The 68,683-nt window shown below is 38.2% G+C and overlaps 3 protein-coding genes and 3 long non-coding RNA genes across 7 annotated transcripts; 4 read left to right on the top strand and 2 right to left on the bottom strand.

Annotated features, from left to right (window-relative positions):
* Window positions 1–4,294: 4,294 nt before the first annotated feature.
* On the top strand, window positions 4,295–6,549 carry LOC144648460 (uncharacterized). Its single transcript, XR_013569699.1, has 3 exons — window positions 4,295–4,493; window positions 4,966–5,122; window positions 6,288–6,549. It is a non-coding gene; the product is annotated as an uncharacterized LOC144648460 (long non-coding RNA).
* A 1,586-nt stretch (window positions 6,550–8,135) lies between these two features.
* Window positions 8,136–12,283, bottom strand: LOC144656664 (uncharacterized). Of its 2 annotated transcripts, XR_013571353.1 has the most exons (4): window positions 11,804–11,818; window positions 11,509–11,695; window positions 9,932–10,305; window positions 8,136–8,767 (listed from the first exon to the last, which is right to left on the bottom strand). It is a non-coding gene; the product is annotated as an uncharacterized LOC144656664 (long non-coding RNA). The 2 variants fall into 2 exon arrangements; XR_013571352.1 differs by having other exon boundaries at window positions 11,509–12,283.
* Window positions 12,284–21,398: 9,115 nt separating this feature from the next.
* Window positions 21,399–24,515, top strand: LOC144655537 (uncharacterized). Its single transcript, XR_013571139.1, has 2 exons — window positions 21,399–21,646; window positions 23,538–24,515. It is a non-coding gene; the product is annotated as an uncharacterized LOC144655537 (long non-coding RNA).
* Window positions 24,516–28,902: 4,387 nt separating this feature from the next.
* LOC144655542 (NADH dehydrogenase [ubiquinone] iron-sulfur protein 4, mitochondrial-like) lies at window positions 28,903–32,944 on the top strand. The gene is made up of 4 exons (XM_078515793.1): window positions 28,903–29,065; window positions 29,145–29,320; window positions 30,311–30,384; window positions 32,691–32,944. The coding sequence occupies exons 1-4, from the start codon at window positions 28,910–28,912 to the stop codon at window positions 32,792–32,794; spliced, it is 510 nt and encodes a 169-aa protein (XP_078371919.1). The 5' UTR covers window positions 28,903–28,909; the 3' UTR covers window positions 32,795–32,944.
* Window positions 32,945–36,237: 3,293 nt separating this feature from the next.
* On the bottom strand, window positions 36,238–50,216 carry LOC144656334 (endophilin-A2-like). The gene is made up of 10 exons (XM_078516568.1): window positions 50,047–50,216; window positions 49,892–49,960; window positions 45,948–46,020; window positions 44,627–44,770; window positions 43,998–44,131; window positions 42,987–43,053; window positions 42,617–42,711; window positions 41,933–42,036; window positions 41,262–41,464; window positions 36,238–36,960 (listed from the first exon to the last, which is right to left on the bottom strand). Exons 1-10 carry the CDS (start codon window positions 50,089–50,091, stop codon window positions 36,827–36,829), a joined length of 1,068 nt encoding a protein of 355 aa, XP_078372694.1. The 5' UTR covers window positions 50,092–50,216; the 3' UTR covers window positions 36,238–36,826.
* An 89-nt stretch (window positions 50,217–50,305) lies between these two features.
* LOC144656523 (ADP-ribosylation factor-like protein 15) lies at window positions 50,306–58,637 on the top strand. Its single transcript, XM_078516750.1, has 6 exons — window positions 50,306–50,479; window positions 53,312–53,456; window positions 55,096–55,155; window positions 55,836–55,891; window positions 56,643–56,795; window positions 58,059–58,637. Exons 1-6 carry the CDS (start codon window positions 50,417–50,419, stop codon window positions 58,218–58,220), a joined length of 639 nt encoding a protein of 212 aa, XP_078372876.1. The 5' UTR covers window positions 50,306–50,416; the 3' UTR covers window positions 58,221–58,637.
* Window positions 58,638–68,683: the final 10,046 nt, after the last annotated feature.

A 68,683-nucleotide genomic window follows, 5' to 3' on the forward strand; every position in this document is an offset into this window, starting at 1 on the left:
AGAAATGCCAACCGCGAGATCCAAAAAGCGCTCTTAACGATTTTATTGCTGGCAGTAAGGGATAGAAAGGCATTATCCTTCGAAGCCGTTAGTCAAGTGTTAATCAGGGTACTGCCTCCTAAAACTTACAAATTCAGTAGTTGGCCCTCCACAGTTTGGTGGAGTTAACAGTTGACTGGTCATAGTAATCAAAGACGAGAGAAGAAAGGGCGATCCCACCCAGTGCCCATTTTAAAATTAACACTTGGTATAACCTTCCATCAAACCATATTTTCAAAGAGGTAACCTTTTTGGAGAGTGAGTTTATTTACAACTAAAAGTAATTCGTCTCATAATCATGGACTTTGCGTGGAACAAAACGAGCACTAATGGAGTACTTGAAATACCGTGATGATTTCTCAGAGATTAAAATCTTACATCGATTTAACTTTGCCAGAGGCAAATTTTCATTCAGAACAAATGGTGCTTCGCAGTTTTATTTTAAAACATTTTGTGTCGCTAGACACCTTCCAATCAAAAGCCAGGTAAAACCGCAAGAATAAACCACAAACCGCAAGAGTAATTTGTCTTAGTCACAACACTTTGAATGACAGATGTCAGTTGATAAGTGTGCCTGTTAACAAATGCACTGTCATAAAGTATGTCACCTACTTGACTTCGCTCTGAAGGTCTTCAGGTGTTACGAGAGTCAGTGATCAAGTCCAAGGCTTTCAAGTTAAGGTAGGTATCAACATCGTTCAAACACAGAGAAATATCATTCAATCCAGTACACTTGCTTTCGAAAAGAAACGGAACAACAATATTTTTTTTCAAAACCTTGTTGCATAATCGGTCTCATTCTCGATCAGTTATAATCTGTCAAAAGCATAGTTCTGTGCATAATATTGGTATTTAAAGCACATTCCCGTTTACAGTAAAATTAAGTCGTTATTCTTCCCCATTCAAATACTGAAGAATACTTATTTCGATTTATTTAATTTCGAAACAACTCGTCACCCGTTTCTAATAAACAACGTTTTCTACTGAAGAACAATAAATAACGCACGCACTTGATTAGTTATAAAAATAAATATAAGCAAACTTTTTAACAACGAATTTAAGTATATCCCCAAAGAACGTCCTTGCAATTGGTCACGAAGTACCTTTTTATCCACGACTTTTTCTCTTTGCGGACGTGTTTCCCAAGAATATTTTTCCGTCTTAAGCATCAGAGTAATTACGTAACTTCATGATCAGCAGCTTCAGGGCTGTGTCGACAAGCTGGCCTGATTTGTCAGAGATTTAAATCTCAACGAAAACTCCTTCACCCGAAACGAAATTCAGAACAAAAGACATTTCTTAGCCATACTGCCACAGGTTATTTCATACAAGCATCTGAAGAATTGATATTTTTTCTTTCCATATGGGCTTAAATTACGAAACTTTTTTCAACAGCAACAAGTTAACTACTCAGAATACTTGTGATGAAAAACAAAATCTGGACGAATTAAAATTTCTAAATTTAATACGCCTAGGGCACAATTTTTAGTCGAAACTATTAAAATTTCACCGTGCATAAAAGAATGTTATCATGTTTAGAAGCAAGAGACAGCAAAAGTAATTAATCTCAGTCGCGACATGCTGATTGACAGATGTCACTTAATAACCGCTCCCATTTTAAGATCAGCTTCAATTTATTTCGCCTAGTCGTCTTCAGCCTTCAGTCACAAGGGTTTCAATAACGAAGACCTAAGCTTCTAAGTAAGGTGGGTTGATAAGCAGTTGTACTTGACCAATTTAAAGAACTTTTGCAAGTGATGCACAGCATAATCTTTGTCGTAAAGTAAATTGCTATTACTTTAGACCTCTTTTACAAATACGCCACACGTTTTCGAGCTCAAAGGCACGTTATTGATGAGTTAAAAATGGGTTTATTTTTAGTGGGAAATTAAAGAACTTAAATAAATTTCTAAGTTTGTGCAAAGTTATAAACACAAGCTAGCGCAAATAAGTTGTAATCTGCCAAAAAGTTCAACGAAAAGCCATTTGTACTAAAAGTATATTACCGCTATTAATACACAATTATGGTGACAAGCACGCGTTCCAAGTTCAAAACGAACGAGTATTCTTAATACACTAACTAATGTATTTTTTCGTGAAAGATAAATTATTTCGAACTATACCAGTCATATTTTCACACTTTATTTAACCTCATTTCTAGTGGTAACTACTAGCCAAATAAAACGCGCGGGAAGGTCTTAATGTATGCGGGGTACCTTATCATAAACGATATTACTGCATAGGTAGGCGCGTGCGTTTACTAAACAATTAATGATCGTCACAGTGTTCAAGCAATATGTCTGTCTACTTACGGTGTTATTAATCGGGCGGGGCCTGGGCCCGATTCATAATCTGTGTCAGATTTTGTCGTTTTTTTTTTTGTCGGTAAATCGTTCCAGAACCTCGCGGCCCAGCCGATCCCTTGGTCACGGTCACGCAAGTTTTCATTACTTGCGAAATATTACGTTCAAATCGTACAAGTTTTAATGTTCACTCCCTGGAAGCTGTGTTACAAAATCATTCCCGTCTAATTTTACGAGTACTCTATGCTCTGTTAAACGCGAAATATATATATATTTTTGTGTCCGGCATTTAAGTCTTGACTTGGAGCGAGTACTGGAGATTCGCATTGCAAAATCTTGCTTTCTTTGCCATGTCCAAACTATTTTAATATTGTGAACGCAATACCAATTAATAAATTCCACGGCTCAGACACGCACAATTTTTACGGCTTCAAAACTTTCGAAATTCAAATACTTTTCGAAACATTTCTTGGTCTTATCTTGAAAAAAAAAAATCAATCTGAAACATCTTTTTGGAGATTCTTACGTTTGTCTCAGAGCGAGTACTAAATATTCAAATTGTGAAAGCTATTTTCGTAGTAAACACTACGTCATTCACGCAATTTTGTCTTCGCCGGAAACTGCAAGCGTCACTGCAGTGCACTTTTTTCAGCCAGACTCCACTTTAAAGAAATTTTATGAGGAAGAACTGTTTTATTGAAGCGTTTGACTCAGAGTGAAAACAAAACGCCGTATTACGTACCCGGACTGTACTGAATACTGCAAAACAACGCAGTTTGACATGTACAAGTGGTGCAAGCTAAATAAAGAACCATTAGGTCATGACAGATTTCAAAACCGTAGCGATCAGCCGATCACTCGCGTTTAACATGAACACTCTGCTCTCTGAAATGTATAATTTTGTTTCATTCCATATTTTACAAGAAGAGAGGGCTGAATATAATCACATAGAGAAAACAAAGACCGTTTGGACATGTCCAAGCTATTTAAAACTACCACTACGTCAGACCCATGTCACGCGATCTCTCGCTTGTAGCTATAAATAATCATTCACCTATTTTCTGTTTGAATACTCTGCGCTCTGTTTGTGTGAAATACTTATTGTTGTGTTACTCAAGCGTTTGGCTCGGAGCGAGTATAAGTCGTACAATTTAGCCAGAACGTGTTAAATATTGCAAAACAACGACTTATTTTCTGGATATCCCAATTTTTGTTTTGAGTTTACGGTATTTTGAGAATCGAAACGTTATCGAAATGTAAGTTGCAAGCTCAGCAAGAATGTGTCAAGGCACGGGATACACCTCATCCGCTAAACAGAGAAATACAATGGGATGGCCTTAGTCTACTCTTTATTTTGGCGTGATTTGGCTTTCTTTTAAATGAACTGGTTTGGGTTATTTTATTGAACATTCGGAACAAAATAAATATTTGCATGCGTAAGCAGGCATTTTTCCGGCTAGGCATGTGGTTTTTTTTTATGTGTACTGTACTGTACTGTACTGAAAGAGGTCAGGAGGTCAAGCATTACCCACACGATTATAAACTGCTTGCAGTTCTTGTCTTAAATATGGTCAAGTGGGAAAGTTTAGTCTCCCTTCAAACCATTGGCGGGATAACACTTGACTGATAACACGAAACTGAAAGAAAACAAGTAGTAAATACATGTCCTAATACAGAGGCCAAAAACATCCTAATAAAACCACATCTCAAGAGATCATGATCAGATGCTCGCTTCCAATTCCAGCCAAAAATTGTAAGCGATGTAATGGAACACATGGAACACATGGAACCGAAAGAAAACAAGTAACACACGTCCTAATACAGAAGCCAACAACATCCTAATAAGCCACATCTCAAATACTCGGTTACGCGACTTGTAAATGAACAGTTTCTCCAGGCTGGCGTAAGCGGAGGAAATGGCCACCCTTCATACACATATTTTAAACTTGAAAAGTAAATAAAGAATTGAGTTGTTTATTATTTTGGCTTGTCTTTTTTTAGATCAGTTGTTCTACTACGCTTTGTTCTCTGCTGTCATTTATCTGAAGACTGTTTGCGTTGTTCTGCTTGCTCTGTTGATCGTCGCGGTGTCGTCCAAAGACCTTCGTGACCGGGGGCAACGGATGAGAGGAAAACTGGGAATGTTGGAAAGTAAGTTTATGAAACGTAGCCCTTAAAGTCGAAATATCAGCGTTGAAAAATCGCTCACAGATCAATCATTTATAAGTATTAAATTAGTAACCACCGATTGTACTTGACAACCAACAAATCACGCTTACAACAAAGGCACCTAACGGATCATTTCGAAGGCCTTTTATTCCCCTTAGATTTTCTTTAGTGAAATGTCACCTCAAACGTTCGTGATATGACAAAAATATAATGAGTTTTGTTTTCGGAAAGGTGGAGATGTTTTTTTGAGTACAGGAAAATGCTAGCTACGATTTTTGAAAAAGTAACTACTGCTCGCAAATTAGAGAAATGGACAAAAAACCCTAATATTTTCAAGATGACTTAAGTTCCCCTAGAATAACCAAAAGGATGAAGCTGATTGTAAGCCTCATATTTTATAACGAAACTTACAAATTGAACAAAAGATGTAAAATGATTTTTTTTTACACAAAAGGGCGTCAGCCATTTATGGTAGATGACCAAGGAGTGCCAGACGAGAAATTCCGCAGGATAAATTGTGATTCGTATTGCCTTCAAGCGTGCCGCAAAACACCATGTTACGAATGCTGCAATTAGTTCGTCGCTGATTGCACGACCAAAATGACATCCAGGTATGGTTTCACTGCCTTTGTTACTGTGGAGGTTGCAGGTTTTACTCTTTGTACTCTCTCTCCAACCTTTTTATGTTTGTAATTTTTAATAAGTAGTTTATTTGTAATTTGTAGGTAACTCTTTAGGTTGCCATAATTAGAAGGGAGGGGGGGGGGGGGGGGCAAGTCTTTTTTTCCTTCAGCTATGTATTTAATTTAAGCCGAGCTCCATGACTAGAAGACCACATATTAAACTTAAATTTTCATTAGCGAAAATGGAAAATCTATTTTACGCCCACGTCAATGAAAAACGTCACTTTGACTGCTGACTTTACTGCAAATCTTGTTTCTGAAAGACCTGAAAATTCTGGGGGGGAGCTGGTACTTCTGGAAATTTAATCAAATGATGTAATGTATATGAATGATTCATATATGAACTGCAGATGTATATGAAAGTGATAAATGATCATCGCAGTGAAATTCCAATTGAAGCAATTGGAATAAAGAAGCCTGAAACAAATTCAGGGCTTCAGCAGGATCCCGTTGAAGCCCTGGAAATTCACTGCGATGATCATTTATCGCTTTCAAATTTAGTCAAGGTGTGTGTGTTGAGGTTTAATTTAACCTTTAGTACAATCTGGTATTTCCCTTTGTTTTATATTCATTATCGTATATTACCATACACCAGAACAAAGGAAAATACCAAATTGTACAAAGGGTAAAATTGAACCATAAGAGGTGCCCTTAAGGTTCTCAAACCCTGACCCTATTTAAAGATAGAAGAACGAAAATTGAGATACCCTTTCAGTGCCCAAACCCAAGGAATGACACCCTATTCAAGGGTTAAACGATAAGTAAGGATTTTGTGAGCAGGACGTTTTTAGTTTTTTTTTTTCTGTAGCAAGGAGAGTTTAGCTGGTAGTTTAGTTTATCGGAACATATATTTTTTCGGACGTTTACGCGGTGCAATTCTATCCAACCAATTAAAAAAAAAACTATCTAAGGATCACACCGTGAACACAATGCCAAAGAAACAAAAATATGTTTTCCCTAGGTTTTAACTTTAATTCCCCCTCCCCCACCCCAGTAGGCCATCGTTCTTGTCAAAAAGTTACCCCCCCCCCTCCTAAACAGCAATAAAAACATGAAATGAATATTCAAAATGACCGTTATTTTTCTTTTGTAGGTTACTGATGTTACATGTGGCGTGTTCTCAAGACTCAAGATTGAGTGATATTTCATATACCAAACACTCACTTTGATTATTTTTACATTTATCTTTTTGTACACCAAATTCTTACTTAGTTGGTGATTTTTTATATTTACCCTTTTGTATTCAGCTTTGAATAAAAAAAAATGAGCGCTCATTTCCAAGTTTAGTTTGTACTCTTTTTCAAAGGAACAACACTTGAACCTTAATGGCATGAATGGATGTGATGGAACTTGATATTTATTTATTTTTTATTTTTTCTGTATGCTATTTCTGATTTTCTACTGTTGTTTGTTTTCGTTCGCCGGTCTTTTTCCCCATTTCCCCTTGCTTTTCGCATCCTTGATCAGCAATTAGAATTGAAACAAATCAAGCTTTCCCCCCGAAAGTTCAAAAACAACATAGGAATATTTCCTTTTGGACTATGGGAATGCCCTTACTAATGTCGATAAAACGTCTTGCAAGGACGATTCAGGTCAGTAGCTGAAAACCTGGTGCATATTCTGAGATTTCCGACGGGGTCGTAAGTTTTCAAAATGATCCTGTAACCAGGTGGTTGATCATGATTGAAAATAAAAACGTTACTCTTGTTTAAAAATTTTCGTAAAATTTTCCAAAAAAAACCCTACGTTTCGGCTAAACCTTCAGCCTTCATCAGGCGAAAGTGACAGGGAATTTGTAAGAATCTACGAAAGTATCTCCGTAAGTTTCCCGGCGTCCTTCACGACATCGAGACTTTCCACGTTTAGTCTAGCCGAAAGCACAGGCCAGGTACAGTGGAACCCCGATATAACGATATGCCAAGGGAGCAGTAAAATTATATCGTTATATCGAGGAATCGTTATATCGAATCTCCCGATATAACGATATGGCCGTAAAATAACCGAAAATATCGTTATATCGGGGTAAATCTAGCATATACTTTTTTACTGGATAAAGAGGCTTAGAACACAGTATCATTTTCGTATATCATCATACAAAGCTGTTGTCAGAAACGTTACTGATTACTTGATTACTGTAATGTTGTTGTATTAAATTCAATGTTTTGCTTAAATTGTGACTGTGTTCTGATAATATCGTTATATCGGGGTACATTTTACGTTCAGTCCGCTAAATTTTGATCGTTATATCGAGAATATCGTTATATCGAAGATCGTTATATCGGGGTTCTGTCCTATACATTTTACTGTAACTTTTGCCGGGACATAGAATATTCATCGTTATATCGGGAATATCGTTATATCGAGGATCGTTATATCGGGGTTCCACTGTACCAGAGAAAGAACTTAATGCAAACGTTCAGGAATTTGCCAAGCAGCAAATGAAAATCCAAGAACAAAGAAGAAAACTGACTTTAACAATAGCACCATCAGAACTGGGAAACTTTCTATGCCAAATTTTCTTTTTACTCTCCGAAAAGCAGTCGATGGAATATCTCACGGACACAGCAAAGTTAAAAAGCTTTACAAATTTACACAGCATAATCAGTCGTGACCGTACATTGCCCAGATTGTTTGCTACATTGGTCGGGGAGAGAGCTATCACCACTGCTATCACCACTGGGGTTTGCCTTCTGACCAGTTGGTGAAGCCCCATGCAAGGTTCGCACTGGGTGATTGTCGGCCCTAGATCAGTACAGGAAGGCCTGAAGGCCGATATTATCCCATTACCGCCCCGACCAAGCTTGGTCAATAAGATATTTTTTCACGACTTCGTGAATGAAAACTGCAGAAACTTTAGCAAGTCCAACACTCAGAAACTGTTGGACCACCAATAAAACATACTGGTTTTCATCATTGGTTAAAAACATGAAGAGAACAAACGTAATTACAACAACCTGATTCTATTTTCGTTATATGATTTGTTTCCTTTTTACAAACAACTTCAACAGAAGAGAATTCCTATTTTTGTACTTATCTTAGCGGATCACGTAATAAAACTTCGTGTGCACTTCTACTATAGCTCAGCCTTGTAGGAATCGAAGGCTATATGATATTTATACAGTATATGTACATAAACGTCCTTCTGTACCAGTGTATTGACAAGGACTGGCGAGAGGAGTGCATTCGCCTCAAGAATTGACACTCAGGCGTAAACGAACTGCAAAAGCTGTTCTTGTTCCAGTGTTGTCCTTGGCAACAAGGATATTGATATATTAAAAAAATAGTTTTTTGGCAAGATTCCTTTTCAATCCTGTTGAATAGGACTGAGATCACCGAGAAGTCGATTTGTAATTGACAGCTTTCGAGATAATTTGCGTTTCGTTGAAACTTGCTCTATGATCCTTGCTTTTCTTGTCGTGTTTGTCGATAAATAATTTAATTTTAGGATATCAGAAAGCACGTACATCCTGAAATAAATTGCAAATCACCAACGCATGTATTCTGCAAACGTTCCAAAAATGTTACTGTAGAAAAGGCTTTCAGTATCCTCAAGCTTGCTCCCCTACCGGTGACCTGCAAAGGAAAGAGAAATATGACTTTACAATGCTGCATTGAAATAGAACGTTCAGTATTACAAGGGGCAATGACCTTTGTTGAGCCTGTTCATCAAGTATTCTTCCTCTCTAGAGCTCTCTTCAATAAAATTCGTACCGCTGACCAAATGAAACAAACGTACAGTCCAAGTACGAAAAATGTTTTCCCGTCCGTTCGGTCACACAAGTACTACTGTAGTTTTTTAATCAAAGACTGTGTGCAAGACCAGCCAAAAGCCAAGTTTAATTTGCAGTTGGTCTTGTGAACGCTTCAACGTGCTTTGTAAAAAAAGTGTTTAATACCAGCTGTGGCAACTAAGGGGAATGAGAACAACCTTGCTCCACACAAAGACGCCCTTAGTCCATGAACTTGCAGCTATAAGATACAGAACTCTAAAAATAATAATGTACCCGGCTCTACTTAAAGCTGGTAAAATTATTATATTACCCTCACCGTTGTTTGACGGTAAATAGGCTTTGATAGCGGAATTCAAAATTATTTAAGCCTAATTAATTGCAGTATCAAGGGAAAATTCCATAGAGCTACCGTTTATCGGCGAATATTACCTTTTTAGACGATTATTAACTAAAACGAATGTATACTGCATTTCTTTTACTTCTTGATTTTTTTCTCCTTGCAATAGCGATACAGTTTCAAGCCGACAGGTGACGAACATATATCGTATTTTAAAAATCATAAACTCAAGAGTAAATTGTGTTAATTTTGGTTTAAAATCAAAATAAAGTCAAATTGATACTTTCTGGCTTCGACTAAAGCTCGACTAAGCTAAACAGTGCTGAATAACATTTATGAGGTACTATCATTTTTTTCGTTTAAGTCTGAAAAGCCATTTTGTGTACCTGCTACGCATTTTTGACGCAGCTTTCAAAAGCCATTGATCTCATTTGTGGACAAATTAAATTTTCTTACTCGTCCATTTTATGACTATGTTACCCTTAAAAGCGATTTTTTTGGTACCAAACGAGAATGTCATAAGGCAATCTCGCCGTCTCGCTTAATCGAGCAAAACTAAGATATTTCGAGGGCAGAAAAGGCGATGGATTTTCTTACTCAGTGAATGCGATTACGCACCAGTAACTCAGTTGCGAAAGCAATATCAAATATATCAAGAGGATAACTCACTTCACTTTACTTCTGCACAATATTGCTGGACTTGATAACACCATTTGCGATGCTTAAATCCCTTATTTGAATGACTTGCACGGGCTGGCTGTCTTCGGAAATAGTGTCGCCCATGTTATACGCCGGTACAGCCGGGACGGCTGGAGCGAAGGGTACATATTGTTTTTTGTCCTTTTGTTTCTCCTTGTTCTGACTATCGTCGGCTTTTTGATGTTCCTCTGTTTTATTTTCCGTTTGGTCGTCGCTCTTTTTCTCGCTCACATCCCGTCGATTCCTACAAGGTCTTGGAGCCGCATTAACATGGTGTAAAATGAGAAGAAGGCATACGATCGCAACGTATGCTCTCATTATTGTGACTCCAAGAAAATGTCCAACTGTCGACGGAAGAAAATACGTCAATAACTCTACGTTCTAACGGCTCTTACACAGTCGCTCGTTTGCAATTTTGGGCGAAAATATCGTGTTCTTCACATACTATTCCTCTTAGATTAAGTAAGAGGAGAAAACACAACTGAAATACATGGTCTTAAAAGAGTAAATAATTCATAACGCTTGAACACGTATTTTATTGATAAGTCCTAGCGATGAAGTCCAACAGAGATATTTTCATACTTGCACGGAAATTTAGTGGTAGCCAGAAGACAATCTTCAATGGTAAACAGTCAAAATAAAGAGTTAACTATATTAGATTTGTCTTGTAAACGGATGATAAGTTAGTTTAGTGTCCGCCTGACTACCCCTGAAAAAAAAAAGCGGTTGGTTTCTATAGTTTAGTAGGTTATTTTAGGTGGGTAACGGGTACCAAACGATAAGAAAAGAATAAGGCGGGGTTGTATTCAGGCTAACAAAATAACAAAACAAAAAACAGCGTTGAGACTTGTAGCGAATCAATCGATGCACATATCAAAATGTAGTTTTTGGATATGCAGACATTAAACTTAATGCACTAGATCTAAAATTCTCGACAACTTAACGCCTAATCATTAGCTCCGATTAACGATCAATTGTCTAGAAGGCAAACGCTTTGTTAACTAGGACGTGTGTTTATGATTTTATCTCGCGGTTCAACGAACCGAGAGAGAACATGAAACGCCAACATAATGAACTCCAGAATGTCGTGACCATTTTAATTGGCTGGTAATCAAAATGAAATCAACGTCTGTGAATAGGTTTCTCGTAAACATGTCCCGGACTGGTGATTCGCGTTCTGTAGTCTTGTACGAGACAAGCTTACTCGCTCCGCGACGCTACAAAACTATCATCACAGAAAAAATTCCAAAACAGCACAAATTCAAATTCAAATAGCATTACCTTATATATAAAAAGGAAACGCTTGCCTATTGAGCTACGTGGATTAAGCTCACCGAAGAGTTTTAATTGTTTGTTTAGCTTGTAGTCATCGCTATAGAAATAGAAGAAAAACTCGAGCAAACAAATGAAAGGTTACGGAACTAGATTTCCTTTAGACACCTAAAGCAAAAACTGCAGTGATTTTATAACTTTACAATCAATTCGAGTACCGTGCATTTTCGATTCATTAGGCGGAGATTAAAGATCAAACATGGCGACAGACTTACCTGTGAACCGGACTCGCTCAGATACCTTAGTGAATATGATACCACGGGTTATGCCGTTCAGTGAAGCCTCTGATTGGTGCAAATCACTGGCGCGTAATTGGCTGTTACGCTATGGTTCGTTAAGTTTGAAGAATGACCTCAATAGCCATTTGTTCGCGCACAATCTGACACCCGCGAGAACACCTTGCTGAAAAGAAAAACAACAAGAAGATTTTTGTTGTTAAGATCACAATAATCACACTTACTTGTATATACAAAACCTATGGAAATTTTTAGAGGAGGTACTTTTTGTTACCTTAGGAGATTTTATTTTTAGCGTCATCCTCCATTGCTCAGTAGTTTTAGAAGCAGGTAGTAAATAGTATAGGTCGCAGGTCATTGGTGATGTCTGTTCATTTAACTAGATTCTGATACTGGAGACCGCGACATGTTCACTTGCATTGCTCAACTTGATATTTATACAATTCTTTCAAGGACAGTTACACACTACAAAGATTTAGACTTGATTTAATTTGCAGGCTTGAGTGCTCATAACACCTTGAAGTCACTCAGTCATGTAATCTGACAATCTGTCAAAAGGTGACTATTGCAATGGTCTAATACCCGTTATAGGGCTTCACAAGTGTCAAAAACAAATTAGACAAGTCTAAAGGAAAAGAGTTAACGTCTTCGCCGTGTGAGTTTTTTGATGATCAAACTTCACATGGTTGTTTTTACCTGCTAATCTTGACTTTCTCATGGTTGCTAAAGCTCTGAGTTTCAAATGATAACCCGGGCTGTATGAACTGCATGGAGTTTGATAATGTGGACGGCAGGAAGTGAGCACAGGTGCTTTTCAGTTATGGACGGTAACTAATTAGAAGTCGAATGTTCTCTTCTTGGGCGTTTAAAATCGACCGTTTTCGCCAAAAACGTTACGCCGTGAATGTTAAAACGAGAGCTTTCAAATTAACTGGTAGAAGTGAAAACCTACCAAGGAGAAGAACATCAACTTCAGGTTTACCGCTTTTTTCGAAAAAAAAAACCTGCCCAAAAAACTCCATTGTGAACAGTACGACTCGAGGCGACAAGAATCTAATCCCAAAGCACTGAAGGTCTTTGCAGTTTTAATATCTATTAAGCCGATTTGAAATTGATCAGAATCGAATTTCCCTTAACAAATTCTCTTTTTCAGTTGAGCAAACTGGTGATGAGAAATAGAAAGCCATCAACAAAGCGATGTTGTCCTGGCAGATAAACTCCTTTAATATTTCTTTTTACTTTTTTATTCTTTTTTATCAATCTGTAGCTTCTTCGAACAACTAACTAACAGAGGCTAAAAATTCCGAGCAATGCCTGAGAATCACTTACTTTCAGTAGGGAAGAAAAAATTGGACAACCAAATTTGAGAAGACACAACTTGTGTTCACTGTCTGAAGAAACTCGTGAGTTTTCGTAAAAAGTTCTTTTCTAGAGTGGCTGAGAGAGACACTATCGACGTAGAAATTTAATTTTATAGTCTTATTATTAGGAACAGCCTTCTATTGCAGGTGTAGGTATTTTTTCTCCGATACTCAGTTAAATCAGTATACCAAAACTACAGCACGGCAGGTTTGTCTTAGAGGCAGACTCTCTTTGTTTTGTTGTTGTTGTGGTTTTGTTGTTGTACAGTTCTATGCTGCGATTATCTCCTCTGCTCGGGGACTGTCACTATATTTGTTATTTTGTTTTTGCTTGGGTTAGAGTGAGTGATTATATTTGACAATTATAGTCGACGAAGGAAAGCGATTTGTTCCTAAAGCATTTTTGATTAAAAGAACAACGTAACTGACATTCATTTACATATTAATTTTATGTCAACTCTTTATTGAAAATTAACGTTATTCTAGCTGACTTTCGCTGACGAGTCTGAGCTTGAACAAATTTCAGTCTGCTTAAGTCCAAACATTGCGATCAACTAATCTGTCTCGAATCTGTCAAAAAAAGGTGTCTGTTTTGGTCGCCTAACACCTGTAATAGGGTTTGACAAGTGACAAGTAGAAATTAAATAAGCAAGTTAATGTCATTTCAGACATCGTGTCGTCCCGTTTTCACACTAAGACAACTTGTTCGCCGTCCCAGACGATTTTTCCGTCTTTAGTGTGAAATCGGCCAATATCAACATTATGTTGCTTCTTCTTTGAAAGATAGAGGCGTATACCGACATGTATTCACATTTGAAATATGTTTAGAAGTATATATGATATGAATCCGAGTTTAATTTTTATGTGACAAATAAATTTGATCATGTAATTTTTTGTCAACTGTTCAAATGTTAGTGGGCCAGTAATAACTTTGGACAGCAGAGATACGCACAGTGCCCAGTGAGAGATTTGGAGACTAGGGACCACTAATGCTGTAGCAATTCTCTATTTTCCAATTGCCCATAATACACTTTGTTTGCCCCCCAAATTTTGCAGAAACTATTGCTTTCAAATTTTCTTGGGAGGACTACATATTTCCAAACAATAGTATATACAAAATTTGGGGGCAAACAAAGTGCATTATGGGCAATTGGAAAATAGAGAATAATTGCCACATTTTATGCGACGAGTCGTCTACACGTACGAGCAATTTTTTTCGTATGTGACAACATTTATCTGTCACAAAAAAGCTAATACGCCAGCTTCTCAGCAAATATATTTGTCACATAAAAATTGCTCGTGCATACTAGCCTTTAAAAAGGATTGTGAATCCAGTCCGTATTATCATAATTCATTGCTTGGGGTTTACACATTTTGCTACAAAAATTGAGTATTTTGCCCCTTGGCGACACCCGGCCCTCAAGAATGCTGCACATTATGCTCAACAGTAGGTATTTAGCGTCGTCTACACAAGCATTTTTCATATGACAAATTTTTGTATGTACGTACGAGGGATGTAAAGAGTGTGAATTCTGGGATAAAATATCCAATGTTGGATTCTCCCCAAAAACGAACCTTTAATCTTGTTTAAGATTTAGTGTAAGCATGATATCAGACCAAGTTGTGCTGCTTTCGTTATTTCTTTCCATTGTTGGTTGAAGAAACCTTCACCAAAATGCATGCGGCGATGACAGGTTTTGTTTACAAATTACTTGAAGAACTTTAATTGACACAAGGTTTGCGAGGTAAGATTTTGCCTTGACGACAAGACGACAAAAAAAGTTTTTCTTTACGATTTTAGTTATGTTCTGTTGGAGTTTCGTTTTTTCAGTCCTTACCTTATTTACGCTCAATAGGCCTGACCTATTTTGGAGATCGTGCGCTGGTAAGGGGAAAGGGGGGGGAGGGGGGAGGGGGGAGGGGGACTGATAGAGAAAACTAAGGAGATAGCGTTGTTATCTCATTATGTTATAAACTGGTAGATATTGGAAACACTTGTCAAAATATTCTGCAATATAATTAAAGCTAATTAAACAGGAAATAAACCAGCGGCTTTGATTTCCAAGGAAGACAACAACAACAAAAACAACAACACACTCTTTATTTATTCAATATTTTATACCTTTTAATATATACTGTTGCAATTCGGTTACTTAGCAAGGTTATACCAAATAAGGGGAAAGGCTATTTGCGGCACATTAAAGATTGCGGGGGTCACAAAATTCTACCTCGCTTTAATGCTTCTAGAAAGCCCATATCCTCTCTTTTCGAATATATATTTTCAGCAACCGCGGCATAACAAAATCACTTTTAGCGAACCTCGAGATGTAACAATTATGCAGTCTATGCAACACTCTTGCAATCACATTTTACTGTTAACGACATCCACTGAGCTTTTCAAGGTATTTACCGAAAGTTTTGAAACCGACCGCGATCATTTAGCAGGGTTCAGGTACACTCTACCATATTCCAGCCATATCCCGCTATATCCCCCTTACTGCAGGGGAGGATCCAGGGGGATTGGATTGGGTGGCTTGCCAACCCGCCAGAATTGTGTGGAATATCGTCCGATTTTAGCCAACTCGGCTACCGCCACAGTCTGGGTATAGTGTAGGGCGATGTTTTGCGCGATTTCTCAAGGGAATTGGAAGATAGCAGATACACTAACAAAGCTTAATTCTGGGGGTACATTTGTCATTCTATAGTCTCAGATGTATTGAGTTTGTTAATAGCGACCTTCAGATTGGACTACGAGTACGAGATTGAGTACGAGTACGAGTTTTCAAACTTAATTCGTGTGCCTCCTATAATCACTTATCACACCAATCTTATCCTTAACGTTTATTTATGTGTTAGTCAGCAAAAAGGGAGAGTTATAGCTTGGGGGATATGATTGTGTTGAAATTCCAAAGTCGTACTCGTACTCGATCTCGTACTCGTAGTAGTCAAATCTGAAGGTCGCTAATGGATCATGAATTCTTTTGCAGCACTGCTAAGTTATTGCATGGATTTGCCAACGACTGCAATACGCCGTTTAACTGAGGTAGAGCATGGTTTAATGGGGCTGATGATGGGGAATTTCTGATTCTATGATACGATTATGTTCCTCAACATAAACGACAAGCAGTATATCTTCCTTGTATACGCTCTGCAAGATACCACAATGATATACAACCTAGTTCCCAGGCAGAGGGCCGGAAAAGGGGAGAGGGCCCGGGAACAAGGTTGAATGACGGGACCAGCTAATCTGCACTCAGTTAATGTAATGAGAAAATAGCGAGACACTTCATGGCATATCTATACCACGTAACACTCAGTTCATGTAATGAATACTAAACAGCACTGCGGTTAGCTTAACTAGCGCTCCAGGTAGCCTGGATAATACTCCGGTAAGCCTAAATAGCATTCGGTTACCGTATTTACTCGAACAAGCGCCGTCCCCGAATAAGCGCCGCGCTCGAATAAGCGCCGCATTTGTGACAAAAAAGTTAATATGCGCCGCCCCGAATTAGCGCCGCTGTCCCGATGCGGCGCTTATTCGAGGAATTCCGTATATCTGAAAAAAGCAGTACAAAGCAACTCTGAAACAGCCTTAGAAAATTCCATTTTATCAAAAGCGATGTTTCACAGTTCAAAGTTATTTTGTTTTATTGCTCTTCCATTATTTTTTTCTATTTTTTATTTTATTTATTTCATTTTTTTTTTCTATCCAAAATGCTTGCAATATGTAGTTTTGTTAACGTTGTGAAGGCCGTGAACTTTGTCGGGACAGCAAGCGCAACTACTCTCTTCCGTAAGATACGGATACTTACAATCAAAATACCCTTCTTCTAGTTACTGTAGAAGTTTCGTCTAGATAAGATTGTTTGTGGCGGCAATTTTTAAATAAGCGCCGCCCTCAAATAAGCGCCGCACTTGAGGCACAAAAAAATAAAATAAGCGCCGCGGCGCTTATTCGAGTAAATATGGTAGCCTAACTAGCACTCCGGTTAGCCAAAATAGAATTCCGGTTAGTCTAAATAGCGTTCGGTTAGCCTAACTAGCACTCCAGTTAGCCTGAATAGCACTGGCTAGCCATGAATGTCCAGAGACTAAGACTGGTAATGATATGACGTCAAGTTCCATCACCTTCCCGGCATCCCTTCCTAGCGTTAATAAATAATGCTAGCAAGGGATACCGCGAAGGTAACAGAAAATGTTATCCCATCGTATGTGTCGCAAAATGATATTAATCTAGAAATAATTGTGCTTTTTCAGTTGAGAAACGGCATAACGGCAAAGCAGCACGTCTTTAGCAAAGGCAGTGCCTCAGCTTTTCAAAATATAGCCATCATAATCACAATTTTATTGGCGCCGATGTTTCTCAATTTGTTTTCTACTAGTAGTCAAATACACAGTTATGATACAAGAATAGCCAAGTGTTATCGACCACATCACCGTCGTACAAATCTAAAGCAGTTTACAAAACTTTTCCAGTGTTCTAAAATTTGGAATTCTCTACCAGAATCGATCACTGGTTCGAGTAGCTTCTCTTCTTTTAAGAAAAAAATGATCAAATTTCTAATAAAATGATTCTGAAATTGGCTTAGCTGCACATTCACAGCGAAATTCCTTATTGCTAACCCGAGGTGGCCTCCCCCATAAGCCTTGTGGTTTCTTGGAGGTCTCCTCACCCTGTCTTTTTAAGTTATTTTAATTTGTATGTTTAATTCTGAAGTGGCAAATAAATGATGATGATGAATTGCAGCAAGTAAAGTTAAAACCTTATGTTATGCAGTCTTTCTATTCGTCCACCCAGTGCTGATGGATGGCTTCTGTACTTAACACCATATCAGTTCACTTCAAACTATTGTTAAATAGCGTTTGCTTAAATTTACTTTTCGTTAAAGTCGACAGAAATAGTCAGTTTATCATCATCATCATCATTATCATCATCATATATCATCATCATCATCATCATCATCATCGTCATTATTATTTGATAATTACTTTTATTTAGGTCTTTCAATTGGAAACAGCCCTGGCTAACCTGTAAAACCCGGTACATCACAGGTTAGTCCTGTCTAATCTCGAAACAACGAAAGTTAATATGAAAATTCTAATGTTGTCCGCCTGGCTACAGGTTTTTACTGTCGCTCTATAGTTTGCCCACCAACTCTGGTATCCTCGTCAACTCGCATTCACTACCAGCTAAAATGAACTTTCTCGAATTTTCTTGAGAGTCAACAAAAGTTTTCTCTCGCTCATTATGTACATGATTTGCCAACTTTCTTTACACTCTGCTTTTTGTTCGGCCGCGCTAGACAGACTTTCTGTAAGATTCGATAAGCGTTCATAGAAGGGGTAATAGATTTAAGAACGGGGTACTCCCAAGGTACCTTTCCAAAGAAAGATGTCTGTAGACGTACACCGTTGCGCGAGGATTAAACTTACTCATTTCAACAACATTCGAAAGAAATGGCTTTGTAGAGTAAAGCATCTCTGTTTAATTTTGTCACAGGATAATAACGCGCTGCGGTTCTTGACGGAGTACAAAAATTTTATTGCATTAATTGCGTTCTGTGTACCGTCATATATCGATGTACTCGCAATGCGAATTCAAAAGAAATTACGCAATTGATTAAAAAATAAACAACTTTCGGTCGTCACTTTTTGTAAGTTTCAGTTCTGGTTTGCTCCCAGGAAACTGGTGCCGACTCGACACACTGTTCTTTTTGTGGTTCTCCGCTGCCGCAGTTGTATAAGTGGCAAAGGCGTTCGCGAATAAATTGCTGGCTTGCAACCACGTGACAAAGCGGCCATATTGGGGGTCAAAACAAAAAAAATTCGCAAAACTTCCATGATAGTTTGATTTGTTCTTGTCCACCAGCATGGCCGCCGTGACGTAAGTTGCAAGCCAGCAATTCTTGGTTTTTACGTGACGTCATCAAAATTCTAAATCCAGAATCGCGAGCCCCCTGACTTTTTATCCTTCACTAGCTATTAGACGTCCTTAATATATATCTTATTGAAGGTTTTAAGCTCGATAGCATCCACCGTCTTTGAGAAATAACATTTTGAATTTCGAAGTTTTGCGCCACACGACACTAGGGCTTTCCACAAGTTGCTCGGCAACTTTTTAGCAACTTTTTAGGATTCGAGCAACTTTTTCCCCTTCGAGCATTTTTTTTCCTCTCGAGCAACTTGTTGCATTTTGGGCAATTTCCAGACCGAAGATCTCCGAAGGTTATCCGAGTGTTGTTCAAAGGCAATACGAACGTTTCCGAAGATTTACGAAGTTTGCCGAAGACTTCCGAGGAACATCTGAAGACGTTTTAACTTTCTGCTCTATCTGGTTTAAACCATTACAAAACTCGTCAGCAAACATGACGTCATCGATATCTTCACGATTTTTCTCAGTTAAAGAAATCCTTGTTATTTAACAAATTTTCCCCTTAATATGTTATTAAGATACTTTTTTTGCTGTAAAATTGCATAAAACTGCTAAGAAATATTACCCTCAAAGGGAAATTAGCATATATTTAGAGAATTTATCTTGATTAGAAGCAGCGCTTTGGATTTTTTGGAGCAACTTTCGAGCAACTTTTATTGTCAGAAGCAACTTTTTTGATTTTTGGAGCAACTTTTGAGCAACTTTTTGAGAAATTACGGGCAACTTTTTGGGAAATCTCGAGCAACTTGTGGAAAGCCCTACACATCAGAATGGCCGCCTGAAGGCTGTCACGTATGCTTAAAAAGAATGCCTCATCCTGTTATTTTTAATGATCTGAACAGTTGAGGCTTTACAAGAAGTGTTTATATGAATGTTTACGTGTTCACGAAGGTGAACTGACCGCGCTTTATAGCAGAAGTGAATGCCAGATGTTTTCATTGATTTCCGGCGGCCATCTTGGTACCCCTCCACATGGGATCCAAGATGGCGTTCCATACTGTGCTCTGTAAATTTGTGTTAAACATTATGACGGATAACTCGAGTACGGAATACCGTACAGACCTGAGACTTGGATACGTAGACTATCTTGTTATTTTCTACAACCTGTAAAATTCTTGATTTGTTTAACTCAATAGCTTTGGATTTATTTTTTGCAGCGCGTGACAGTATCGTTATTTGCGTGACAGTGAAAACCAGCAATAGGATGATCCGTAAGCACATGTGGATTTTGTTCAAATCAGCGCTTCACTGATCCACATTCTAGAAAGCACGAAGCATTGCATTAACTGAGCGGCGACACCCCGTTCGCCAACAGGTACCTTTTTTCGGCGTGAAGTACATAACTTGTTTGGATATTGTTTACATAAGAAATTAGTAACCTGAAGTTTGAATACGCTATAGCTATAGGCACTAAGGCTTGGAAGCCAACGGACTAAAATTACCTTTTTAAACATTAAGCGGTTTTAGGGTAAAGGAAAAATATAAACCAAGTGCTTTATCAAATATGTAACATTTTTTGGGATTTGATCTTTCATGAGTCATCGTTTGGTCCTAAGCCATGGTTGGTCAGTTACCTTTGTTCTGATATCAAACGCTTTGACGGTTCACTGATGGGAAAGCAAGCATACATGTTTTATTCTCTTTTGAATTTACTCTAACGATCTTCTCTGAGTAAGTAATTTAGCGTCAGACATTTTTTTTTGCGGCAGTTTACTTCTCGTACTTTTGTGTAGTCTGTTCTGTTTTATGCAGTTAAGAAAAATACTTTATGTTACTCAATTCTAGCACTACAATACTGATGTCAATAACACGGGATTTCGCACATTTTGAGCTATCTCGACCTAACCTACAGTGCATTTTTACCTGCCTTGTGGACTCGTGGAAATGTTCAGGAACTTCCCGCTATGTACCGCATCAGTAATATTTTTATAGGCAATACCGTACCTGTAAAGTCCCCAATTTCGTGCGAAGCGCATCGGTTATCTCAAAATGAAAGACCTGAAATTCAAACTTGATATCTTATGGTGAGTAAGCCCAATAAAATTGTGCAGTAAAGCTACATTCAATATGTTATCACTTGTGTCTTTTTATAGCGACGCTCGTTACATAACAACATATGGCATACTTATAATTACGTTTTCGGAGGAGCCTCCTTCCATTGTAGAAAAGATGTTGTCCGCTACCCGCACCAGGTGTAAAGCACGCTCGCTTAACAGATCTAGAAAAAAAAATGTGTTAAAAAGTCAACCTTACTATCTTGCCACGGGACAAAAAGAACGTTATTGCAATCCAGGCTTCTGTTTGAAGGCAAATGCTGGGCTGCAGCTGTAGTTCTGGCTTCTGAAGCAGCTTGAAGAGTGTTTCAAAATTTGGAAGGAGCTTCGTTTGATAGTATCCATATATAGTTATCTCATGTCCCAGGCACGGCAGGTCATTAGATATGCAAGTTACCTCATAAGGAAAACATGGCGCCCGACTGCGATGAGGTCATGACAGCACGCTTCAAGAGCTGCGCTGTGCTGCCAAGTGAACGGATGCTTTGATTGGCTCCTGTCGAACTCAAACAATAACGCACTTCAATGGGTTCATATCGAGAGCCCAGGTTTTGTCAAGCGGCCGTAAATTTGTCAATTAACCGGCTCGTTGGAGACTCTTCGGGCTTATGGCAAGTTCAAAGCGATTGAAATTGCTGTTTGTTTTACGTGGCGCGTTTTCTAGTGCAGGATTTAAAGTTTATTGCCCTGTTTGAAGAAGCACCATTTTAAAACCCCCAGAAGGGCGCGCGCTGGCCGAGGCACAACTTAAAAGACCCAAGGAATCAGAGGTGAGTAATGTATGGGTGTCTTTGCGTTATCTATAGAATGGCCGTTTCTTTAAATCAAGGCGAGGCTTGATATCAGAATCGCAGTCACAACCTTTATAATTCAGTTAATTTAGTATAGCATAAGTTTCTGATCTGACCGAAAACTAGAAAAAGATTTGATTTCGCTAAAGGCGTCTTTGCAACGCAAGTTACATGTAGTTGATGTGAAGAGTGAGAGCAATAGTACAACTGACTTTTGCTATGGCAAAATCGATGACTGAAATGTGAAGGAACCTTTTATTGATTCAAACAACAGATGACTAGCTTCGTTTGATTGTGCTCTATCGCCAATCTTCAACCTTTGCGATCGATTTATCTTTCAAGTACCTTCCTACCTTGATGTCCCTGAACAAAATAATAAAAAATGGTTTTATTTTATGTTTTAATCTTTGACGAATCTGGGTAAAAAATTTAAACGAATCCGGAGGAAATTACTAAGGAGTTTATAATTCCATTGGATATATGGAATAGCAACGAATTGTTATAAAGCAAACTCCAAAGAAAACATATATTTTAGCGTAAACATATTTTGAAATCAGTTTTTCTTCCAAGCGTTGTATTATTTCCACAGCGCATTGACTTTATCTGGTGTTTATATTGTTAAAGTTCACTCAAGTGAAGAATCTTACAAAGTGTCATTCGAAAACAAGATGTCAGTGTCTTCCATTTAAACGCAAATTGTTCCAGTAAGATACCCTATTAATTAAACAGAGGGGTTTTGATTTGGTCTAACAGTTTGAGAAAGGTCGTGTCGGGCTTCGTCTCCTAAATCATTTGTTTCCGTTGTAAATTCGATCCCAGTAACGAATGTTGTTCTTGCAACCCGTAGCAGGTACCCGGTATATGCTAACACGATATATTCTTGTATCAATTCCAAAAGCGCTCTTTGTGCTCTGACTTTCCGTGCCTTTTAGGAGAAAAGACTCTTTAATGAAATAAATTTGACGATGAAGATTAGAATCGTTAATTTGTTTGTTCTGATGAAGGCCTGGCAAGCGAAATATCACTATTGGGGGGAAGGGGACGTGGGAGGCTCATGGATCGACAAATTTGGAAAGATCAGAGCATAAATTACGGACAGTTTAAGATGAATTGAGTAGATTCATTGATTTCTGAGATGCGGCGAATCGTGGATCAGCTGAGAATTCGGGAAGAAAAATCATGGCCGGTTGTAAGAAAGAGTGGTTGTTATGGAGATCCGATCGAAGACAGGGCTGGCCGTTGGAAAAGGACGGACTGTACTTGAAACTTACAGGACTGTGAAATGGAATCAGATATCAAATCCAGGGTAGAATATATGTTTTCTTCAGCGGGACTCGATTGATAGGAAAGCTTTATTTTCTCTTTATTCTTTTATTAATATTTTTGTTTTGTTTTCGGCCCGGGAAATATACGTACGACTGCCGAAAAACACCATGTTATTGCCTCTAAGATGTCAAATAGTATTCTCGTATTTGAGCGAATAATTCTTAGATAGATAAAATTAAGGGACATTTGTCTAAAGATCATTGCCTGATCTAGTTGGCATCTAGTTGGCATACGAAACTAAATGAGTCTTCTCTAAAACGAAAAACGCTAAAATTGCAACGTCAGAAATGGACATATTAAAACGTATAAAGCGTCTTACGCATAACGTTATGCCCTACGGTGGATATTATGGACTAATATTAAAAAAACAGTGTCTGATCGACAAGGGTTAAAGAACATAGCAACAGAGCGTGTTTTTGGCGGTCATTTTTAAGGTAGCACAAACCGCCAATATTCTCTTGCCGCGAAATCGTTTGTTTCGCTCGGGACTGATACATATCGATGTATAAATGTAACAACATTTTATTTTCATCATTTCTTGCAGATATTTTCAAGAAGTGACAATGCAAAGACGTTTTGTGCTGATATTGCTGTGGTTCTTTGTGGGTTTAATGATCCGTACAACGCATGCTCGACACAACATTACCGCTGCGTTGGTCGCTCTGGCGCCTGTCTTGGACACCGATGTAGAAACTTCACTGAGTGTCGATGATAAAGACAGGAATGCGGGCTCAACTGTAACTTTCAACTGGATTTTACTGTCAACTGCCTTTGTTTTACAATTCATTTTACTTCTTCTTCGTTGATTTTGAAGCTCGCGGAAGGTGAATGCATTACAAAGACTACCGCTTCATCTGCTGTCGTGTACAAAAAAAACCACAACTAGAAATAGGAAAATAGACACGTTTGCATCACAATGGTTTGCTCAGGCTTTTCAAGCTTCTCAGTCATGTAGTGGCCGTGAATACTGGAGACTCTGGGAACCAGATTGCCTGCTCAACGTATTCCTTGGCAGTCAACCGCAGGACATTGAGTCCGAAGGCGTTGGGTTCGAACTGAGCTACTGGAAATGAACGCCAATTATTTTTATACACAAAAGCAGATAACTCAAAAGACGCATAAAAAAGTATATTTTAGGTAAATTTTGTAGAAAAAGTGTAAAAAGGTTAAAACGACACAAAAGGCCAGGCATTAATAATGACATTATCATAAACAAGACAGAGGTGGAAATTCCTCACTCAATATGGTATAGAAAAGATGCGGAAGGTTTTATACGTAAGGCAGTTGTTGCACTCGCCAAAGCACTGTTCTCTGGTTTCGCCAGCTGCTTCCGCTAGCATGTGCACCGGTTACGTTTACTCCTAGTGCACGCAACAATGTAGTTGAAGAGAGGCTGGAGTACTGAAACTTCAAAGACACTCAGGGGAATTACCGTCAAGATTAGGGCTTTCCACAATTTGCTCGAGATTTCCCAAAAAGTTGCCCGCAATTTCTCAAAAAGTTGCTCAAAAGTTGCTCGAAAGTTGCTCCAAAAAATCCAAAACGCTGCTTCTAATCACGAGAATTTCCCTAAATATATGCTAATTTCCCTCTAAGAGTAAGATTTCTAAGCAGTTTTATGCAATTTTACAGCAAAAGAAGTATCTAAATAACATATTAAGGGGAAAATTTGTTAAATAACAAGGATTTCTTTAGCTGAGAAATATTGTGAAGATATCAATGACGTCATGCTTGCTGACGAGTTTTGTAATGTTTTAATGCAAAATGAGCCGAAAGTTGAAATGTCTTCAGATGTTCTTCGAAAGTCTTCGGCAAACTTCGTAAATCTTCGGAAACGTTCGTATTGCCTTTGAACAACACTCGGATAATTCGGAGATTTTCGGTCTGGAAATTGCTCAAAATGCAACAAGTTGCTTGAGAGAAAAAAGTTGCTCGAAGGGGAAAAAGTTGCTCGAATCATGAAAAGTTGCCAAAAAGTTGCCGAGCAACTTGTGGAAAGCCCAAGTCAAGATCATCTCGCAACATAAACCTTATTGTGAGAAGAGAATTAGTCTACTTATAAAATAAGATACTTTAGCCCAGTTGGTTATGTCCAAAGCCAAAGCTATATACCGTCATCTTCCAGGAGAGTGAGTTCGATTAATACTTGCAATTCATTGAAGACGAGCTAGGAAAAGACTATGTTTAAAAACGTTGACTAGTACTTGCCTCGTCCCCAGGCGTCCTCATCCTTGGTCGTGCACGGTTCGCTTGGCGTTGTGGGACTGACGTGTAGGCTTTTATAGATTGTGCTAGCATAATTTTTGGCATAATTGGAGCTAAAAAGCATAATTTGTGAAACGAGCACTGCCACGGCATAATTAGCAATTTTTAGCACTTTTTGGAGCATAAATTCATAAAATGTAGTAAATATGGTGTACTTTCTACAGAAATAAATGAAATTTAGGTAGTTTGTTCTTGCAATGCGTGTTTTAGCTATACAATTGTGATTGTTAAGTCGTTGGAGGCATTTTACAAACGGTTTAGAGATGCGAGCAGCTAATTTGGACAGCTGACGGCCGTGATAAACTGCCATAAACACAAATAAATTTACAACAACAGTTTATTTAAAAAACATCATAATTTGGTGTCGTTATTGCGCACCTCTATGTATAGAATCTACGTCATTTTGTGAGCATAATTTCGGAAATCAGAAGCATAATTTGGGAATTCTGGCATAATTTTTGCATAATTTGGCAAAATTTTGAGCACTGCTAGTAGCATAATATGCCACTTTTAGGAGCACAATCTATAAAAGCCTACTGACGTGCACGGTTCGCTCGGCGTTCCGGGGCTGATGTGGACGGGAAAACGGCTCGCTGCCTAACCATCAACCCCCGCGCTCGCTGTTTTCCCGCCTTACCGCCTCAACGTCCGGCCAATCGGCGCCTGGGGACGAGAAAGGACCAGAACGGTGAATCAAACAAAGGTCGACTCCTTTTAATTGATGTAGGTTTTGTTTTTCTGACAGAAACAAACAAATAGTAGTTGTAACTGTTATATTAATACTTTCTTCATAAATATAACTAGTTTCACATCTATAATGCTGAAATGTAAATAATTCAACAACTTTTTTTGATAAAAAAATACACATCACCATCATGCTGTATCCAACATCTGATGGATGCGGGCCCCAACCGGTATCTGGGAGGCCATGGGTTCGATTCCCGTTGGGGACTCAGAATTTTGCTTTGTCCCATGCTCGTGTCGTTGTTGAAAATTCATTTTCATTATTTATCACCGAGCTTAAAAAAATACCATCTTTATTATTTATTTTGTTGTTGTTGTTGTTGTTGTTGCTAAGCCTCATAAGCACTATGACCAAGGCTTCAAGGGGGCTACTAGGAGTTAAAGCCTTCCAGAAAATTGTGCACCTTCTGAGAGCTTGTACTCCACAGGATATACCAGGTGTATTGACAGTACACCATTTAGGAGCGTCTATCCATTTGGGACACAAGCTCATTGGAACACCACCGTATACGACATTAAGTTTCTCCCGGAAGAAACCCAAACAGGACCGCATTTAGCAAGAGGCAAGAAGAGGCACTTGCCTTGCCTAGATTTTAACCCAAAATCAAAAACAAAATGCTGTTAAAGTAAGCACTTGTACATACATGTATATTACTTGGGAAAACAATCCCCATTTGAACAAGATCTATTTTTTCGAAAGAAACACTAAATAACTATAACGTTTTAGAGCTTTTAGATTTCAAATATTTCTGGGGTGCATTCCCCAGACCCCTCTAGTGGCTCGTGCTTTTTTTCGTGCTTTCGACGATTTCATATTTTGCCTCATCCGTTACGAAAGCCTGGCTATGGCCCTGAACCCCCTACCCCCCCCCCCCCCTCTACACACATTATGAACCCTCCCTTAGAAACGGGTAAGTCATAGATCATGACTAAAACTAGCCTCAACCAATCTAAAAATTACCTCTTTAGTTGTCACGTAATCGTGGAAATGTTGAGTTACCACACACAGTAGGCCTTGCTTGTTCTCTGCAACCTCGCCCCCAAAGCCCGAGTAACCCTTATCCAGCAGAACGTGCTGGTCCGCTCGCCTCGCTCTCGTAACCCCACTTGGGTGCCTTTTCGCAGGCTACGTGGGCGCTGGAAACGAGGTTTCCAAGGGAGTGGCTTTATTAACCAGTTTGTTGAGCATCGCACAGGTCTGAAAGCCGGCTGGGATGAGATGGGCCATGGGGGAGTGGAGAATTGAAGGTGGTGGGAAGGGGAAGTAGGGTTCATTTGTCCATTATTTTGTATAAACGGGTACGAGAAAATTGTTGGGGATTCTAATAAAAATGTTGGAAGAAGAGTAGGGGAAAGAGGGTTGCTCGCAGAGGACTAGCTAGTTTGCCTGCTGTTAGCAGTGCAATAATGTTTATCTTGCCCAGGTAGCATTACAGTCGAAGCTCTCTTAACGGGCACTCTCGTAAGCGGAATGCTCTACTTACGGCCGCCTTGTTTGAAACCCCGTTCTAACTCCCATACAAACTCTGTATTTTTACATTCTCGTAAGCGGACGTTCCCGTAAGCGGCCGCGGACACTTTCAGAGATTACGACTTAGACTTTTTTTTTGTTTTTAAGCTCCCGTAAGCGAACACCCCAAAGAAAATCCTATTAGCAACCTCTGTATCTTGTTTTATCAATCAACTTCAATCGCCGTTCGTCACAACGATTTTACAGTTATTACAGAACCATATTTCAGTGTTTGTTTTTTGTCATCCACGTCCTTCCGGTTATTGTTAGCTGGGCAAGCTCCCGTAAGCGTTCATCTATCCACTACACCTCTAGTGGCCGCCTATGAGAACCATTCTCGTAAGCGGCCAGCTCCAGTTACGGACAATTTTTTCGCGGCCCAAGGGTGTCCGCTTACAAGAGCTTCGACTGTATTTCTTGTCGTTTCATGTCTTCAGTGATTTAGAGATGCTTACTTGCACTCAACTGCCTATGAAGTTTAATTTGAATTAAAGGGGCTATGTCACGCCATTTTAGGCAATTTCAGCACTGACCAACTGTTCACAGAATTAACTGAAATGTCAAAATAACGGCTTTAAACTGTAGAAGAACTCAAAAGAAACACAGAAAGGCCAAAAAGGGGCATGGATGGGCAAAATTCGAGAAGATTAAAACGGATTGCATTCGGGTAAACTTCAAAAACTTTGGACCGATTTTTTTCAAGTTATCTCAATTTGTATGAAAGTGTCATTTACAATGTTCGAAAATCATGTTTGTTTGTAATGTGGCCGTGATTTTGCCAAAGACCTTTGCTCTGCCAATTTAACATGTTTAAAGTTTCGAGCTCTTAATAAACGAAAATAAATAAAATTACCTAAAATACCGTGACCTAGCTAGCCCCTTTAAATCCTAAAAGGAAAGGCCAATCTCATTTTGGGTCCCCTAAAATTAGCCTGCGTTGCAGACGAACTGAACGGGGTTTTGTCCGTGTGCAACGCAGGCTACCTAAAATATACCAAAATAAAAAAAAAAAAAAATTGGATCTTTTATAATTCTACATTATTTTGCGTGCAACCCTCAGGGACCGGCTAAAAGTATTGAAGTTTTCCCGGAACACCCTAATTGAGACCAAAATCCGAAATTTACACTTCTAAGCATCCCTAGCCTGTTCCAGGCGTTCGGTTAGTTGGGAAGCCCGAAAAACGGCGAGCGAAAAAAATTTTTTCGCTCGCCGCTCCTCGCGCCGCTTCCCAACTAACCGAACGCCTGGAACAGGCTAAAGCATCCCCGGCCGTCTCTTTCTATTAGGAACCCCCCGCCCCCTCCCCCTGCCCTTGATAAAAGAAGAACCTGGAAGTCAAGCGTCCCCCTTCATTCTAAAACTCTCCCCAGTCTTCCGCCAATCAGAGGTAATCAAGATGGCGACCTCCATGATCAAACTTGTTCATCGAGCGAATTTGTCACGTCTTCTGCGCCCAGCAGTAAGTCTTGGGAAGTTTTATTCTAATTCATCAACGCCAACTGTGGTAGAGAAGCAGGAAAAAGCTCTGGATGTGATCGATGACGACGGAAAGGTGAGGATTTTAACTAAAAAACATGCGAGGCCAACGTGCAACTACCTGCTCAAAGTGTTTTTAATACGAATCTTTGTAGGAAGTGATTGACACTACAACTGGTGTACCCGACTGGCTTGTCAAAGAACGAAAAGCTAGAATATTCGTTCCCGCAAGAACAGCCACACAGTCTGGTACGTTTAACACAAAAAATTGGCAGCTAGAGTTTGATACGGCAGAGCGCTGGGAAAATCCATTGATGGGATGGGCTTCGAAGTAAGTATTAAACTCACAACAAGCACGTAACTGGTACAAGTTGAGTGAGAGTGAGCTGTATGTATTACATATAATTTCAAAGCTATAATATTTTATTTGTGTTGTAATTATAAAAAAAAAAAACAGTGTTCAGTGTGTTTAACTTTTAAATCACTAATAATGTTAGCTAAAATCAATAATAACAAACTGCACAAACTGTGACAAGTGTAACTCAACAAATTAAAATTATTTTTAAACTTGTAAAAGTCGTTTGCAACTAGTGAGCAAAAAATTAGTAGTAACTTTAGTGTGGATACAGTTGAATTCTGATAACTGGAACCCTTGATGAGTTAACCCTCCCTCTCACATAAACCATTTTTAGATTCCTTTTAAAGTCACTTACTTAGGTTTCCTTACTTTTAAGGGACTCGCGCTATATAGGGAAAACAACTGTCTAAATGCACGCGAAAAATGGCGTAAACAAACTGTAAAAGCGATGTACGCGCAAAATTACAAATTTATTGAAAAAACGCATCACGTTTTTTCTTCAGTTTGCTTGCGGTTAGTTCCACTCCAGTTTGCTTGCGGTTAGTTCCATTCCGGTTTGCTTGCGGTTAGTTCCACTCCGGTTTGCTTGCGGTTAGCTTTTATTTGTTTATAGTAAGGGCAGCACTTTTTAAAAAAATTGATAACTGTAGCACTAGCGTAGTACTAATTTTGTTTACGCCATTTTGCACGTGCATTTAGACAGTTATTTTCCCTATATAGCGCGAGTCCCTTAAAAGTAAGGAAAGCCACTTACTTTACCATTGATAACTTGAACCCCATGGTAGCTCAAAATAATAAGAAGCGAGTGGTTTTCCCAATTTAATAAAACTGTGAACTTCAATCAAAGAGCATGATACTATAATGTAAATACTTCTCCACTTTTTGTATAATAATTATGTTTTTTTTTTTAATGCAAGAAATACAGGTCATGAGTTAGTATACTCTACTCCCTTTTCATTACAGTGCCGACCCCTTGTCAAACACGTGTCTGACCTTCCCCTCAAAAGAGGCTGCTGTTAGCTATGCAGAGAAACATGGTAATTTTATTAATGATGATCTTTTATATTTAGAAAATATAATATTCTGTATAGAAGCACTTGCTAAAAGCTGTGTTTTTATGGCTGCAACCTGCATAATTTAAAGGGCAGGGACGGACTATTATCGAGGTTTAGGCAATTTTTCTGTGCAAGATATTTTTTCACCTTCAGGTTATTCCTCATACATGTAGCTCCCTTGCACAATTTTTTTTCAGCCAATTTTTTCTGTGCAGGACTTTTTTTGGTACAATGTAATTTCCCAACTCCCCTCCTGTCCATCCCTAAGGAAGCTGTTTAGATATAATAGCATGCAACAAGCAAAGACATTTCCTTGTTTACATTACAATAATCCTAGTCTGCGGATACAGCCGCCTCTCATTCGCTCCCGCTACGCAGAGCGAAACTCAAAGAGAGACGTCTGCGATTTGCGGCCAGAAATTCCATACTGATGACGTTAACAACTAATTAGATTTCCGCACACCACGCGCATTTGGTCTTGCATTTCAGCCGCTCATGGCAGTCAAGGACACATTTGCGGGTCACTTACACCGGACAACTTCATTGCGAAAATTAGGAATCCCTATACGAGTTTCACATTAGTAAGATTTGGAAAAATAAGCTGTGAAATCAATAAATGACATTGTTTTGGAACATGAGCGCAACTCTCGGAGGTGTTGGGCCATAAGTACATATACAGTACTGCAATGATCATAGCAATTCTTCCGAGTTAGTTTCTTCTTTCCCTGCTGTTCGTCAAATTCTGTCTTTCTGTAGCATTTATTTTTCGGTTGAGGGTCGTTAAGGATTGTTCAGGTTTATCTGTTGCTTGTTTGTTTTGCCGGCTGCCTTTTATAATATATCAACAATAAAAGTTTGGGGTCAAAATTAATCTATTTTTAAGGATCCCAGTGGCGCATACTTTCTGTACATCTTTGAGGTCGTTCATCTGGTTATAAAGCAGTTTCTTTTTGTTTCCCAAATATATATGAATTATAGAAATTCCAAGGTATAGCTTCAGTGTAGTTTCACGATCCTTCCCCTGGTCAACTTTTAGTCCACAATAACATCTGTTTTTTTACCGTTCGTGTAATGAAGTGTTATATTTCGCACACATTATGTAAATTAACTAGCTGACCAATCAGCGAGCTCCTGTCCGGATTCTGGACAGATTTACGTTATCGGTATGGAATTTCTGGCCGCAAATCGCAGATGTCCCTCTTTGCGTTTCGCATGTAGTAGCGGGAGCGAATGAGAGGTGGCTGTATTCGCAGTCTACAATAATCCCAGTTATTGAGTGCTTTTCCTTTCGTTTCCATGCAGTTTTTTTGTATTTTTATCTGTACATGAGTTTTTATCAAGTTAATGAAACACTTAAGAATGTGGGAGAGAACTCGAAAAAGCATTGGCCACATTGATTCTTGGATTGAAATAAACTTGCATTGGTGCCGATTGACCAGAAGTCTGTGAACTATGGACTTTCAAATTGAAACATTGAATTTATTAATCCAGGAAATTGAATGGAAGTTTTTCACTACTTAAGGTTGCACTGTAGAAATGAGCAACATGTAACAATGTGTTGTTCCAGAAAATATCCATGCCTGTACCATGGACCCAGGGGGGTACTCCAGCTTGTAAATGACGGGGATGCTCGAATGGACGGATCGCTTTTTCGCTTTTGTTAATTAATATCTACGTTTTGCGAGAAAATGAAAAAAATCTATCGAGTGGAAGTGTGATTTTTTTGTCACACTGACGGTTTGAATTCCACTTTTTGAGCTTTCCTTTTGCGGTACGACAGTTTCAAATGCATCTTTCCAAGGTTAAGTTTTACAAAAAAGATGGCAAAACTAGGAATTATTTACGCAACAGATGCACTTCTACAAAATACGACTAAGATCGTTAGCCTCTGTTTACTCATCTTCGATATTTTTAATTATAAACCCTGTATATCATGCTGAATTACGTGCACCAATTTTTCAAAACAAGGGTAGTTTTCCACACGCTTTTTCTCTGAAACGAAGTCGGTGACCCCTACTTTTTTGCATTTCTGACACAAGTAACTCATTATCTGACTGCAGCAAAAAAAAAAAAAAAATATCAAAGAAATCTATCGAGTAGAAAATTTTGGCGCGAACATCCTTAAGCCCCAATCATTCCTTAAAAAATTTTTGCTTTTGAGACCCTACACCCCCTGGGAATTTCAAATGACTTTTCATGGAGTGGGCATGGTTATTTTCTGGAGCTGCACATTTAAACATTGACCGCTACCATTACATGTATATTTTGCTAACCCATTCAATATCCAGGTTGGAATTATGAAGTAGATGACAAACAAGAAGTCAAGATGAAAGCAAAATCCTATGGAGCCAACTTTTCTTGGAACAAGAAGACAAGAGTGTCAACTAAATAACAAGTTATAACAAGTATTATTGTTTTAAATCAGTGAAGGAAAAAACATTTTTTTTTGTAAAAAAACACACATCTAAAATGAGATCAGTTATGGAACAGTGATTTGTTACTGTGTTGAATGCAAGTGATGTAAATAAACTTTGTGAGTCAAGTGGCGTATGTGGATTCATTGAAGTTGGGGAGTGTATAATTTTCATGAGTTTGATCTTGGCCTGATAATGCTATCCAGTGGATTAATCGCTATCCAGTGGATAACTGTTAACAAAACCTACTTTGCTTTCCACTGGATAGAGATTTAAATGTATCCATTAAAAAGCATTATTAACCCTTTGAACAACTGGGGCCAGAATTATAATTAATTTTGTAGTACCGGTTACTAAAGCCTTTTCTGTCCAATTTATAAGAACACTGTTATATCATAGAACCCTGGAAGGGAATCTGCATAAACTGAACATAATTATGTTTGAATTACAGTAGAACCCCGGTAACTCGAACTCTGAAGAGAAACGAGAAACGGTTCGAGTAAGTTGGGTTTCAAGTTATCGGGGTCGATTGAATATTTAATATGCCAAGTTAAAAAAATTATTGATAGTTTACTAATTTTTCAGCACTTCAGAATACAGTACAGTGCAAATTTTAAAAACTTACAATTATCTCGTCAGAAACTGTAACACATACATACATACATACATTATTCTCGGGTTGACAAGGCATACATTCATATGATAAGAGTGGAAAATGGCTGTCAAATTCGTGATCTGTTCGTTGCTCTAATCAATGGGAAACTGGCGAGTTGGAAGAACCCGAATTCGAGTTTTTGGGGTAAATTTGACCCAAATCAAGAGAAGCGAAATTTAGTTTGAGTTAGGGGGGTTTTTGAGTTATCCGAGTTTGAGTTCACCGAGTATAAATGACTAAAAAGTGGGGTCAAATCCAAGGGAAATGGAAGTAAGTTCGAGTTATACAAATAAAACTATGAAAGGGTAAGCCAGAGGGTTTAGACCTTGAGGTGGAGCCACCCCCCATAAATTTTTTTTGAGTATCCCCCGGGATGTACCCTAGGGTCAAATTCTAACCAACACCAAAACAAAGAGCCCCTACTACAAGATAAAAGTCAATTAGCTTAGAAATGATCAGTTCTAAACAGTAATTAAACAACAGCCAAAGGAAATAAAAACCTTGGAATTTTAATTATTCATGATGGCTCTTACTTCAGTGTCAGTGCAATAAAAAAACAACAAATACTATCACTTAAAATAAATTGCAATTGTCGATGTACAGTAAATTATCACCATACTGCACATGACAAAATACTACACACAATGATTATGTTGACTACAATGTAAAGCAAGTTTACAGAACAAAAAAACAGCTACAGTACTCGCCCCCACACATCACATCTCCTTGTGCAAATTAAATTTTCTCGCACTTTGTCCACTTGGCCTAAGAAAAATGTGTGGCTTTAATCTCAGTCTATAATAATATACCGGTAATTATTTATATGTGCCTTGTGCCATACATTTTAGTGGCTTCATTTGTTGTTCCTGATTACAGACTGACTGTACACTGTAAGTGAATGGGTTGTTGCTAGCTGTTAGCCAAGAAAAGACTAGACAAAAATAAATGGCCATGCTTACACACACAGGGATTTAGCTACATGTAAGAAAACACTAATTAAGCTGACTCATCAGCAAGCCCAGCTGAGTTTTCTGGCCATGGCAGCTCTAAAAGTTTACCTAATTCTTTGTTTTCATGCAAAATTTCAGTCAGATTTAAGTTATGGTTCAGCAAGTAAAATTAGCTGGCAGCCGGCCTTAGCGACATCCCTGCACACAATATAAAAATCCCTAAATTTCGTTAAAAAAAATTAACTTTGAATTTACTTTGAATGGATTTGAGCTGTTGTGTTATCAGTCTCAAGGAGTTAACACACACTGTAATACTTGCAAGCGAATTTTCAACAAAATACTTGCAGGGTATGAACTGTGTCCCTTATTAATACTAAACTGAAAATGTTTTGTAATTTGTTTAATTATTAATACCTAAATAAAGGCGGGTTTACACGACAGAGAAAATTGGGTATAGACCCATAAAAATTGGTAGAGAAATGGTCAAACTTTTTATTTCACTCTTTCTTTTCAAAAGAGATCAGGTCTGGACCGATTTTTTGATGGGTCCATACCCAAATTTTTCTGTCGTGTAAATGCGCCTTAAAACGCCACCTGCTACCAAAACACCCAAAACAAAATACCATTAAGTTCCGAAAGTAACGACCCCCGTGAGAGTATAGATACAATTTCATGAACGTTAGCAAAACCACACAAAGAGACCATCCCATAGGTACGACCCTTTTCAGAAAGATTTGTCCTTTCATCAACTATAATAATTATATTAACTAAACATTTTTTTATTTATTAACTAAAGTTAAAGATAGTAGCGACCCCCTGAAAGAAGGGTGGTTACTTTCGGAACTTTGCAGTAATTGAATAATAATGAACTAAGTTAATTATCAATCAAAGGGGCACTGTCCTACCAAAATAGCAAAATTTCACTCAGACAACTTTTTTCCATGTTATTATTGCCAAATGCCACCAAATATTAATAACAGCTTCGTTGGTTAAAAAGTATTATAAAGAGCAAAACAGAAACAGTAGTTTTTGAAACAAAGTGCAGGATTGCAAGGATTGAAATGGATTACAGTTCATAAATTTGATTTATTAACAAGATGGCAAGAAATCAAACTTGCCATTCTTTTGACAGTTTGACCGGCTTTCTAGCTGTTATTCTGTCTACAGGTTTATATATATTTTTTTGCTTATATCACTTTTGGTGATTATCCAATTTTAAGATAATAAAGTACTATTTTATAAGCTTAAAGCAAGTTACTGGCCATATAAATCATGAAAACACAATACATGTATTTCAGCTGGGACAGCATCCCTTTGAAAATTAAAGGTGCTTGTTACCACAGGACTACCTTATTACATGAAATTTTCGCGAGACGATAATTTCGCGATTTTGAGGTACGCGTATTTTGCAACACTCAAATTTCGCGTTTTTGCGAAAATTTTGTAATTTGAATCACATTAATTTCGCGTTTTTTAGTGAGATACAATTTATATTCACTTGGCAATTAAATAAAAGGAACTTCATCAAAGAAACAATAACGTCAAATTTAACAAAAACGCAAGGGCGGGACAAAATCTAGGCAATAGCAACAACAGAGTAGTTCTCAAGTAGGTTATGCTTGTACGCGGTAAGTTATAGTTCTTCCATTTAAATTGGAAATTACTTCCTTTAGCGGTACTAAACATATTCCGTCTTGATTATTGACATAATGTTTGTCACTTTATTTTCACATCATTTTATGTTCGCGACACTAATTGTTCGCGTCACTTTAATTCGCGATTTTTTTAGAATCGCGAAATTAACGTGTCACGAAAATTTCATGTAAGGTATGTATTATTACTACAGAAGCCTCCTCATCCAGTTTGGTACAGGTGCAGTATATGTAGCATCAAGTGACTCATATTATAATCTCATCTGACAGTCATTGTGAACTCATCATTTCACATCAAGGTGTCTTATTTAATGCTACTACATTATAAATCAATTCCTGTACCACTGATAATATACCTTGAGTACAAAGTCTGTGTAGCAGGCGGGATTTCGCCTCCGAGTACTTTTTCTTCAGCTCTTGAAAGCGGTGACAAGATCTTACTAGTGGCTTCGCCACTCATCCTTTCAGGCTTTGCCCACAATTTTACTCGGGCCCCTAATCCCGCCAGCTACGCAGGCTATCGAGTACACTTTTTATTGTGCTATATGTGCATTCTTCATATATATACTTTTAACTGCATTAATTTTTATTATCAAGTTGAAATCACCTCCGTCGTAAATTCAACTCACAGATTTACAGTAATTTTAATTAGTACATTAAAATGTAACAAAATTAATTTGTTGCATTGACAGTTAACATCTTAATCCCATTGCCATTGAAAACCTAACAATAATTATTACACTGTCATTCAAGTTAAACCTTTTCTACATAATTAGTAGGAAACATTCCAGTTTTGCCATGGCAAGAGCCAGACAGCCAATTCTCATCTATCTGTTCTTCCACTTGGACTATGTCCCCTTCATTGAAATCAAGTTCTTGATCATTTTCTGTAAAGGAAAAAAAAAAATCAGACATGCAGATGTCAGCAAGTATGAATAACTCTGTGGGGTGGTTACTGCACACACTTATTTTACAAGTGCATTACAGAAAATATCCATACCCACCCCACAGGCCATTGGAAATTCCAAGGGGTGGGGGGTCTCAAAAGCCAAAAATTTGGAAAGAGGTAGTGGGTGGGGTGGGGGGTTTCGAGCGAAAAACCTCCCATGGGGGAAGTATGGATATATATTCTGGAACAACAGATTATTCTGTCAGTAGCAACCCTCCAAGTTAAGACCATTTTAGTCGCCATGGCGACTAAAATTTTGGAGCTGGCGACCAAATTGGAACCAAAGTCACCAGCCTGGCGACTAAAATTGAGAAGAAGGATTGAAGCGTGAGCTTAATTTAGCGACTAAAATTTTGCAGTGGCAACCAAACTTGAGCAGTCGGTGGCCAACTGGCCTCTAAGAAAAAAAAAACTTGGAGGGTTGAGTGGGATTCACAGAGCTTCCTTCACACTGCCTTAAAACAATAATTACCATAATATTTACTTTGTGAATAACTTTTATTACAGTTGTATTTTGTGATTTATCAGCAAAGCTATCCTTGCATCACTAGAAAGGAAAACACCTGGCTTTACTACATATTATTGTATAACGTAAGATAAAGTCTACATACGAGCCTAGTGGCCTATCAGACTGGAGCTTATCTTGGTTTTGGTAGCATGAAGCGATTAGGAGTGTTTCTACTACTCCCTGGATAGGATGCTAGTCCATCGCAGGGTTACCCCCAAGCATTTAATTCGCTGGTACCCATTTGTACACCTGGGTAGAGAGAGGCGCTATTAGAGTAAAGTGTATTGCCTGGAACACAACACAATAGCCCGAGCCGCTCAATCCCGAGTCGAGCACACTAAACATTACGCCACTGCACCTCCCACATGTTACTGTATGCCATCAGAAACCCATAAGGGTTTAAACGTGTAACACGCGCGCACAGCGTTTGAATATTCATTTTGCTAAGTACCATATTTGGAAACACGAAGAATTTGTATGCAAATGCTTTATACACGTAATGACACTGTCACGCAACATAATTTTTGGTTTTTCAGTAAGTTGCTTGAATTTCGACCTAAACGCCGTAAATTTCTTACAGAGACTAATTAAAGAAATTCATTACACCGCTTCTTATTAAAGCGTGAACACTTAAAATATGTCTGGAATGTTCTTTGTCTTTTAACCAATCACATGCGAGAACTTCAGACCGCAGAAACCACATGGGTTTCCATCGGTCACGGAACAATATTTGGTTCTCGTTTCGCTCCAATTTACAAGTAAACACACTAATTGTAATTCCTTTCTTTTTGAGAACATTCACTGCTCCACTGAAGAATAGGTTTGAGTGATTTTTTTTATAGAAAAAATTGAAAAACCGATGCGCCCGACGCTACGATTTGCCCCAGTTGCCGCCAATTTTCAAAAATTGTAACGAATTCGTATCTGCAGTTACCGTTCGCCTGATGGCATGTTACAATTTGTACTGAGGTAAGCTTGCATTTTCCGGTTTTTATCTCACCCCAACTATTGTAGCAGACCTAAACACTGATAGAAGGAAGGTTTGTTTCTTCGATAACAGCGAAACGATAGCGGGAAGGAAAAGCGAAAATCAAACGATTGAGCGATTGAGGTGTTTACTTTGCACCAATCACGCCAACATTTTGAATAATTTTCGTCTGGAGCCTTTGCAGTTTGCAGTCTTACGATCACGGAACCTCTGATTGTCTAAGGGATGAAATTGTTTGCCGAAATAAATCGAATCCCTTGTTCTACCGAAAAGATTTACAATCAGTAACGAAAACTCCACAATTTTGTATTTTATATTCGGTTTATCGTGTTTACATCTTATGTCTAGACATGTCTACAAAATACTGCATGCACTGAACCATGTCGTATATCGTCGCTAGAGAAACCGTCCTTTTTTTCTTTCAAAAATCCCTGAAACCATGTTCTGGATGTGGCCCTCGATACGAAAGAATAGCAGTTCTTTAAATTCTTAAAAAAGACAGAGCGTGTATCCTGAAACAAAATAAGAACTAAAGTTGCTCCGTGACCGATGGAAACCCATTTACTGTTTGTGGTTTCTGCGGTCTGAAGTTCTCGCATGTGATTGGCTAAACACAAACATTCCAGACATATTTTTTAGTGTTCACGCTTTTATAAGAAGGAGTGTAAGTGTACAGTACCGCCTGGAATCATATGCACATTGGCACGCGTGAAGCTCGAGGGCAGAACGCGTGTATTGCACGCGGGAGGAACGAGACGAAACCGCGCGGTTCACGAACGAAACCCGCGCGGTTCACGAATGAAAACCGAGGTCAGAAATTCATTTCGGTCAAATGGACGAAAGGCCGAAATTTCGGCTATTTTTTTTTATTTTTTCGTTTCAATGGATTTTTTCTCACATTTACAACTTGCTTACACCGTATTCAGCAACGAAATGCAAATTTCTTTCAAACAGTTTTTATGGGATTACCGGTAAATTTTTTGAACTTCAAGATCTTCACGGGTTCGTATTGAATGTTCCGTGCGTGCTAGCATGAGAAGCTTTGAGTCGAAACGTCGCTTCGCGAAGAATTAATTTTTTCAAAAATGCAAAACGTGAATGAAAAAATCGAAATTAATGAGGCCTGTAAAAGCACTCTCTCGATTTATTCATCCGAAAATGAAGGAAGCGAAAATCTTTTGCAGCCGCGCCAAGGATTTCTTATCTTCAAATGATCTGAAGATCGACGCCCGTGTGTAAATAAAGGTCGCAAAGGTCACGCTTCATTTTTTTGCAATTCTAGTTATGAAAAGAATATTTAAGTTGTTACTTAAAAGGCGAGCGTTTATTAAGATCGAATAAAAGTTTCACAGAAGATAAAAATCAAATTTTTCGGGAATGTGTTCTCTTTCGAGCGACAATGCCGACAATGTCGGCTTCCCCACCAAAAGTTCATTTGCCGTTCAATAGATTTTTGCCGATAAGAATAATCGCGCCGATCAGAATATATTTTCGGTCAGTTTATATTGTTCGTATCGGCTCGAGTAGTGAAAGACTTCTTGCCTTTCCAGACATGGACTGTACGAATAAATTTCATTCGCAGTTTTCGGCAATTGAAATTTCTCACAACTTCCCGATAGTTCTTCCTTCGATCTGTAACCCATCTACATTACCTGACCTTAATTTTTCTTCCCTTTAAAAACCGCGGAGTGAGATATAAAATCACGCAGTATGAAGACCATTTGTTTTTTTTTATTAAAATTTTGTGACAGTCAAACTAAATTGAGCAAATTCAACTGGTTGTCCGGTCGGCAGTCCTGATTCAAAAAATTGAAAGGGAAAGAACGGTTAAAATGAATTTTAGTGCAAGCAGGCGAAATAATTTTACTTGTCTGATAAAAAACAGAATAAATAAGACAACGCGAGGATAAGTACGCGTCAACATATGTTTAACTATGCAAATCTTGAATGAAATTAATCGAAGCGTGAACATGCACAGCAAACAACTTTCGATGGATTTTCCATTTAAAACTCGTCAAGTCAGTTTGTAGCTGCGGTTTATAGTACATTTGAAACAGGGCAAGAAATAATCCTGTGATATTTCGATGTTTAGGCAAATATTAAAAACGTTCTCTTCAATGTCGCACGTTTTTCGCAGGCGGCGGGATCAAAATGTTATTCCGGGTTATTCCGCTGATTTTTTGGACGAACCAGCGTTCTCTTTTGTTTGTTGTGATTTCCGATCAAATCTCTTGGGTGACGGTGTCAAAAACCTAACAATGAAGAGCAACAATAAAGCTAACAAAGGCAATTAAAAGCACGAAGACGCGGCTTTGAAGAACGCGTGATTCCCTCGGTTTCGTCTCGGTTTCGTCTCGTGCTTCGTTCGTTCCTCCCGAGGTGGACGCACGGGCAAACCGCGTGCACTACCCGCGCGTCCACCTCGGGAAACCCGCGGCTGATGTGCATATGATTCCAGGCGGTACTGTATCTAAGCGAAGTTCTCCAGACTACTTCATGAAGATGAAACAGGAAAATTTAACTCAATTTAACTCTATTCAACCAAGCTTGTTCAAAAACAAGATTACGCCATCGAGCGCGCGCTAGCGCGCGCTGTGAATTTAATCCAAATATAGTAATTTGATTTTTCCAAATATGGTACTTAGTGTAAACGAATGTGCAAACGCTTTGTACAATGCGAATCATAGGGAGTTACACGTTTCAACCCTTATGGGTTTCTGATGCCATATAAATATTGCTTTACCTGACTCAAAGTCATACAGTGCTTTAAAGGGTCCATTGTAGTAGGAGTCATTTGACGCTGGGGGTGGGGCTGATGGAACAGCAGCTTCAGGTGTTGGTGACAAACTGTATGATGACCTAGATTCTTCTTCATCGCTATCAGTGTCGTGATGGACTCTTACAGATCGACGTTCAGTACGTGGACGACTAGAAGCTTCCGAAACCCTGTTAAATGAAGGTAAGGATGTTGATGACAAACCAGTGGTAAGAGGACTATCTAGCAACCACAGCTTCATAAACACTGACAGGTACATGTCGGGAAGATTAATTTTATTTACTGTTTGCACAGGAAACTAACAAATAAAATGGCCTGGTAGTTTTATGCTGATTATTATTACTGGTACATTGTACACTGTAGTTACCATTTGTCAAACAAATTGTTGCCAATGAACATTCTTTGATAAAACAGACTTAAAAAATTCTGTTTTGTTCAAATGTTTAATTGTGAACTGAAACCACAGAGTGACATAATTGACATCTGATTAGGTTAAAGATTAAAGGTAGCTTGCTCCTGTTTGGAGGTATTGAACTTCAGAATAAATTTGCATTATATTGAAAGGTACAGTGAGTGTACTAAAACCATGTTTGGGAGTTTTCCTTTTTCACGTTGCCATATCATAGAAATTCACCTACTTGTTGTTCAAAGTTGCAACTAGACTCTCCATCACGTCAGAACAGTGTTTATGGTAGTCAAAAATGGCTTCTGCTAGGGCAGCTAGCTGGCTGACTTGTTCCACCTATTAGCAAACAAATCTGACTTACACAACCTTTACAAGTTTAATAACTGTACTTTAAAAATGTACATAATTATGGCCAATGATTACAATTAAAACAAGCCTAATGAAACATACAGTACATGTACATGTATGTACAATAAATATCAGAGCTGCAAATACATTGTTACAGTCAGTCATCGGACATTGGCCGACCAAAATTTGCTCATGTCCGACGAAATCCCAAGTATGGTCAGACATGATGTCCGGACAGTTTTTTGATTGTAAAGGCAAAGATGACATAAAAATCTGTCAGACCACAATTTTGTTTTGCCGACAAAGATGGTGTCTTAGTAGGACATAACTTTGTCCCTTCAAGTGAAAAAAGCCCTGAATATAATTTTAACTTTGAAAGTAGATACACTGTATACTGCTATTTGTACCAGGAACAGATTCACTGACTCACATACAGTACATACATGTAATTAGAAAGACCTCATAAACATGAACATGTACACACCAACATGCATTTCCAGGTTAGTATAATTCACCGGATGTTTTTAAAATCATCATTACTAACATAAGAAGAACTCTATAAACTTACATCAGCAGTCTCAATAAGATTTAGCATACTGTTGTAACAGATCTCTTTGGATTCTTCAAATTTCTCCTCTGCAGTTCTGATTTCCTCTTCTGGAACTAACAAAAAAAGGAAAGAAAGAAAAAAACTTTTTGCACATCAACGATCAATCATGCCAAAAAGTACATTTGACAAAGCAACGAAAAAAAGTTTGATTTGGTGATAAAAGACAGTTGAACAGATTAAAACCATAATGTTCACCATTTAGAAACCTTTCAGTCTTTCTTTCATCACATGGTGAATACCACTTATCTTTACAAGAACTCCCATCAAGTGCAGTATTGAAATCCCAGGTTTTGTTCTTTATGTTAATTTTTTAACTCTGAAAAAATACCTTTGTGTGCCTTCCTTTTCTTGCAGTCATAATCAAGCCTTCTTCCCGACAGTTTCTTTCTGTGATGCTAAAATAAACCAAGGGAAATTTGATTTGATAGTTGTGGTGTAAGTTACCATTATACCCAGACTTGTCTGTGAAATCAATTAATATTTAATAATCTGTTACTGACAAATGCAGTCCCATGCTAATAGACCATTTGCATTATGATGTCAAACAGGCAAACATTCCTGTTACTTGTAGTAAAGTTCGCGCCAATTTTTTTTATCCCCTTGATCACCAGGTGTGTTATTAAACATCATACAAATACACTGTAGACTAGGTGTACAACAGTACACACTCAGTTAGAGCAACATGCAAAGCAAAGAATGACACATAAATCACCGACGAAATTGCTGTCCCAGAAATGTGTGTGAAGATCGGGCAATGAAACAAACAGTAAGGACAATCTTTGAGACTGCCCTGTGTGTATCAACATCAGCACATTCTGTTTATATTTTTTATGAGAAATATTACTGGAATGCATGATGCCTTAATAAACTAAATGGCCATTTTTAGCTAGTTTAGAAGACTGCAGTGAATGTATCATTTTATTTATGCTTATCAGTTTGATAAATAAAAAAATTATAAGTTTAAAATTCTCAATAAACTTGTATTAAGTAGTTTTACTGATGAAACAATTGCGCAGTCATCAAGTGGTTTATTTTGAGACTAAAAATCTATTGTTTTAATCTCCAAGGTTTTGTGGGTGGTGTTAATGGAGGAAGGGGTTTTTTTTTTGGGGGGGGGGGGGTTCATGGTATTTTGCCCATGGTTGTGGGTTATGCAATGAGGGGGAGCCAGGGAAAAACACACCAAATAAAAGGGCAGGGGGGCTTCCAAAAAATGCAAGGGAAGAAAATCTAAAATCAACATAGCCACCCCTCTACATAAATTATGAACCCTCCCTAAACTGCAACATAATTCAGTCACTTTTCAAGGTGACATCATGGCACGATCAAAAAAACTTACCATGATTTCCTTGATATCCCTGTTTCTGAGCTGATCAATCGGGTCCAGGAAATTCTGTTTGACAGTACTGTCAAGTGCTTCTTTAATTTCAGCCAGATTTGAGAATGCCTCACCAGCGTCCTGCAGGGCTTGACCTGAAGAGCCAAAATAATCAATTGCACAATGTACAATGCAAAGTGTAGGCAAAAAATGCCAAGAAGGCAAAAATTCTGCACAGTCCTTATGGTCCTTAAGATGCAGTGTTCACATTCAAATGAAAGTGTTGTGATGGGAAGGGGGCTGCATGTTGGGCTCCCTGTGTTATGTACCTCAAAAATGAAAATACTCCTAGCAGAGCCTGCTGTACAATGAACATTTTTGTTATGTTCTACAACCCTCCAAGTTAAGACCATTTTAGTCGCCATGGCAACTAAAATTATGGAGCTGACAACTCAGTTGGAACCACGTCGCCAGACTGGCGACCAAAATTGAGAAGAAGAATTGAAAGTGTGAGCTTAATAATTATTTAGCAACTAAAATTTTTCACTGGTGACCAAACTTGAGGAGTTGGTGGCCAAATGGCCACTGAGGAAAAAATAAATTTTAAGGTTGGAATTGTTGGAGATTGTTTTTGGTGACAACCAGCTTACCAAAAAGTGACTCCTCTCCAAGATCATGGCCTCCTTTTTGCATGGTTTCTCCTAATTGTCCTTCTGGTTGAGGGTACCTTGTCACTTTAGCCTCGCCTCGTACTTTGTGGACAGTTGACTGCATTGTAAGCTTGGCCCTGGCAGCTTTAAAAACAACATTATAGGCGTTATCATGTGTTTTAATAAGAACTGTTTTACAGTGTAAGCTCTTCTCCTATAAGTAATAAACTACCCACACTGTTCATTATGTAAATTACCTTTATAGGAAATTAACGCTTGTGTTACTTAAGGTATTTGAATTTAACGTGACTTAAATTAATGCAGATTGAGGGAAAAATTACTTCCCAATAAAGGACATTATTGCGATAGAGGGGGTAACATTTCAAAATGAAGAAAATTAACGCGACGTACACAGCAGGAACAAGTTTATTTCAACAATTTTTGGCGAATAATCTTAAACGAAAACAATGTTCATGGTACTTTTCCCACTTTGAGCGTTTTTCGCAGTATCAATGATAGTGGCAGATAAAATAAATGCTTTTTCCTTGGAGTCAAGAACGTCTGGACTGTAACGAGAAATTGGGGTCAAAATAATGGAAATTAACGTCATGGAAATTAACACTCCACTTTATTAACGGTGCAGAAATTAACGTTAAAGAAAATTAACGCAACTTAAATTAACGCGAATGTTTGAAATTCGCGTTAATTTCATGACGCTTTAATTTCCTATAATAAGGTAGGTAGATAACCCAATAGCTGTGCCACGTCTGTTTCAAATATCATGTTACATGTACATGTACTGTACACATATGATTATAAACAATGCGTTATTTAAAAACATGGTGCAGATGCAATGTGGTTAAATGTTCCCCTACACTTAACAGCATTCTGCACAACAGCTATGTACATTAACTTTGTACAATTACTTTCAAATGTCAGAAAATTGTTTAGCTTAAAGATGATTTCCAGTTCGTACTGCGCAGACTCAGGGTTTGTTTACATTTTTGTTTTGAATTCGTTGAAACGTTACACTTCAGTGATATCGTACATGAAGTTTTTTAGTTCACCATTACGGATCGTTTCGTTCAAAAATTCACGATGAGCTAAAACGTCCGTTTGAAATACTGTCGATCTTCTTTTACTCGTTATTATTGTTTTGCAAGGATATTTGGCGTTAATAATGAAGAAAAAGGTAAATTTTGTCCCGGAATTTTTATTTTTGCTAGTAAACATTCTTCTGTTTGTGAGACTCACAGGCGGAGATTGCGCAGTTCGGACTGGAAATCATCTTTAAGCACGAAAGCCATTAAAATTTTAGTACCTGGGTTGGGCTGTAGATATTCCTTTGTTTTAGTACTGACATGTTCAACAAGATTTGCAGTAACATCAGTTTTCTACACAAAAAGGAATGCAGTACTACATGTAAGTATTGTATAGGATAACTTGGAATTAAGAAAAAAATATCATTAATATACATTGGACTTTTCCCCTAGAACAAGATGCACTCTCACTGTCAAAATGTGCATGTATGAGGTCAGAGGGCAATAGTGCATCGACCACAGTTGCACATGAGGTAAGGTCAAGGTAAAGTCTGTGTCCAAGCCAAGTGGCCCATACAGCCGGAGCTTATCCCGGTTTCTGTAGCATTAAGCGACTAGGAGTATTACTACTCTCGCCTGGATGGGGAGCTAGCCATATCGGAGGGTTACCCCCAGCAGTTAATTTGCCGGTACCCAATTATGCACCGGGTGAAGAGAGTCACTGCGAGATGCAGCGCTCAGGCCAGGCCTTGAACCTGGGCCATTCAAGTTTTCAACTTGCGACTACTTATGTTGCCCTTTGGTCAGTGCTTTAACCCTTTCCCTACTACACCGCCCTGTACCGCCTTGGGAAAAACCTTGTCAAATTTCCTATGCCGCCCTGTACCGCCCGGACAAAAATAATACTTTCTAACTCCACCCACAAAACTTGTTTTGCCCTCCTTTGTTTATATCAAACTCATTGTCTTTTAACCAATCAAAAACCGGCTAGTGCGCATAAATTTTCCACTTGGTTGACCAAGCACATGGGTTGAAACACAACAAGTTTTCTGAAACGAATCAACATGGCCGCCCGCTACGATGTTATGGAAGTCTCTCAAGCCGAATACGACGAAATGTTTGGAAATTCCGACTCTGAAATTGAAAGAGATGTAGGAGAAGAGTCAGATCTTGATTTTGATGGTTTAGAAAATGAAAACAGCGAGAGTGAGAACGGTGAAAGCGACAATGAAAGTGAGCAAGAAGACGAAGTGATGCTCGAGTGGACGAACGATCTCAGCCATATCACTGTTGATGATTTTACTTCCCCGACTGGCATCACATTTGAGCTTGGAAATGATGCTCGACAAATTGACTTCTTCAACAAGCTATTTGGAGAGGACACTGTAGCCCACATTGTCACCGAAACAAACCGCTACGCACGTCAACAGTTGGCCGAGCGAGTCGAGCAACTCGCAAAATGGACTGATGTGACAGTTCCTGAACTGAAAGCATATTTCGGGGTATGCATTATAATGGGCATCAATTCGCTCCCTTCAACAGCAGATTACTGGTCCAGTGATCCCTACCTTGGAAATGAAGGAATTAAGAAAGTTATGACAAAGAACCGTTTTGAGGAAATTACTCGTTTTCTCCACTTCAACGATTCCTCAACTGAACCGCCGCGTGGTGATGAATTGCACGATCGCCTTTACAAAGTCAGGCCAATTTTGGACGCCTTCAATCAGAAAATGCTCGCACTTTACAAGCCCAAGGAAAACATTTCCGTGGATGAAGGGATGATTGCTTTCAAAGGCAGATTATCTTTTCGACAATATATGCCAGCAAAGCCCACAAAATATGGCATCAAAGTTTGGTTAGCGGCTGATGCTTCGAATGGCTTTGTTTTGAACCACAAAGTCTACCTCGGCAAGGAAAGAAATGGCGCTGCGGCTCCCCCAAATGGACTTGGCTACGATGTAGTCACTAACATCTCTCGCCCTTTTTATGGAAAAAACCATCATTTGTACTTTGACAATTTTTTCTCTTCACCAAAGCTTTTAGAAGATCTGATGGGGGAGAAAACTTATGCTTGCTCGACAGTGCGTGTCAACCGAAAGGGATTGCCTCCGTGCTCTTCACGCAAACTAAAGAAGGGAGAAAAGGTTGTTGCACAGAAAGGCAACCTTGTTTTTACCAAGTGGCATGATAAGCGAGATGTTTCTGTTTTATCAACCAACTGTGACCCGCTGGATCCGCCTCAAGTCAGTGAGAGGCGAAACCCACGAGGTGGAGCTCTTGTTCGTGTTGAGAAACCAAAATCGATCGCCATGTACAACGAGCACGTGGGGGGAGTTGATCATTCGGATCAACTCCGGGCCTACTACAATACCTGCCGACCATCTAGGAAGTGGTATAAATACATCTTCTGGTTTATTTTTGAAGTGGTTCTTGGCAATGCATTTATCCTAGACAAGGAAAATGTCAATCGCCCGGGACGCCGAACAGTGCGAGAGTTCCGTTTGCCTCTGGCCAAACAACTGATCGGTGGCTTTTCTAGTCGCTCTGAGAACAGAAAGCGTTCACAGAAAGCCGCTTCGCTAGAGCCTTGTGTCAGCCCAGAAAATGCTGTTGGACATTTTGTTTCAAGAAGAGAGGGAAAGGCACGCAAAAGACACTGCATACAGTGTAAACGGGATGGACGAAAAACTGAGAGCAACCGCGCGAAGGAAACAATCTACGAGTGCGCACAATGTGGTGTTGCCTTGTGCAAAGAACCATGCTTTCTTCGCTTTCATTCACTGTGAATACCCAGTTTTTGTAGACCTTATGTATAAATAAGAGTCAAACCAGTCAATTTTCAGGTTTTTTGTAAAATATTTTATTGTCTTAACATTATAGGATGTTTTAACCAGTTAAATTAGTGCTGCTGTTATGGCGGCAAATTCAAATTTTTTTAACATCTTCATTTTTGAAACTCAAAATAGTTCAACTTAGGAACTCTTGACTACCTTCTTATATAAAGATTACAAATAAATTGTTACTTAGCTTTTGAAATTTGTGTGTTTTAATGCTTTGTCTGCTCTACAAATCTACTGAGCATGTATGTTTTGATTTTGTGTATGATGTTCAGTGGAGTTTTCTGAAGAGGCTAGGAAATAAGAGAAGTTTACTCTTGGGCGGGGCCAGTAAGTAAAGGGTTAATACTATAAAAAAATTATGCAGGCTGATCCGCTTTTGACAATAAAAAAAATTGCAGACTATCTTTATTGTCAGAAGAACTCTAAATCCCTACCTTTTTCCTTCCCCCAAATTGCACCCCACCCCCTTGGCCAGCATGTACAAGAAATTATGGTCTACAGCCTAAAGATCTACTTACAGGTTTACCAAAATTTACAATGAGCGACTTAAAGTAAATTCCTTTACACGTAATACCTTGGCCGATATTTAATATCCTTTTAATAGGATCCATTAAATCTTAATATCTGCCTGTTTACAAAGTATTGACATAAGGTTTATAATCATCATCGCGTTTCTAATGTCAGCCATCGATCAGGAAAACGAAAAAAACTTCATTAAAGAAACTAGAACTTTGCTGTGCACGACATGTACACTGTACGGGCGTTAAATTTACAATGTTTCAACAGCTACACTATCAAAATATTGTTATAAAGTAACAGAAGCCTCACACAAATTAAAATTAATTGTTTAACGAGCATTTCTCGAAAATAATTACGCACGCGTAAAATTATCCCTGACTGTGCACAGAACAATGAATATTTTCGAAGTCATTATAAAACACTCGGAAACCGAAGTTTGACTCTCGCTGGGCAAAACACGCGTAAATTATTTAATGATAAAGGAAATCTACAGGAAAATGTATTTTCCTCCAAATATAACACAGCACATGAGGGATTCGGCATGACCGATGTACAAACATGGCGTCAGCGGTGTGCGGTGTCAGGCTGTACTTGACATTTTTATATTCGTGCAGTTTACAATGGAAAAATGGGCAAAACAAAACATTTATACCCGGGGAGAAACTACGAAATTGCTACTGAGATTGAAAAATCACATTAGGCAAAGCTACCTTACAGAAAGAACGTATACAAGCAATCAAAATCACCAACTGTTAGTAAAAATTTGGTTGTAGAAGTTTAGATTTGATGAGCAGACTTTGTGCTTACGAAAATCGTATTCCCTGTTCTGAAAATGAATGAAATAAAAAAGAAAGAAGAATACTTACTCGTTCTAATTCCATAAAGTCTTCATCTAGTCTTGATCCCTTGGCACCGCCGATCTTCTCGCTCATGAACTGTTTTACACAGAACGGAAATCAAAGTTATACATGAAACCGAACATGCCTCTGTCAGAAGCGATCGTACACGCGAAACACCCTACCTGATTCGCCTTGTTAATTTGTTTTTTAAACCCTGCTAAAGACATGGTGGCTTTCTTGTGATCTATGTGCTTCTTGATCGTATGTTCACTGATGTACAGAACGTTTTCAAGCGGGAACTATACACGTAAATTGACAAAAATAGCGCCTGAATCAGGCAGTTATGCTGTCACGTCGACTGCTCTCACTTCCTCCCACCGAAGGCCTGGACCCCAGTCACATGACTTAAAATGGCGGACGGAAAGAAAATTGAAAGCCCGCGCAAACAAGTCAATCGAAGATTTCTTGTTCGTTTTGTGATTTCAGATTTCCTAATTTTTATGAAGAAATCTCTGTCGATAACGTGATTAATCGCCGCTCAAATGTGATGCAATGGGAGAGAAATGTCAGTGGTGTTCTTTGATGTGTGCAATTTGCCGCATTGGATGTTTTCGGGTAAGTATAAAAGTTTTTACGTACATTCTAATTTATGGCAAAAAATTAAAAGCTTAAAGCTTTAACTTATATTAAGCTTATAAATACTGCAAAAAATATGTATGAGAATAAAATAATTAAGCTGATATAAAGCCATAATAATAAACGTTTTAGTGTTCTGGTAAAAAATACTCGATAGAGCATGCATGGATAATAAGGGACCGGTCATTATTTATGTAGAGGGGGGGAGGGAAAAATATGTTGGAAAGATCAAAAATTTCTGTAAGGCCCCCCCTCCAGGCCATGTAAGTAGCAAGTGACCCCCCTTCTTTATTCAATATTTACGTGATGACCCCCCCCCCCACCTCATATCTCCCTTTATATGCCTCAAGTAATTTATTATTAAATGCATGTTACATACAATCTTAATTGCACACTTGTTCTAATTCAAAAAGGCTGGATCAACACTTAGTCAACCAAGGCTTCTTTGCTATGGATACTTGTCCAGCAATACGGCAAATTTTTGGATGAGTTATGTGTATAGTAAACATACCTCTATTATTAACTCCTTAACTTTGGAAAAGTGGTAGTTTTTACAAATTATGCTCTCATGGTGAACACAAATGTAATAACCATGCAAAATATAATTCCTTTCCAATGATTTTCCTAAAGTTGTAAAGGGATTACTTTGAATTCTTGTTGTCATAAATATCATGTTTTATTACTTCTTGGGCTATTGCAGTGATAATCATTTTGTAAAAAGAAAATAATTTCAGTCAAACCAGATATTAAAGCAGATTATAAAGGTCTGGTTTCTTTATTAACTAAAATTAATTTTAAGATAACAATGGAGTTTAGAGTGAAAACAGTATTTCTGTAAAATACAAATCACTAAAGTTGTACATAATAGTGGAGTTTAAACAAAAGAAAACAATAGAAATAGCATAAAATTGTACAATTTAGCATCTCACTGTTTCACATATGGTGTTTGCACTGTTCTATTTAACTGTTTTACCCACCTCAAACTGCTTATCCCCCCCTAAACTTCTTTATTAAAAATTTTAGCCCCCCCCTCTTGCCACTCTGAAATAGCCTTGACCCCCCCTTCTTTTTTTCCCTCCCCCCCTCTACATAAATAATGACCGGTCCCTAATTATCCATGCTCCATCGAGATTTTTTTTAAGTTGAATTGAGCTTCTCTAGATCTGATAGTTTGAACAGCCTTCCGGCCCGTTTTTTTTTTTTTGGTTCATGGTACAAAAAGTTGGTTATCGTTTTATTTGTATACAGTGCCTTGCTTTTTTCCTTTAATTCCTTTTAGGCCATCCTAATAAAATGTTTCGTTTCCCATTGCCCGACAGACCCATTTTTTTCGAAAAGTAAAAAAAAAAAAAAAAAAAAATTCCAGATTGACTAGTTAAAGAAGCAAGTACTTCAATTTACAAACACGCGATCTTGTTTTATTAACAACGATTGGTATATGATGTCTTTGTCTTTAATAAACATCGACATTACGTTATTTAAAGACTGTTTAGACATTTGATAAGGAATAACGAACGAAAAGACCACGTTTCGAGTTGACTTTGTAATCAGGCTTTCTTGGATGTACCTAGCAGCCCGGCCTTCTCTGGAACCCAAGTGGTTTTTTTGTTTTGTTTTTTGTTTTGCCCGGCCGACCGACCAAATTACGGCCACCTCGCCACCAGGGAGACTCGCCACCAAGCAAAGATGCCTCGCCACCAAGCCGAAGACGCCTCGCCACCAAAGATTGACTAAGAAATAAATTAAGTAAAGAAGTGGAAGTGAACTAGCTGTTTTAGTGACGATTATATAAGTTAAGCATTGAGATAATATTTACTATAACAGCTAATTCTCCATGATCAATACTCGAGCAATTTGGTTTCATTTTAGTATCGAAATCGTTGTTGGTGGCGAGGCGTCTTCGGCTTGGTGGCCAGGCGTCTTTGCTTGGTGGCAATTTGGTTAGTGGCGAGTCTCCCTGGTGGCGAGGTGACTAGATTCCGACCGACCCATCATCACAAAAGACGTGGCGATGGGAAACGAAACATTTTATTGGGATGGCCTTACTTGTTTTGGGCCATCTGCCAGCACCTGCTTTTTCGGTTAGCACCCTCCCTACCCCCTCTTCCCTACCCTCCCTCCCCTCCCTTCTTACCTCCTTCCCTACCTCCCACCCCTCCCTCCCTCCCTCTCCTCCCTCCCTTTTCTCCCTCACTCAAACAATATGCTTTATTGTATGTAGTTGCTCACTGCAGGGGCAACTGTTCTTGTTTTTTGTTCTTTTTTGGCAAATCGCCATTTACCTTAAGGTTTCTATTGTTAGCTGCTACTAATTTTAGCGATTTTGGGCCAAAATTGCTAACTTAAGTACGTGCTAAAATTTGTCTTGGTTGAATTTAATAAGTGTTTTAAAAATTAATACCCCCACCGCCAGAGAATACAAATTTAATATAGTGGCCCTGTAGAACTATATGACAACGTCAGAAGGTAGGGCAACAATTAAGAAGGGTTGGGAGAGAGCTGGGATCGCCGTCATCGTGGAGAATATGACTGATTTCCCTGAGGAGGACCCACTTTCTAACATCTGCAATTCACTTTGTTCTTTCTGACACTGATAATGTTCTTTCAATTTTAAGTGACATTGTTCTTTTACTGAACATTTATTTCCATCTTAGCTATATAATTATATATTTTTTTTTTAGTTTTCGGAAAATCGCTAAATTTAAGAGTCGCTAAATCTTGCTGAATAAAAAACTAAAGGTAACTAAAACTAGTTACCTTAGGTAGCAATTTTTATTTCTCATTAATATTTCTTTATTATATGTGGTCTAGTGTGGTCAGAAGCTTTGCTGCAAGGAGCCAGCAGCACCAAGGCCGACATACTCAGTAATTGCAATTGGGCTGGGTCAGGCTGGCAAGTCACTGTTGTTTGCTAAGTTGAGTGGTGATACTGCTGAAGAGCTTAAACCCACTGTTGGTGAGTTCTTTGCTATATTTTACCAAGATGGCTGTGTTCTTTTCTAACCACTTACCAGGACCACTTAAACCACATAAACTAAAGAACCACATAAATTAAAGAAAGGCATAAATAGCCAAGATGCAAAAAAAAGAACAAAATCAATTAACACTGTCAAGCTTGAAAATGTCGGCCTGACTTCTTTTAAGATTTCGGCCTCTTCATTTAGGCTTTTGTATTCAAACAATACTTGCATGTAGGATACATGTACGTCTTAAAGTGTATACATGTCAGAAATCTACTTGACTGAATCAATGTAGGATACAGGATGATGCAAACATTAAAAAAAGTCCAAATCGTCTGTCCAATTAAGTTCTGGTTGGGTTAAAAAGAGAAAGAGAGTATCTGGCAAACATTTCCAGCATGATGATTATGGTGTTTCCTTTTTTTTAAATTAAACGCCCACAGGTTTAATGCAAACTTTGCCTGGTGGACCAGGCATTATTTGACTCCTGCAGTTTATGCGAGCCTGCAGTTTATTAAACAAGCCAGGGTTTTTTATATTTCTTTTTGACAGACTTACATATTTCCATTACTGTGCAACTACAGCTTTTTATACCTCAGGTATGAAATGCTTGAGGGGGTTATTAATGTTATAACTCTTCCTTTACTTGGAAACTTGGCATTTTTTCAAGACCAGACATTGATTTGAGAAAAACGGTACTCTTCTGAAGCCCAGTGACACATACATGTACATACATGTATATATTAATCAGTATGAATTTTTGTTACCAGAAAAGGTTGAGAGAAGTGAACATTGCCAGTCAGAGTACTGCTTCTAAGCATTATATTACAAGATGCATTGTGTTACAAGATGTAATGATTCGATTATACCTTTTGAAAACCGTGCATGTTTGTTGTGGGTTACAGCAATTAATGTTTTGGTATCATTTATCATGTATTGTTAATAAAGACTTCTACTACTATTAAAAAATAAAATAAAAATGTTTTTTTTCCTTTAGAACAAACTTTTCATTGCTAACATATTTAAGCAATTTTTGGACCTGCATTTGTGTACATTCAAATTTTAATTAATTTCAGTTACCATATTTATTCGATTAAGCGCCCTGGGCGCTTATTAAATTTTTGGACCTTGAGAGTGGGCGCTTATTTGAGGTGGGCGCTTAATCGAGGCTGGGCACTTATTAAATTTTTGGACCTTGAGAGTGGGCGCTTATTCAAGGTGGGCGTTTAATCGAGGCTGGGCGCTTATTAAGTTTTCGACATTTTTTGCAAGTAGTAAGTTTATTTTACAACAAAATAATAATAAAGCCTGAAGATGTACCAAAGTAGAATTTAAACTGTTCATTAAAAATTTCTTTAAAATATTAACAAAACTCGGTCTTGGGGGAAGTCTTAATCAATTTCAATCTCAATTTCAATAATAATCAAAGTACTCCTCTTTTACACTTTAGTATTTTTTGAAGGGGGGTGGGGGTGGGCGCTTATTCGAGGCTGGGCGCTTATTAACTTTTGCCTACCTACAGGGTGGGCGCTTATTCGAGGTGGACGCTTATTCGAGGTTGGGCGCTTAATCGAATAAATACGGTAATCTGTATTTAACCGCTGTTGATCAATTCTGTATTTTGTTTTATATTAGGTTTCTCCGTGAAAGCAGTGCAGCTACCAACTGCTATTCTAAACGTCAAGGAACTTGGAGGTCAGTGTTGAATAATAATATATACTTTTAATATTTATGTTGCTTCTAGTCTTATGATGACAGTTAAAAAAATATAAATTATATTATCATTGTCCAAACACTCTGGGAGTCAAAGTGGCAGATTCCAGGATTACTTTGCTGTGTGTTGGCAAGGCAAGAGAAAAGACTTGTACATATGTACATCAAGGCTCTGTTATCAAATTTCTTTAGCATACAATTATTAATTCCAAGAAAATTTTAAGGTAGTTATGATTGGTTAGTTTTGGAAAAATGTAAAAAATAACTACAAAATAAGTGAAAATAAAGTACAAAGAAAGTGAAAATACAGCCGTGGTGTTCATGGTTCGAGTGCCTGGACTGTAGATCAGTTTGATTATTATGGTTCATTGTCTCATGAGTGTTCATAATCATAACCATATAAATCAAACTGGTTAAAAAAACTAAAACCGAAATTTAATTTGAACCACAACATATACATTCACATAAACATACTGTAGTAGCATGCACATTGGGCAAGCTTGTACATGACTTAATTTTTTAACAAAAATTGCAATGGGGCTTTTATGAGCCTTAAAAATGATATTGAAACTGGATTTGATAAAGTCTGGAAATCACTTCAGTTGTTAATGATCGCTTGATGTATTAAGCAAATATATCATTTCCTGTGCTTGTAATTGTAGGTGGAGACAATGTCAGAAAATACTGGCCACATTATTTTGCTGGAGCTCAGGGGATAGTAAGTAACACTTCTGTATCAACTATTTTAAAAACTAAAAAGAGTACTTTCTACTGACTGTTGACTGATCTGAAGCTAAAAATGTTTCTTTTAACAAAACATGTCACATTATTTTATGCTTTAAGTATATGCTGGCATTGTGCATGCATGTTTTCAAATTTGACATCATTTTACTGTAAGATGGATTGGTCCATTTACACTTTTTCTCAATGAAAAGTAGCTATCCCCCCAGAAAATAGCGACCCCCGCTCTTCTCCCAAAAAAAGGGCAAAAAGAAAAGGTTTAGATCTAAAAGTAACAAAGACTGCTTACAATGGAATTTTAAGGAATTTTGCTTTGAAAATGTAAAGATTATATCATGATCTTGTTTTCCATTGCCAGTTGTAAACAATGATACTAACCCACCTATTTTTCCTTAAAGAACTGACTGAAAAAGACCTCCCTGTGGTCACATTCTGGTCACAAAAAAGTATTGGTTGTTTAGAGACCAAAAGAATAGAAGTTGTTGTAGTTAACATCATGAAGCAGTACCTGTCCTTTGTGTTATTTCCCCAAAAGGAATATAATTACATCTGAGGTCACTACTTTCAGAACTTTTGGAGGGTCTTCGTTAAAGACAGCAGACTGCCTGCCGAAAGCTCATAGTTTTTAATATATTTTTTTTGACCAGAGAGAATGTTTTACTCAGTTTTATTATGAATCGTGGTAACAGATAGTTGATATTTTTAAGCTCTTATAATGTGTTCTACAGGTGTTCGTGGTGGATAGTAGCAGCAATGATGATGATGTGGACTTGGCAGCAGCTGAACTTCAAGAAGCCCTTTCCCACCCCTCCCTTGATTCTCTTCCACTATTGGTGTTTGCAAGCAAACAGGACGTGAAGGGAGCTCGTACTGCAGATGAGGTTAGAATAAGATTTCACTGACAGTTGGATTACACAGTGGCATTTGCTTTAACTATATGTTAAATTACTGAACCAAGTATGAGGGCAGTACTCCAGGGCGAATATTGGCCCAACAGAAAAGAGTTAGGGTCAGTAATTTTTTCTCCAGGGTTTTCAAAACAAGCCAGTGACCACTGGAGTTGTGCCAGCTAGTTGATTAGTTGTTGCTGGTTACTCTGGTCATAGCACAGGTAACCAAAGCGTACTATGAGAGTTTGTATGGATGTACTAAGAAGGCTTGTACGGATTTGAAATAAAGTTGAGAAAAATATCCCTTTTTACCGGTGAAAAGTTATAATGAAACTTTAAACCTTACCTGGTGTCACGTTTTTGTATTTCTAGTGCTTTAGAAACTCGTACGCGCGATTTTCGTCTTAACCGTCTGGGCGGTTAAGACGAAAATTGCACGTACGAGTTTCTAAAGCACTAGAAATACAAAAACGTGACACCAGGTAAGGTTTAAAGTTTCATTATAACTTTTCACCGGTAAAAAGGGATATTTTTCTCAACTTTATTTCAAATCCATACAAGCTCTTATAGTACGCTTTGGTTACCTGTGGTCATAGCAATTAGTTTGTGGCAAACAAGCTCAGCTTTATAACAGCTATCTTCTCTTCCAGTTGGTGATACCTACATGTACTTCAAAACATTTTGAACCCCCCAAGTGTTGCCCTGAGCAATCTTTGTTTATAAATTTGTTTATATATATAAAAAAATGATTATGAAAATAACTGTAAGTTACAGTAGACATTTTACCCAGTTCAGACGAGTACTTATGAAAATTTTGGACCAATAACAAAACATTCTGATTGGTTGAATTTTATTATTGATTCCATGATTTGTCTTATATCAGTCCTGTAAAAAAACATAATTTATATGTACTGTACATGTACATAGATATGTTATTAGGTAAGTGCAAGGGCAGTTAACATGGAGAGGCAGAAGAGACTGAGAATCGGCACTCTCTTAGTGAAGCCCTGGGCGCACTTGTTGTATAAACATTTGTTTCAAGACTTGTTAACCCGTTTGACTTTGTGGTTGTGTGTTATTGTTTTGGTGCGGTAATTCATGACATTAAGAAATGGCCACAAAGCTGAATGGGTAAACTTGGGCATGCTCCAATAGTAGTTTAATACATGTTGAAATTGCATGTCTCTTTTGTCTCGCTTCAAAGTACAGGAACAAAGTAAATTGCATTCTCACTGTGGTTTTTGTAATCTACAGCTGTCAAGAATGATGGGATTGGATGTAATAGCACGAAAAAGAGAGTGGCATATACAACCATGCTCCAAAGATGACGTGGAAAGTGCCCGGCAAGGACTGTGTAAACTGGTCACTTTCATCAGTCCTCAAGACGAGGAGACAACAGAACAGAACAGAATATGAACTTTTATTGTACTGTCTGTGTCAAAAACAAGTAACTTTTGACTAGCCATCAGAATAGGTGTAATGGGTGTTAAAACTACAAGAAGCGCCTGTAGTTGTTCTTTGCACATGTTGCAGACCAATGTGTTTTAAGCCTGCAGTTTTTCTCCTTGGCACTTCGTTAAATCGAGGTTTTACTACCTGCGATATACTTACAATGTACATATTTAGGTTGTAAAAATTGATAATATTATTTGTTCTCATTCCTGCATACACATTATTAGGAGGAGATTTTTATAGGCTTTGTTTTAACTGATGGTGTTCTCTAAAATTCGTCTTATTTTCACTTTTTAACTTTTTTAGGTCGTTTTTCTGGTGTCCAGAGTGAAACATCCTTAAAATTACAGCTTGTTAAGAAAATAAAGATTGTTACGACGATTTAGACGCATTATTTTTAAAGGAACAACCCCCAAAAAACTTGGCTAGCTTTTGTCACGATGGGCTGCCCGAGTAGCCTGCGAACGCAGACGTATTTCCGGTTGTCATTTCTTACTTTTCGATTGAGAGAAACGACAACCGGAGATGTAGCTTTGCGAGATTGTCTCGCAAATCTAAAGGGACTGTGTTACGAATTTAAAGGAGAAGTTCACTTCAAAATGGCCATTCATTTTCTTTACGCCAATAAAGGTATACAAAGATATGTTATTCACCAAAATTTCAGCCTCCAACGTTCGATATAACCCTTCAAAATCTTTCCCAAAACTCGACAACTGAACGCCGCCATCTTGGAGCTGGTAATGTATGCGTGACGTCAAAGAGCTCAGCCTGGACAGGACATAATTAATATCATAGTCGAAGTGAAAATTAAAATCGGAGCTCCAGCGCGCGAATGAAGCGCGCCGAGAGCACCATGGGTAAGGAGATTTGGCAACCCGGCCGACGGGGGAGGAGAATGCCATCTTATCATATCTCAAGAAACGTTGAGGTAACGTCGGCTTGTATCTTTGATATTGGTTATCCATGCTAATGACAGGATTTTGTTTCCATTGAAGTTGGCGGCTATGGACCTTTTTGGAGTAGTAAACGTTTTATAACTTCAATAACAGTATTTTCACAAAATTTTAAGAACCAGAAATAAAGCGAGGAGCTCCGATTGAGGCTTGGCTAATCTCTGTGTATTAGTTGTTTGATTTTAGCATGTTATATGCACATCAATGTTCTTGCCTTGGCTTAAAGACAACTATCTATATTTTAACTCTACTGGCAAAGGTCTTTATCTTTTGCAACATACGTCCTTGGGCCTCTAATGGGTCTCTATGCAACATACGTCCTTGGGTCTTTACTAACTTGTACGACTTACATGCAATTGTAACAAGTCTTGGCGCACCAGTACTTAATATCGTCAGGGTACGACTGGCAATAAACAACATCCTTATACGGGCTGGCAAGATTTTGTAGACCTGTTGACGCAGTCTCCTATATTGTCAAGAAAAGTTCTTAAAATATTAGTACAAACTGAAGCAAAATCACGCCCAAAGACATTACAGAGGGACATCTGAAGTAAGACAAAAATCTATCACGAGGTCAATATGCTGACCTCGGATAACATGAGGTCCATAAGGAACTCACCAGCCAAGTAAGACATAATTATCTAGCACGAGGCTTGTTGAAATAGGCACAAGTGTAATAACTGATCACAAATGTAATAAAGTCACAAGTGTAATAACATTCGGTCACAAATGTAATAAAGTCACAAGTGGAATAAGGTTTGGTCACAAATGTAACAAATATTTCACACAAAGGCACAAATGTCAACAGTTGTCAGTCGCAGTCACTTTACATCTACACAATACTTATATTGGAGAGCTTGTCTAAATGGACTAATAAGTCATTTATAAGGTCGTTTTTACAATAAGATGCTTCAAATGTTCCAGGAAGGCCAAAAAAGCACCACATATGAATCAATTAACATTTCATTTTACTTTATTGAGATATTCACACATAGATGCGTTTAGTTATGTAATTTTTAGTGCTTTCTTCATAAGCCTCATATATTTTGATATATTTCTTTTGTTCGTCTTACGTCAACAATTGTTATAACCTACGAACACTTAGGGTGGTTTGCCTGTGGTTTCATAAGAACAACAATTGTCAATAAAAATACTTCAGCACCAGTTAACGATCTCGAGGAAGTCTATTTATCTAGTGGCAGTCATTTTAATATGAAACTCAACTTCAACAGCAGAAGTTACAATGCGACTATTCTAACCTTAATATCGTAATAGCAAATCTTGGCCAGTATAGTGTCGTTCATTTCGTATGTTGATGTATTTACGATATACCCGAACTAAACTCCAGCCATGGTTAAATGAAAGCCATGCCAGTCTACGCTGTCTCGCCATTTCTTGAATAAATCCCAGCTATGGCAAATCGACCATACTCCAATATATCTAGGCTTGGTGCCATCTAGGGGATTTTTTTGCCTAATTACTTTATGGTTGAATGCAATTCCATTTGAATATGTTACTGGTTGAGAGCAGTGCTTTATCTGACGTGGTTCAACCGAACCAATGATTAATATGTCCATTTAGACAAGCTCTCCAATATAAATGTTGTGTACATGCAAAATGATAGTTACTGACAACATAATTTCAGCGACAGGTGCCGTTCACATTATTACATTTGTGATCAAACCTTATTACACTTGTGACTTTATCACATTTGTGATGCTGGGGAGTACTTGACCAACGTTTAAGTACAGGGTTTTTTTTAAACCTTGACTCTGTTTAAACATTTGATCAGCAGGGATTTGCTACAGCAAATACATAAGAAGAACCAAGAAAGATTTAATACTGCTCGACCTTTCGGAGTCATCTTGACTCCATTATCAAGAGACTTGTACAGTATGCGAATAAGGAACGCTACAAAAAGCATAAAACAATGAACAGGCCCTGTTCAGGACAGAGGAACTCTTGAAATTATAGACCCTGTTCAGGGCCGGAGGAGTCATACCCTATTCAGCGGCACGCCCCCGTATAGGCCATATAGGGGAGTGTCCCCTTCCCCCGGGGGAGCCTTTTAAAAACACAAACCTTGAACGTCTCTCCGCCATGTCGCCGGTGTTTTCGACGAGAATCAAAATGGCGATACGGTGTTGAGTTTTCAACGTTCACGTTTCCTATTGGCTTGTGCATTTTACGTATCATTTGTACGCAATCGCTTTTTCGTGAGTAAAAGTCAGTATAATAATCTATTACGAGGTCAATATGCTGACCTCAGATAACATGAGTGCCATAAGGAACTCACCAGCCAAGTAAGACATAATTATCTAGCACGAATTCGAAGCACATATGCTGACTTTCAGACAATATGAGTTCCATAAGGAACTCACCACCCAAGAAAGACATAATAATCTACCACGAGGTCAATATACTGAATTTAGATAACGTGAGTTCCATAAGGAACTCACCACACAAGTAAGACATAACAATCTACCACGAGGTCAATATGCTGAATTTAAATAGCATGAGTTTCATAAGGAACTCACCACCCAAGTTAGTCATGATAATCTACCACAAGGTCAATATGCTGCCCTCATATAACATGTGTTCCATATTAAGGAACTCTACCCTATTTTACAAATCTGTTCGTCTCCGAGTTTCTGAGGCCCAGCCGTCTCTGGTTAACGTTTTTGTTCCCCATCCGCCTTTCGAGGTACCTGTCGACCCGCTTCGAGATATCCTATCTGAGTATGGTGTTATCAATGAATTCACTGAGCAGACCTACTGTGGTTCCTCTATCTACAATGGCACTCGCGTGGTCCATATGAGCTCTTTCTGCTGACATCCCTGTTAATCTCCGTGTTCTTCGTTATTCTGTTCGCATCTTCTATAAAAACCAGCCCATGTCCTGCTTCATCTGTAAAGATCCCAGCTATCGAGCTTCTGTCTGCCCACTACGAGACGTTTGTCGCCGTTGCCGCCAACCTGGTCACCTTGCCCGTCACTGCACCCTCGCGTCTCCTCCTAACCAACCTGCGGTTTATCATGAACCTCCTGCTGCTGCCAATCCTGTTCCTACTATTCCTGTTGCTCCGCCTCCTCCTGACGATGAAATGTCCGATGATTCTGAGTCTTCTGACCCTGATGACATGGCTGAAGACATTGCCCGTGGTGACGAAGAGGTCATTTCTCAGGGGAAATTCATGGGTGTTCCTCTTGGTCGAACAAGATCTGCCACGGCCGCTCTTCAGTCCCCGCCTTCTTCTGTTGATTTCGTTCCCAGTTTACCTGATCCGCCAGCTGCTCCTGCTCCTCCTGCTTCTCGCCATGTGAAGCTAAACCTCCTTCTGTCTGTCATAAAAGCTGTAAAACGCAACGTCCCTTCTGCTGATATCCCGTCCTTGCCTCAACCTGCTTCAAAGGCTTCTGTTTCGTCTCCGCAGCCTTCTGATGTTCCGCCGTTGCAGACTCCTTCTGTTTCGTCTGTTCCTCCTCCGCTACCTGTTGTTCCTCCTCTGCCACCTCCTGATGTTATCCCATTCCTTGCTGATCACCTGCAGTCAAATTACTACAAGTGTGCTTTTGCCATCCCTGAATTTGGAAACAACTTCGCCATCTTCGATTTAAACATCCATACCCGTCACCTTGCTGATGATTCATGCACCATTGAAGAATTTCACATCCACTTCTATGAAGACTGATCCTTCGAATGTTCCTGAAGACCTGTGGCTTGCTTCTAATGTCCCTCCAACTGATTTACCACCCGCTACCACCTTTCCATACCTTGTCTGAACTGTTCCTGAGTCTGTTCTGACTTTCCTGCAGTTAGTTCCTGCCCTCTGTTTGCTGTTGCCATGTTATGCGGTCGCCTTATTGGTCGTATTAGCTTAGATGTCGTTTTGTCCATGTTGTGAGTATTTACCCGTTGTGAGTGCCTGTATCCGTTGCATGTTTTATTTTTCGGGGGCGGGGTTCGATTCCTTGGCGAAGTTGACGGCATGGTTGTCTCTCAGTTTAAAGCTTGGACCATCTCCGCGGCCTTCTACACCCGTCGTGAGAGATGGACTAGTTTGTAGGCCAGGAAGCATTGCACGCCTTTGCTTGTGCTTGGATGCTTGCCTGTCCAAATCCCAAAACTTAAAAAGCCTAATCCTCCACGAGTTAAAAATGCTGCCCTCAGATAACATAAGTTTGTACAGTAATTGCAACATGTTTTAAATTTAGTTTATTCAACTTGCTTCTGCTAAACAAATTGTCAATGTTGACAGATACTGTTTTTGACTTTGGTAAATGCAATTGCAGACTGGTCAATCAGAAAGCATTGGTTCCCACGGCTAAAGGCAACTTTTGGACAAAATATTAAAAAAAGCAACGGCGTTGTTTCATACTTTTCCGCATTTTTGGCCTGCGAGACTTGAAAGAGGGGAAAAAAGAAAGAGTAGGTTTGGGTGGACGCTTAGGATAAACCATCGCTAGAAATCGCGGACATTGAAGTCGGCGAATTTTGATGCATCTTACATTAACCGCTCGCGAAACTTGGTAATAGCCGCTGATTCGAAAGCCTGACTTTGGGCTCATATACATCTACGATGGTACACAAAAATGCAGCCTACACAGAGTAACATTTTGTGAAGTAGGAAAACCACTGGTCATAAATATTGCCTGATAATAAAAATGGAGCAAAAGATCTTTCAAACGATGGCTTTTGCGGCAAAATTGGAGCAAAGACGGCTGAAATATCGTAGCTCAAAGACAGCGGATTTTGGGATTTCAATGTGAACTGCCGCCGTGTGTTTACAGTATGCGATTTTTTGTGGTTTTCTAACGGCAAAGATACAAATGAAATCTAATCGGAAGGAGATGTAAATCATTTGGTGAGTTAGATTCATGTATAGTTTTATCAAATCTGCTTTCACATTTTTTCGATCACATTCAGTTTGCCGATAATCCCCGTTTATAAACTTTAAGTTTTCGGTTTTCGCCATACATTTCTCCTCTACGCCTTATAATTTTGGTCTCAAAAACTGTTCGCAGAAAACGTTCATGAATACAAATGAAATTCGAAGTCTGCACTTCAATTCTTGTACAATGTGGTTCTTAATACATCAATCTATTGTGTTCCGCTTTCACATTTTTACATTTGTTAATTTGTCAAGAAATATTTAATAAAACATTTCATTCTCCATACATTTTCTTTGTAATTCTTGCGTTCGCTTCTACGGTCAATGTACCGCAGGACATACTATTCGCGGACTCGGAGGTCCGCGATTTCTAGAGATGACCCAAATATTTTTAAGGCTGCGTCTATTTAAAGATTGACAGCTTGTCGATGGCGCTAAATTGGGCTTTTTTGGAGAGTCACATCGGCTCCAATTTTTTCCATGTATTCTCCAGATGTTTAAAGAAAAGAAGTGCTTTGTGTTTAGTTAAAACGACAGTTTGTCTGTAAGCTTTAATTTTAATTTTAGAACTGAAAAAATTAACGCGCGCTAAATTAAGCTAATAATTTTTTTTAAAAAAACGGCGAAAAAAAAATCGTTTGGAGGTTAATACCCTCGGTTGCATCTAAGCGTGAAAACTTCATGATCTGTGCTCGTATTAACCGTTACATGATTCGAAGTGTGTACAACACAGGTGTTTGAAAATGTTTTTAGTAAGTACGAACGAAATTTCAAACCAGGAGTTCTTAGACAAAGAAAATACTTGTTTGAACATTTGTTCGTACTTATTAATTGCAAACATTTGACAGTTCAATTAAACGATAACAACTTTGTTGTATTTTGGGCACGGCGGCTCGCGTGATGGTCTGCCAAACTTGAAATGCTTGATGACGAATCACGCAACGTTTTATACCCACCCAGATCATGTTTTCTTTTTTCATTGTTCACGTTTAGATGAAATCGAAGGTATTGAACTGTTTGCCTTTATTCATGAGGTTGAACTTTTACCGTTCAGCTTCAAATATGCGCTGGAATTTGCCAAATAATACAAGCAAGGCCTGTTCCCATGCGTTTTTCTTTCGCACCCAAAACTCACAAACAGCTGCGAAACACGCTTTTGGTGAGTTCAGCTGGTAAAACAGCAATCACGACTTTTCACTGAAAATGATAGTAAATGTTAGCTATTGCACGAAATTCGTGTTACGGTGAACTGCATGGTTTTGTGTGAGCGTACGGGAAAAAGCGAGAAGTTAGGTTTTCAGGCACTGTTAAGGCACAGTTAAGCACAGTTTAGGCGCAGATATTCACAGATCAGCTCAACAACTAAAGTGTGCGTGTTCTTTGTGTTGCCAAAAAGGAACTTCTTTCAACATAATTTCCTATGTCAGCTACTTAAATAAGTCTTTTGTGTCAGGCTACTAGCTTGAGTTTTGTTTGAATTTACTAGTAGAAAACATTTTTTATACTTTGTACAGTACTTGTAACATGTTTTAAATTTCGTTTATTTAACTTGCTTCTGCTAAACAAAGTGTCAATGTTGACAGATTGTTGTTGACTTTGGTAAGTACGGACGAAGTTTCAAACAAGGAGTTCATAGACAAAGAAAATACTTGTTTGAACCTTCGTCCACGCTTATTAATTGCAAACATTTGACACTTCAATTAAACTATAACAACTTTGTTGTATTTTGGGCACGGAGGCTCGCGTGATGGCCTGGCAAACTTAAAATGTTTGATGACGAATCACGCAACGTTTCATACCCACTCAGATCATGTGCTTTTTACATGACATGTTCACGCCTCGATGAAATCGACGGTAGTGGGACGTTCGGCTTTATTCATGTGGTTGAACCGTTAAGCTTCAGGTTTGCGTTGGAATTTGCCAAATAATACATAGCAAAGCCTGTTCCTTGCGTTTTTCCTTCGTACCTGAGTGTTAAAGAGAATATCACAAACAGCTGTAAAATACACTTTTGCCGAGTCCAGCTGGTAACACAATAATCACGACTTTTCACTCAAAATGATAGTAACGCTACTAGTGTACACGAACGTATCATTGAGCTATTGCACGAAATTCGTAGTACGGTGAACTACCCAGTTTTGTGTGAGCGTACGGGAAAAAAGTGAGACCTGCTCAACAAGTAACTGTGCGTGTTCTTTGTGTAGCCAAAAAAAAGAACCTCTTACTAGTTTATTTGCTTTGGTTAAGTCTTTTGTGTTAGGTTTTTAGCTCGGTATATTGAACTGCAATTTTGTTTGCATTTGCTTTTTGACAATATTTTTCAAACTTAAGCTTGTTTTTATCGTTTTATTGAACTGCCAAATGTTTTCAGTTAATAAGCACGGACGAAAGTTCAAACAAGTAGTTTCTTTGTCTATGTACTAGTTTAACTCTGTTGACTTTGGCAAAGGCAATTACAGATTGGCAATCAGAAAGCTTTGGTTCCCACGGCTGAAAGCAACCTTGAGAAAAATATCAAGAAGAGCATCGGCAAATCCATTTAGCAGTTTTCAAACCAAAAAGAACAGTGGTTCCCGTTTACTAATTCTTAAACTTAATTTTAAACTGATTCTTGTTAAGACAAGATCAATTTTTTTTAGTGCGTGGATGTTTTAAATTCAGCATTTTTTTTAGAAATTCGCTTTGGGAAACAGCTTCCATACAAAAATGGCCAATTTTACTGTGTTTTCAAGTGCAAAAGAACACTTATTATGCTTGTTCAATCTTCTTCGTGTTAGTCTTAAAATGTAGGTACAACATTCCTTAGACTCTGCAACGACTTTTAGAAAGTCTAAACGTTCCTCTTCAAAAAACCGCGCGTGGGCTGTTCGGTTTTTGCTTCTTGAACTCAGAGAAGCGAGTTTTATCAACACTTCTGGGCCGATTTTGGCCCTTTTCTTCTCTTATAAATAATAAATGATTTCCATGCATTCTGCCCTATGGTTTTATAGTTATATTTTCCACATTTTCAAAGCGGGAAAATTGAAGGAGAATTGAGTGAGGGAGGTTAGAACTGAAATGGAGAGGATGGTTTGGGGACGGTAGTTGAGGGAAGGCTTGTAAACAAAGCCGATTTATTTTTATAAAAAATTGAAACACACCCACGACCCAATCTTTCATGGCTAGTTACATTCAAAGATGAACAGCATGTCATTGACACTAAATAAGATTTTTCTGTAATCAAAACGGCACTATTTATAAAACTTCAAATTGGTTTTAACAAAGCCAAAATACTCCAGACGGTTTGAAAAAAGAATTTATGTGCTTTGTGTTTGGCTCAAATAAAACGACATAGCATCGACAGCTTGTCTGTAAGGTTCTGTAAGCTGTAAGCTTTGAATTTCAGAACAGAAAATTTATCGCTTGCTAAATTAAGCCTATAGTTTTCTTGATTTGGAACTTAAAAATAGTGGAATGTTCGGTTTAAAGCCCTAACCAAACGTCAACGCAAGTAGACGAAAGTTGAAAACTTGCGTCTACTTGCATCTCTGTTAGTAGTAATGTACTACACTCTGAGGCAAATTTGCCTTAGAGATGTAGTACATCACTACTTCCAGTGCTGGATACAAAATATGGGACAAAAATGGATTCAAATATTGGAATCAAATATTAGAATCAAAAACTGAATTTTTGCGCTGGATTACAAGCGGAGCGTTTCATAGTATTTTATTTATAAAATGCATGAAACTTATGATCAAATATAATAAAATATTATATTTGCTCCTTATCTTAACAACTGACACAAGCCTGAAAAACCAACCCTAACTCAACCCTAGGTTCAAAATAAAAAAAACTTCTTATACTCTTTTTAAAATATGGAAAATCAGGTATATACCCCGCTGAGTTGTCTCATTATTAATATTTAAACACCTTGAACATCTGCCCTATGTTTAGTATGTCAACCAATCATAACTTTCATTTTTTAGTCAAAATTGTTTCTTAAATGTATTATTTTTTCAAATTGGTTTCAAAGTTGGTTTTAGATTTGGTTATCAAAAAACTTCTTATACTCTTTTTAAAAAATATTGGAAGTGCGTTTAAATCAAGCTATGGATTCAAGCTATGGATTCTAGCTATGGATTCAAGCTATGGAGTCTAGCGGAGCTTTTCTTTTTTATTTTCTAAAATAAAATAAAAGAGAAAATCTTGTTCATATAAAATTTTATTTTATATGATCAATTATATTTATTTGTTTGTGGCATTTGGCTTAATAGTTCTTATACTCTTTTTTAAAAATCTTGCATATTAGTGCGTTTGATCATCTCTTTTACGATCTTTATAAAAATTCTTATATATTACCTTTTCCATGTGATAACGCTGAATGTTTAACAAGTTATCACTCATACTTTTATAACGAAACATAGCACAAGTTTCGTCTCTGGAAAAGCCTAATTCTTTACAAATTTTGATTATACTTTTTAATTCTTCTATATCACTTGCGTTTGGTTTTAAATGCTTAAATAAGACATTTAACATCTTGTTAAACTCAGCTCTATTATCCATTATATATTACTGTATCACATATTATTTATATCATTAATAG

The sequence above is a fragment of the Oculina patagonica genome, chromosome 1 (genome assembly GCF_052425735.1).
Source record: "Oculina patagonica isolate OP01 chromosome 1, crgOcupat, whole genome shotgun sequence".
Lineage (NCBI taxonomy): Eukaryota > Metazoa > Cnidaria > Anthozoa > Scleractinia > Oculinidae > Oculina > Oculina patagonica.

Coding starts and splice junctions, on each gene's coding strand:
- LOC144655542 (XM_078515793.1), top strand. CDS start 28,910: ATGGCGACCTCCATGATCAAACTTGTTCATCGAGCGAATTTGTCACGT. Junction 29,321..30,310: donor TTGATGGGATGGGCTTCGAA/GTAAGTATTAAA, acceptor TTTTCATTACAG/TGCCGACCCCTTGTCAAACA. Junction 30,385..32,690: donor TAGCTATGCAGAGAAACATG/GTAATTTTATTA, acceptor TTCAATATCCAG/GTTGGAATTATGAAGTAGAT.
- LOC144656334 (XM_078516568.1), bottom strand. CDS start 50,091: ATGTCTTTAGCAGGGTTTAAAAAACAAATTAACAAGGCGAATCAG. Junction 42,712..42,986: donor GAAAAGGAAGGCACACAAAG/GTATTTTTTCAG, acceptor TTTTTTTGTTAG/TTCCAGAAGAGGAAATCAGA. Junction 42,037..42,616: donor ATCTTATTGAGACTGCTGAT/GTAAGTTTATAG, acceptor GTTTGCTAATAG/GTGGAACAAGTCAGCCAGCT.
- LOC144656523 (XM_078516750.1), top strand. CDS start 50,417: ATGGGAGAGAAATGTCAGTGGTGTTCTTTGATGTGTGCAATTTGCCGC. Junction 50,480..53,311: donor GCCGCATTGGATGTTTTCGG/GTAAGTATAAAA, acceptor TATGTGGTCTAG/TGTGGTCAGAAGCTTTGCTG. Junction 56,796..58,058: donor GAGCTCGTACTGCAGATGAG/GTTAGAATAAGA, acceptor TGTAATCTACAG/CTGTCAAGAATGATGGGATT.